The sequence below is a fragment of the Chaetodon auriga genome, chromosome 5 (assembly GCF_051107435.1).
Source record: "Chaetodon auriga isolate fChaAug3 chromosome 5, fChaAug3.hap1, whole genome shotgun sequence".
In the NCBI taxonomy this organism is placed as follows: domain Eukaryota; kingdom Metazoa; phylum Chordata; class Actinopteri; order Chaetodontiformes; family Chaetodontidae; genus Chaetodon; species Chaetodon auriga.
The window spans coordinates 1,595,893-1,667,981 of NC_135078.1; the positions used below are offsets into that span (position 1 = coordinate 1,595,893).

General features: G+C 42.1%; 1 protein-coding gene across 2 annotated transcripts; it reads left to right on the top strand.

Moving 5' to 3' along the window:
* The first annotated feature begins 1,802 nt into the window (after positions 1-1,802).
* On the top strand, positions 1,803-51,595 carry npr3 (natriuretic peptide receptor 3). 2 transcript variants are annotated; one of them, XR_013077160.1, is made up of 9 exons: positions 1,803-3,682; positions 20,202-20,324; positions 21,876-22,051; positions 28,556-28,691; positions 33,267-33,361; positions 34,288-34,405; positions 34,516-34,600; positions 50,241-50,346; positions 50,514-51,595. XR_013077160.1 is itself a non-coding variant. In XM_076730199.1 (8 exons), exons 1-8 carry the CDS (start codon positions 3,022-3,024, stop codon positions 40,083-40,085), a joined length of 1,506 nt encoding a protein of 501 aa, XP_076586314.1. In that variant the 5' UTR covers positions 1,803-3,021; the 3' UTR covers positions 40,086-41,408. The 2 variants fall into 2 exon arrangements, 1 of the variants encoding a protein (XP_076586314.1); XM_076730199.1 differs by lacking the exons at positions 50,241-50,346; positions 50,514-51,595 and adding an exon at positions 39,974-41,408.
* The last annotated feature ends 20,494 nt before the right edge of the window (positions 51,596-72,089 follow it).

A 72,089-nucleotide genomic window follows, 5' to 3' on the forward strand; every position in this document is an offset into this window, starting at 1 on the left:
TCATATGTACATGCAATTCAGGAAGTTATGAGGAAACTAAAAGTAAAATAAAGTATTATGTTTTGTATTGCGTGTGTGTGTGTGTGTGTGTGTGTGTGTGTGTATGTATGTATTATTATTTCATAATTAATCAAATACTCAACAAAGTATGAAAAATAATTAGAATGAGCATTACAAGTAATCTGTAGTGCAGTTATTTGTGACTGAAAAATTATGTGACCGTCAGTCAAAACACCTGAAGGCACTGAATTAACAAAGAGAAGAAATGTAAAGGAGCAAAATCTCACACTTTAGTGGCTGCAACAAGCAAGTGTTAGATATTTTTATTTGATCATGACCCAAAATTTTAATCTGTAATGAAAAATGAATGTAGTTAATTTTCCACGATAATTAATTCAATTGCAGTTTCTTCCAGCTCAATAATTAATTCAAATACTTAATTCTTAAAACACAAAACAAAGCAAATGATGTGCTCAGCCATACTACATGGGTAAGAAGATGTGGATGTTCCAGACTTCTGTGATAGCTGAACATGTGATTCCAACACCATGAGTATTCCTCTGCTGCTTATCACAATCTCCATTCTTCTGGTTTCATTCAGCCACAAGAGAATTCACATAAGGTCCAACACCAGGGAGATAAGGTCTGGTTAACAGTCAGGTTCCGGTTCATCCCAAAGATGTTGGATGAGGTCAGGTCTCTGTGCAGGGCAGGCCAGTCAGGTTCTTCCACTTCAAAGTAGTAAACCCATTCTTTATTGACTTGACTGTACATGAGTGAGGCATTCTGCACAGAGTATTCTAAAACCTGCAAACAGAGCAGAGGCTACCAGTATTGTACAGCAGGATGTTGTCTCATGTCCTGGAAAATTCTACAGCATTCTGAATTACCACAGACTAAAGTAAATTCACAGCTAAAAGATGTCATTACATGACAAGGTGTTGTGTTAAGCTTAATGACCATAATTGCAGAATATCTTCAAGTTGTGCACACTGGTGTCATTTAGACATTTCAGACAAAGATAGCACAGAATTGTGCTTCAAATTCAGTATAATACTTTACTTTTCATGTAATGATTTAATGATTTTAAATGTAATGAGAGCTGTGGAAAACATTGGCATGTACGTCAGCAAATTCCACTCCTCTTGCCAGCAAACAAAATGTGTCTTCTGAGAGACTTGGTAGGTGAGTCATTAGTGACGCATGTTAATGAGCCACGATAAGTGCAAGGCTGCTATTTGAGTAGATGACGTGAGCTGAGGTTCATGTTATTTTTTCATTCTGGAATTGCACAGAAGTCAGTTAACTCTGTAAGACCGTACCTCTATGCTATATAGAAACATTGTTTTGTTTTGTGTTTTCCATAAAACTCTCATAAAGCAAGAACAAGTACTGTTGGTACAAGACATAAAAATAGACCAGTTGAAGAATGTAACTAATTACATTTGCTCAAGTACTGTGCAGTATAGTTCTCGCATAGCCCTCATGTATTTTATCATGTCATGCTACCTTATGCTTTTACTCCACTACATTTCACATGGAAATGTTGTACTTTTTATTTCAATACATTTATTTAACAGCTGTAGTGTCTAGCTAAGATTCAGATTTAAGAGAAACACAAAAACTATAGAATACAGTGAATTGTTATAGTTTAATCTATAACAATTCTTACAACAAAAATTAGGTCCCCTTCATGAGAAAACTTTTAGACTTTTGCCTAAAGCTGAATTATTATTATTATTATTATTATTATTATTATTATTATTATTATTATTATTATTATTATTATTTTTTTTGGCCGCTTGGGAGCAACATAACAAGCTGTTGTGGCAAACATGAGCAAACACTTTACACAGACCAACATCATCATTCATTTGATGAATGTAGGTCTAATAGTCTAATATTCACTGTGGGTTTATCGGAATATTTTTTTTCTTTTTTTTTTTTTTGTTACTGAAATCAACTGCCTATTGGTGCTGCTGCTGCTGCTGCTGGAACCAAGGTTGAGAGATATGAAAACTGCAACAATGAGTTATAGGAGGCTAAAGAGCTCTGTAGAGCTGAGAACTGCAGATAATTCTCTGTAGATCTGTCACTACTGAGCCCTTTTGCCATCACCGCAATAGTTTTTTGTGGAAACTTCCTTTTAGACAGCTTTTTAGGAGGTAATTTTTTAGGTACTGCGCATCAAATACTTGAAATTTTGTAAACTTCATCTTCAGATAAAGCCCTAAAAACCCTAAATAGCACTTAGGTCTACGTATTCTCCAAAAATAATGCTACCATCATCTGTTGGTGTGTGAAGTCCTGCAATGAATGAATGAATTCACACTTCAGTTTTGATTTTATTTTTTTTAATGTCTGATGCATTTTTTCTTTTTTAGCCATTCAATGTAAGTACATCTACTTTACAATTACCGTCCTATTTAGTAGTTTCATAGTGGTGGAGCAACCTACACCATTCCCATACCCTGACTGCGGCCCTGGGAGATGCGCATCATGTTTAAGAGCACACAGGAAGGTTCTGTATTAGTTGTCTCAGCCTTACAGAACCATAATTCCCACCAACTACATTAACTCATGCTGTGTTGAAGTGGCTCATTGTGAGATCGGCAGCAGTGTAGCTTTAAGAAGTAGGTGGGCAGCTCTCCGATGACGCAGGAATTATTCTGAAACGATGCTTCAAAACTCCAAGACGGAGCCAGTGTGTGTGGTGGCTGCTGGTTGAGTCGAGGAATCACGGAGCTTGGCCGGATCAACTGTTAAGATAATATTTTGAGCAGGTTCAGGAGCCTTCGAAGGAGCTCTCAATGCAGAATAAAACACACACATCTTGGCAGATTCGCTTCTTTAAAAGACAAATACAATTAATTACCATTAAGCCATTTAGTCACAGCGGGGATCTTTCTGTTTGCAGCTATATGTGCACTACCAAGTGGAGCCAAGTTGGGGAAAGAAACATTTGAAGAACATCTCTCCAACATTTTTATTTATCTGAAGTGGGGTTTGTAAAGTCGCATCATGCCATATTTCAGCACACTGTGTGTGTACTTTTTGATGGTCCTGAACCCAATTATGACAAATACCTTCAGCGAGGACATAGAGGTTTTGGTGTTTTTGCCACACAATAACTCCTACCTTTTTTCATATACAAGAGTCGCACCGGCAATCCTTTACGCACAACAGAGGCTGAAGGCAGAGGGAGGCCAGTACTCCGGCTTCCACTTCAACATCCAGTTTGAGAGCTCCGACTGTGTCAATGATGCTCTGTTTATATTAGTGGAAAGGTCTTGTGGGCATAAGCCCGATCTCATTCTGGGTCCAGTGTGCGAGTACGAAGCGGCGGCGGTGGTGAGGCTGGCATCCCACTGGAATATCCCGGTGATTTCAGCAGGTGCCCTAGCCGCTGGCTTCAGCAACAAGGACACCGAATTCTCCCACCTGACCCGCATCGCTCCGTCCTACGTGAAAATGGCAGAGACCTTCACCGCGATGTTTGAGCATTTCACCTGGAAGACCGCTCTACTGGTCTACGAAGACGACAAGGAGGAGCGGAACTGCTATTTCACTTTGGAAGGAGTCTATCATCTTATGCCTGACTTTAACATTAAAACTTATGCTTTTTCCCGAGGAGATCACTTGGACACTGATGACATCCTCCAAAACATCTATGACATTGAAGGTAATGTAGTTTTCAATACCTCCTTTGCAGCCTAAATTAGTTAGATGGTTTATATATAAACTACTCAAACCTAGTAAGTCATTTAATAAAAACTATTGGTGTTGGTGCTTGACATTTGCTTGACAATTGACACTTTAATGTCAGTCATTTTCACATTTAAATATTACAGCATGGTAAACAGTATTGATTAATTTATCCACAGTAAATCACTTTAATCAGGGAGAGGTTTGATCATCTACCTATAACCTGCAAATTATTGTAGATCTATCTCAAACGCAACGATTTCCTTGCTTTTAGGCTCTAGGTCTTACAGTTAGTCATTGAATTCGCGCAGTAGCTAATGATATGATTGCGATCAATCTGACGAATATTCTCTCAGTGTCATCTTGTCATCTACAGAATATCAGGAAATAATGGAAAATGCCCATCACAAGTTCCTAAAAGCAGATGACATCTTCAGATTTTCTAAAGTAGTTTGAAAATCTCTAAGAAAAAGAGCAAATTGTCACAAATGAAAGATACATTACATTGTCACAGCAATTAGTACTACAATTACGACTACTACAGTTAGTCCTTTTGGCAGATGCTTTTATCCAAAGCGACTTACATATGAATATGAAGTACACCATTGGCACAGCATTGGGGGCAGTTTTGGGGTTCAGTATCTTACTTCAGCCTGTGGACTGCCGAGGCCAGGGATCGAACCACCGACCTCCTGATTGGTGGACAAGAGCTCTATCTCCTGAGCCACAGACTCCCCGAAATAACCGTGTGTACATGAAAAGAGTTATTCGTCATGTTAGTTTTTGTTCTGAAGTTTAGCTAATGCTGATATGAGGCTTTAGCAGACTGAGTTAGACATATCAGTATATCTTCCAAAGGTAACATGTCTTAAAGAATAAAAGTCTTTTTAGTACCAAATTTCCCTTTCGCTTAACTCTTCCCTGCACTGCAGCTAATCAAGTAAACACTGTTCAGAGAAACACAGGCAATATTGCTGAAGCTGAAGCCTCATATTAGCTTCAGTTGAACTTATGAATGCTTTCTTAACCAGATCATGGTCAGTGGATTTTATCCAATCACTCAAATCTGAAATTATGACAGAGAAGGGATCTATTCAGACCCAGTGTGGATAGGAATGACTGCACAGGTTCACAGAAATGTGAACCGATCCTTTAACCTGGACCTAGGAATTTTTTTTTTTTCTTGAAAAAAGACAAGATGCTAATTAATTTCCCGTCAGTTGACAAATCCATCAGTTGGCAATAATAATAATAATAATTGGACAATTAGTTATTGAAAATAAATATTTGATAGTTAATAACAATCATTCGCTGCAGCCACTTCATTGATACCTCATCTAGCAGGAGCTGACATAAAACTGATGATAGGCATCTGTCCTTTGTCCTCACTCCACTTGCACCCTTCATCACTCAGACAGACTTATGTAACAGCCTGCATGCTAAGCCACATACGCCAGTTGCGTGAAATTGTGTAGAAGACTTTGCAATTGGTAGACAAAGTCACCTTAGCTGTGAGTGATGGGACCTCTTGCGTCATATAATACCTAAAACATTGTCATTGTCTTACTCTGCACCATTTTCAGGACAGATGGCAGTGTCTCAGATGGGCTAGCGAAACAACAATGTGTAACTTAACTTTTGGGGGTGTAAAAAACATAAACCACTTTAAAATGTTTCATGAGTTTTCACTGACATGTAAAAGTTATGATATATTCACAAGATATTCAGAATAAATTGGTTTAGATTTTTTTTTTTTTGGAGGAAGTGATACCCAGGTAAACAAAATTGCTTCTGCCATGAACAACTCATTTTGAATGTTTAACTTTTTACCTAACATCATGCATATGCAGCATGCATTATATGCAATAGCAGGACTGGTTTTTTTTTTCTACATGAGACATACAGTATAAAAACTAGGCTACTGGTTTAATCTAAATGTGTACATGTACTTCCTGCCATATGACAACTACAATAATGCTGTTGATTTGGTAGCACTGTCTTTCCCTTTTTAAAGTGAAACTGCATGAGAACAAATGAATGCTAAGTCAGTTTCTAGGTTGGTTCATCAGAACTGATAAGCAGCTTGTAGGCTACAGTCCTCTGGTCATAGCAGCTGTTGTATAAATTAGCATATATTTTACATGCTGAATGCTGCAAAGCCACAAAGTGCACCCGATGGCAAGAAAATTAGTATTCCTGGCATGTCAGGTGCGTAACTGAGAGGTTTGAAGGGTTTCAGCAAAGATTATACAGCTTTTTGGTACAACCTCACCAGTGTTTGCAAGGAGAGGCAGACCATCATTAGCTTTCTTGAGCACATGCTATACAGGGACTCATGTCCCCCTGTTTCACATGGACTTGCAGCACTGTAGAGTGCTCCCTTTCTATTATGTTATGGATTATGTTTTCACTTCGACTCAAGGATAAACTAGTTATATGTTGCTAGTCAAAGGTCAGAGATTACTGTGATGACAGAAAAGACATTTTTGACCATAACTCAAGAATTCATATGCTACGACAAAATTTCACACAAATGTCCCACAGGACAAAATCATGAAGTGGTCACATTTTATATCCAAAACATCAAAGGTCGGCTTCACTGTGACTTTATAATGTTCTACAAAGACACAATTGGTGACACTGTGGGCGGCCATCTTGAAACTTCTACCTTCTTTGCAGCGTCATCTATATTTGAAATATTGTAGTGTTGTAGTTCATCTGTTTTACTGATATTGAGCATCCCCTGTGCTTCTCTGTGAAAATAGTTTTTAAATGAAGACAGCATGTTTCTCACTGGAAATGATTCACTGGAATGATGTTAATATAGTGATAATTACCATTTTGCCAAAAACTATTCCTAATAGTCTTAAAGTCACTACATGAGTCCAGACAGACATGGATATAAACTGCGATTTGACTGGTTGCTGGAGCTGTGATGCAAACCAGTAATTCTAGTCCTTACAAAGTAGGGCAGATATTCTTAACCTGTCTGATTATGGGTACAATTTGGGTCATGGTACTACGTGTAGTTACTGTATACTTAGATGGGTCAGATCCAAAATGTATTTTAAGATAGTTGAGAGAAATGTTTTTTTTTTTTTTTTTGTGGCACTTAGCTTTGCGGATGCTGGGTGGGTACTGGTTTGCAAACAGGACTGATGCTAATTTCACAAAATAATTTTTAACAACAAGAAAATTACATTATACATTACACACTACAATTACTCACTTCAAAGGAGGAAGCTGTTCAAAGACCTGGGAGCAGTTTTTTCTCTGGGCACTTTTCTCAACCTGGATAACTGGACTAAAATGAAGAAACTGATGGAAGATCTGTGCAGTATTAGACTATATAAAAAATATAAAACTGTAAAAAGAACATTAATAACAAACAGTAGAGGGCAGTGATACGCTATTGTAGGGTCTAGTCTGCCTAATCAAAGGTGACCTTTGGGGAAAGAGTGACAGAGTAAGACCTCTACTTTCTCCGGCCTAGAGAGAAGCTAGCCTGGACCTGACAATCAATCACTGTGTCAGCTTCAGGACATTTCTCTTTTTACCTGTCCCTCTAAAAGCAGCACCATATTTGCCATCAGAAATACTCTCCATCTCGGCTCCAGGTAATCCATCCAAGTGATTGGAGTGAGAGAATACGCCAGCGGGCGATGTGGTGAATGGACTCACTCATGAGCAGATACAGGTTAGCTGCACTGCTTGCTAACAAGCAGCACAAAGTTCACTTAGTTAACTGTGCAGAAATGCAGCTGGCGGTAATGTAGTGTTGTTCCTACATGCCTCTACAATGTGTAATGTTAAAAAAGCAATCACCAGCATTATTAGATCTGCGTATAAGTATGCTGCATGTCTGTTAGCTCACTGATGCTGATTAGATTTACTTGAATGAGAATTTTTTGATACTTGGCCCAGCTGGGAGTCAGGGCTGCACCATTTTTTCTCTCTCAGTGGGAAATATAACAAAGCATTTGAATGTGCTAAACATTAGTTGACAAGGGCAAGACACAGTGGTGAGCCAGCTACAGTAAATGCACACATTACTGCCTTTGAAACTAAACTCCACCTTTTCTTGCTTGGGACAGATGGAGCCCAGGGTCTCATTTTCCTGTAGCTCTTGAGATCATAGACAGTTTTCCACAATACGATGTTAATGTACATACGTGAGGCATGCAATAGTCATAACATTTCTCTCTGCAGGGTTAACAGGTAGTTTCAGGATTTTGCTGCTATTGAATAGGACATGTTGCTGTTCCTCTCCCTACTGCATGGACCCTGATGATGCCTCCCATCAGCTGCTGTTGGAGCTCATTGAGCTGTAGCGCAATGAAAAGTTTTGTGTCTGACATCAGTATCTTTTAAATGTGAACTTTTACCAGCAAATCAGTGACGTGCGGTGAGGTTCATGACTGGTGAGGCACTGACTCCTCTGGAATCAGATGTAAAAACATATGAACCCAAAATAGAAGCTTATATTTCAATTTTGACCTTAATTGAAACATTTAGTTGTTTTAAAAGCGTTTAATTTTGCTTTAATCAATTCCACACTGTTCAACAATACGATAGCAAGAAAAACAAAAGAATATTTAATATAAGATCAAATTCAATTTTTTTAAATTTTAATGTTTTTTTTTTTGGCTGATCTCTCTTTTTTTAATTAAAATTGAACACTCACTATCGCCCTCTGCGTAGGAGAGCATGCAGCAACGTGCATTGCGCTGATGGAGCTCAGCACTGCCACCTATCAGTGCAGCACGGTACTTTCTGCCTCACCCAGAGCATTTTCACTGCACATTCATGACTGATATAAAGAGAGACAGTAATGGGCGTGCGCCAACTGCCTGCGTCAGTCAGTGTGTGTGGCACAGTGCCGTCAGACGTGAGGCACAGCTCATCACTGCCTCACCTACGCGTAAACGCGTAAATTTAGACCATAGAAATGTTGAAATCATACAGAAAACAAATTTATAGAACAGTCATGAGCTTAAGTACAAATTTCCTCCTCTTGATGAATTTATAAACCACAGCAAGTTTTTTTTTAAATTGTATTTTAACAGGTGAGGCACTGCCTCCCCTGACTGCACGTCACTGCAGCAAATGGATAAAGCAGATTCCAGAAATGCAAACATGGAAGTTAATTTGCAAAATTGCTGAATTTGTTTCACTCCGCATATTTGTGTAAGCACACTGTTATGAACTTGAACAAGAACTGCTGTAGGTCTAGATCAGTGTTTCCTGACCTTTTTTCCTTGAAGCCCACCTTGCCTGTGTCCAAGACAAGCAAGGCCCCCAACCCCAACTCCTACCTGAGAAAAGAATAAAGTGATTAATTACAAACTTTTATTTGCAAAAATAAACAGCAGTTGTAGGTTTTTGTTCTTATCCAATTGGGTGTGTTATTATGATTTTATAAATTTTATGTGTACAGATATAATTTCAGTAACCTCACAATCTCAGCGCAGATGAAATTGTGTGCACCCCCTGTGATCTCTGGCACCCCCCAGGTTGGGAACCACTGGTCTAGATTAACATATCCCCACCTATGTGATATTTAATGCTTCTCACATACTGCTCGCAAACCAGAAGTGACCTGTGTACTTCAATCCAGATCTCAGCATTATTCCTGTCATTAATGTCAATGTTGCCTGTGTCTTGGTCATCTAACATGCATAAATTGCAGCTTCCGAGTGAATGAGAAATATATTGATTCATTTTAATGTGTGGTCGTGGAACTATTAAGGATTTCTAACTGCTTGTTCCTTGTGTTATCTGATTCTCAAGATGTGAAAGAAAGGGTTAATTGTTTTGTAGAGACCTTCACACCTGAGTACCTTACATTTGGCCACTGCCATTTGAACAAAAGGCAATCGTTTTTGCACTCTAATTAAAGTTGGTATTATGCAGTGAATTTGTATATGAATTTACTATGATTCAAAAGAAGGGTGCAGTTAGCCATCAGGTATTTTCTCATTATCGAATGTAGCCTCCTTTGAAAAAGTTTGGACAACCCTTCCTTAGAGCAAAGCATTATTTTTGTTTTTGTTGCCAATTTCATTGATTGTGTTATTATTTTACAGTCTACAGAGCATTCTGTAAAATGTCACCCAGAGGGGCATATGTAAACTTAATTTTAGATTATGAGTGATTAATTTTTGCATTGTTGTGATTTACATTGGCTCTTTGTACTTAAATGTCAATGATCTTTAATCTTTGTGAAGTCTGTTTCAATGTAAACCCCATAGATTAATTATTGATAACTCTGATGTTTAATCATGATGATTAAGATACTGTGTGATACCATGATGATGGTTTACAGGTACATGTGATGAATTAGTGGTATGGCCACTATAAATAGCCATATATGTATGCACCAATCATGCTATCTGCTCTGATGCTATTAGAGAACCTTGCTGGTGATCTGTTAATTTGCACTTTATCCTTTTTGTTGTTTTTCTCATTGAAAGGTCTAATGAGTGGTGGAGGGGCGCAAGTCTTGACATACAAACAGATGTTTAAGGGCATTTCTACATCCATTTATGGGCAATTGTGAGAGTGAAAATTAAGCTTGTGGAAGAGCACCCATGTTCACAATGACTGAGATTTATAGAACAGAATCAGGCTTACATACAGAATTATAAATGTGACAAAAGCAATGTGTATCCATATTTCTGTCTTGGTGTGTAGACACAGTTTTTGTTGTGCATCTACGCAGTTTTATGCGTCTGGCCCCTGGGGTCTGGTTGGTTCTTGATTTTTGAATTATTTTTTTCAGTAACATATAGGATAGATAATTGCCTGGTGTTAGCTAATTGGACTGTGTGGCTAACATAGGCCTGCTCTGTTTTGGAAGTACACCTGATGGAACGAGACCAAACTTTTATGCCTTTTTATGTGAAGCATGCATGGAAGTACAAATATTCTCATAACGCTTTATTATTATCATGCCAGCCTCAGCTGGGTCAGGGTCTGTAGTGCATACAGCCTGCTTCTACCTGCTTCCTGTCGACCAGATCTCTACCTCTTCACCTCTTCCACGCCCCTCATACATTTAGTGTAATACACATGTGTTGGTGTGTATAAAAGAGGAGGACAACATCTGTAAATGCACGCAAACCTGTTCTTGGATGAGCCTCCTTCCATTTAGAGTCTGGCTTCAAAAGCATTCCCTAGTTCCAGACCTCTGCCATAAAACAAAGTAACAGAGAGTCCAAGTGACTCCACTGTGCTAGACATGTCTGCAAATGACATGACAGAAAATGATGTTGATGTTTTGGGAAAACTACTCAGGTTGTAAATTTCCAGGTTAGCCCCCTACCAGATGGTAGGGCTACCAGATGGTAGGGGTCTAGTCCATGGTTGGGGTGGGAGCTGTAACTGCTGATGCTGTGTGCCCTTCTTAGACACTGGCACTGGAGGTTCTCGATAGCAGTTAGCTTGGCACCGGTGATGTACTGGGCAGTTTTCACCACGCATTGCAGGGCCTTCAGATTGGAGACTGTGCAGCTGCCATACCTTACTGAGATGCAGTTAGCCAGGATGCTCTCAATGGTGCAACGGTAGAAGTTGACCAGGACTTGCTGTGTTGAGGGTGAGGTTGTTGTCGGCACACCGCATTACCAGGTGTTACCCTGGTGTTCAGGGTCAGGGTGGTGGAGGTGTGGTTGTCTAACCTAACAGACTGGGGTCTGTTGGTCAGGAAGTCCAGGGTCCAGTTGCAGAGGGAAGTGCTGATGCCAAGGTCACTGAGTTTGTTGACCAGCTTGTGTTGAATGCTGAGCTGAAGTCGATGAACAGTATCCTCATGTAGGTGCTGTTGTCCAGGTATGTCATTTGAGACAGCATTTGAGGTGGGCCAAGACCAGCCTCTCAAAGCACTTGGTGATGATGGGGGTGAGTGTGACAGGGAGCCCACTGCAGCTGACTGCTTCAGTACAGCACGATGGTGGTGGTCCTGAGGCATGCGGGGACTGCTGCCTTGACCAGTAACAGGTTGAAGATCTCAGTGAGGACCCCAGCCAGCTGTTCTGCACAGGCCTTGAGCACGCGGCCGGGCATGCCATCAGGGCCAGCAGCCTTATGGACGTTCACCCTGCTGAGTGCAGAACGAATGTCATAGGTGGAGAGCGTGAGAGGCTGTTCATCTGGGCTTTGTAAGCCTCAGGAATGTTTGTATAAACATGGTCCAGGGTTTTGTCTTCTCTGGTGGTGCAGCAGTCCTCAGGTTGGAGTGGTTGAAATCTCCAGCAACACTAAAGGCTCCATCAGGGTGTGCAGTTTGTTGTGTGTGGATAGCAGCATACAGTTCTTTCACTGCTACTTTAGCATTAGCATCCATGGGGATATAAGCTGCAGTTATCACAGTGGATGTGAACTCTCTAGGCAGATAACTTTCACAGCTCTTATTTCCAGATTCCTTGAATTTGAAATGAGACCTGTATGACTACCCTTCTTCATCATCAAATTGAAGGTGTTTGTTTTTCTGTTGGCAGCAGGTGGTTTGATCATGACATTTATATTCAGATAGTTTCATATTTTTGTATTGTTGCCTGGACATAACTGTGAGGGTGAAAAACAAGGTATTTAACAGCATTATGTGTTGGTTCACATCACAAGTTTCATTTAGAGGTCTTTGTGGAGTATTTAAACTTTGAGGTAATTAAGAGCAAGGAATAATAATTTTGTTCTTCAAGATTCTGTCATTCTGACACAGCATAAATCCAAGTGATAACAAAATTTTCAGTACTCAAAGCCTCATTTCACAATACAGTTGTTGGGCAGAAGAATAGAAATCTATGTATCAAATTTCACATGTGATAGAGCTAAACATCTAGCAAAACATAACCCCAAATAAGATAAAATGACTGAGACTTAAGTCAAGCAGCCTTCTATAGTTAGCACTTTATATTCCAAACTATAATCAAATTAAGTCAGAATAACTTTAAATTTAAATAGCAGATTATTTCACTCAGAATTATAGTTTCTGCAGCGTGGTACTGTGTGTTATTGTTGGACTGTTGGATTTAGCGGCAGCATAATTAATGTTCTCTATCTTAAAGGAATGCTCCACAATTTTTTTCAATCCTATAACATTGTCAGACTCATGATAGACAGTTGATGCAGCAGAAACAGAGAGGTCATCATTTTGATTCCACATGTTCTTGTTCCTTGACAAAATCTGGCACCTACATTGCCCACAATGCAACTTAACTGTCAACAGTTCGGTCAGAGATTTAGGTGTGTTATACTAGTAGTGGTTTATGTAGCCTCAAAATGAGGATCTGGCTACAGAAGTGTGGAGACTTTTTATCTCCACATCACCAGATTTTTGTCATTTTCAAGTCTTCAATCCCAAACAGCACTGACTCAAGTGACATCACTTGTCACTTTTATATGACTATTTTTCAAATATGCAATTATGCATTTTCACAGTGTAGTAGTCTCTACAATGCTACCTGTAAACCGACCTTCATTTGTGTAGTCAGTGGAGTTGACCTAAATCAGATGAGTACCACAAGATATGTTGATGTTGACATGTATCTGACATATAACACCAATAGTCTACTGACATTTGCACTGACATTACTTGATCCTACTCAGATGCTCCTGATTCACATTTCAATAACTTGATGAGCTTGCAACGATTATCATTGTTATATATGTGCAATAATGTATACCTCCAGCAATTCAACGATAAGCAAAAGGATGCTATTGTAATGTTATTTGCTATTTATTTGTTTTTGCCAGAGGTGTCTTTCTTATTAATATTACATTTCAAACATTTCATGATTTTCATCAAGGCACAGTATGTACTTAAAGATGAAGGGGAGTCTTCACACTTTTTAAATTACTCTTGGCTTCCATAAATCCATAAAACACTGAAAAGTGGGCAGGCACAAGTTTCTTTACAATGTTATAGCAACTGCATGTCAGCTTGATGAAAATTCTCCATCTCTATCTCTCTCTCTCTCTCTCTCTCTCTCACACACACACACACACACACACACACACACACACTCACATACACTCATAGCCTCACAAATGTTCAGATGTACAGATGCCTGCTTGCAGAGAGCACATTAATTAATAACATGGCATTAACGTTATTATTATATGTCGGTTATCTGCAATTTACATAAAAGATTATGTTCAGAGCTGCCTAAACGTCATATTCTTGCTTACCTGAGTATTTTAACATTACTAATAAAAAAGAGCAGAGCACAGTCAAAAGATCAAACGAGAGATTTGTAAACCTCAGAGTTGAACAATTCCACATATTTTATCAGGCTGGTATTTAATCCAAAACTGGACCAGCTATTGGAACAGACAGGATTATGTTTTCTAATCACTGGGTGTATATTTCAGCTCATTACTCCTCTGCACAGTGAATATAGTGTCTTTTTTTCAGTTTGAGCCAACAAGGCAAATGGTAAGAATATTACTCTAACTGTCTGTTGTAAATATCCATCACAGTTTACAGACCTACTTTCTGCTTCAACATTGACCTACTGTACTTACTGTAGTTGTGTGCACACAGTTTTGTTTCATAACCAAGATTTCATGTACGCTCTCTTTCGGTTTGACCTCGAAATAAAATAATTTATATATGCCTGATAAACTGTTGGTTTATTTCCAAGATGTCTGATCCAACATTTTTCTTTTTTTTTTTGGCATTATCATATGATCTTGGTAATCAACAAGGACAAGGTTATCATACATACCCTCTAGGAATGATGGTTGAAAATACAAAAACAAGACCTAAAGTCAAATAAAGAATTATTATTGTTTAAGGTTTAAGGGCTTTCCTTTTATTACAGTGATAAACATCTTCAGCAACGTCTGTTTCTCTCTATGTATCCTAGACCAAAAACACAGGTTACCAAAGGTGGCTGTTAATACGTAACCAGCCTCTGTCCAACAGGTCTGGCAAAGGTAGTGCCTGAGGCTGTACATTCGTAATTGCATTACAGGGAGCCGTGTGGCTTAGATGAACATGATGTAATACAGCAGATGCAGATCAGTTAAACTGGACAGTGGTGGGACAAGAAACAATTATTTGTTATTGAAAAATGCAGTTTTTGTGGACAGTCATGTAAATGGTGACATTATTTTGGCCTGTGGAGAGACCAAACCTAATTGGATTACGCAAGTAATGACTGTGGTTTCATTTGTTAATACAAAAAAGTCACTAACAACTAAATTGAAGCAACCTTAACTAGACCACATAACCAATAACAAATAAAACTGTCCGTCATTACCAAGTATTTTGTATGTTAAGAGTTCAGAATAAACAGGAGCCCTGGTGAGCCATTTATTCATTTCAGGGCTGCGAAATTCAAATTACTAGAGCTGTCAGTATGTCATAGTGAGGATAGAGGATCTAATGGGGTTAATCATAGTTTAGTCCAGTCCCTAACACAGCCATCTTTATCCACTTTATACAAGCAATAACACACAAGGTGTTCTGATATATGGAAATAGCTGACTAAAAGGAGGTGAAGAATACATTTCATCCATAAGTTCATTATTTTCTACAAGTTAGAATTCAGCCTCAACCCTATTTTCGAGAGATTGATTATATCACTTGTATTGATGTCCTTATGGTATAATGTTGGTTTTAGGCTCAGGCATCTCCTTTGGATTTATTCACTCCAGATATGATATGTCTGAAGCTCTCTGAAGTTCAGATTCATTTAGTATTTGTCTGCTTCTGGAATACCACCCTGATGAGACAAACACTGTAATAATAGAAAGTAGGGATGAGCGAGTACACCACTATCTGTATCTGTATCTGTATCTGTGTCTGTATCTGTTCAACCATCTAAATTATCTGTATCCGTATCTGTACTCGGAGTGGGTGGGGCCTAAACAGGAAGTGGGCGTGGGTGGGGCTTAAATTGGTACATTATTTTAAGTCTGAAATTGATATACAATAAAAATATTAATATAGGCTGCTTTGTGTGTTCAGCTATATGTGTGTATGTGTGTAAGTGGTCTGTAAGACTGATTCATGCAAACATCCAGCGATGGCAAACAGGGAAATAATATGTCAGCCTTGTTCACTGTATTCTTCTCAAAAGCACTGCGTTCAGTACGAGCAAAATTTTCCAACTGACTTTATATCACCAGCCAAACTAAGAGCAAACAGATGTACAGTAAAAAAAAAAAAACCCGACCGGAGTGGAGGCAGTGACCGACGCGACATGAGCCGTTTTCAGCTCTGTCTTGTCAAATGCACCGCGTTACGAAACAAGTCATGAGAACAGAGTAGAGCGTGAAGACAGTCAGTTACCCAATGAGGATTTTCCTTCAGCACGAGCACGGATATTGACGAGTTTTACTTGTATCATGCTCGTACTCGTCAAAAATGCTTTATCCGTACCGGATACTCGTCTGAAACGAGTATCCGGCTCAACCCTAATAGAAAGTATTGTAAGATGTATTGAGGAATAGCCTTTTAATTATTATTTTCTACTAGTAATACCCTCCATTGTTTTGATTGTTTTGTATAAAAATTTCCAGTGACATAATTGATAGAAGCTCTCCGGGCACTCCGGCTTCCTCCCACAGACCAAAAACATGCTCATTAGGTTAATTGGTCTGTAAATTGTCCATAGGTGTGAGTGTGAGTGTGTGAGTTGTCTGTCTGTGTGTATGTGTATGTAGCCCTGCGATCGGCTGGCGACCGGTTCAGGGTGTACCCCGCCTCTCGCCCATTGCTAGCTGGGATAGGCTCCAGCCCCCCGCAACCCCGAAATGGGATGCGTGGGTAAAAGAAGATGAATGAATGAATGAATGAATAATTGATAGAAGACGTTTGAATTGACAGATTCGAAGTGAAAGCATTATACTTTAATTATCTGCCTGTTCCTTTACTATTGAGAAGGACACAAACATTTTCAGCTGACACTGCACATAATTCTTATGTGTATCCATTTCCCTTTCTGTCATTTTACCAACACCTTATGCTTTAGTTGTGAAAATCCCCTCATCAGTTTGGTACATGTTTTTGTACCATTAATTGCATAATATTACAACATATAATAACCACTTGTGAGGGAAAATAAAGCACCTCTCCTGTGATTGGTACATTTCTAATGCTAATCCTCCTGAGACATGCACTCCCATCCTGAGTCTGTATGAAGTCTTTGTGTTTGGAGAGAACTCCCCCTGGACTCCTGCATAGTTGTAATGCAGTGACTTGTTTTTACCTTACAATCACAAATGTCTTAAGGTCCAGCCTGAAAGGGCTAAAACGGCAATATGTATCCAAACTCAATACTGTTAAGAATGACATACATGAAAATCACTAGTCAGTTCCAAACATCTGTATCCATGTACAGTATGTCAAGGTTTGGTTTCATCCAACTGAGAAAGATTAATTTTAAAAGAAGCTTGCTCCATCTTACAATCTTGTCTTTATCCGTTCACATCTCTGACAGACAGATCCCATAACACAAATCCTTGTTTTTGGAGTAATGGCATTACACATTTGCACATCAGTACCCTATTTGCATACACTCTAACTTCACAAGTTTATAGCCAACACGGGACACTTGAAATACACCATGGGCACTCAGTAAATGCACCATGTGCTGCCCCATTCCTCAGTTAATTTGTAAGAAGCATCAGTGCCCTAGCAAAAAGGAAAATCCAGAAGTTTTGAAATTTTGCTGGCTGCAAGCGCTGCCCCATGGAATGGCTTGCAGAGCAGACACAGGGCCAGTAGTGTGTGTAGAGCCCAGTGTAATTAAAGGGTGCTATAGTGCTGGCAGGACTGAGGTGAAGTTTGTCCCACTGACTCAAGGGATATTTCAGGAGGTGTTTTTAAGTGACAGAGTTGTGAGGAATGTTCCAGCAAGGCTCTGAATCTTCCTTATTAACAGGGATGCTGGGGTTGCTGTGTTTTCAGTTGCAACCCCTGTTTGTGTAGCTACTTATTTGTTGGTTTATTTATTTTTAATCACTGGGACACCGAGGTAAAAGTTTGTATCAATCCATTGTAAGAATTTTTTAATTTTTTAATTTTTTGGCAAACACTTTGCTCACTGCATTACTTCAAATGAATAAATGTTTAGTTCAAAACATAGAGCTCCAAATAAAAATAGCTGCACTACTGGATTTCCGTCACTGGCAATGTATCACTGTACTGCTCACTATTCCTACCTGGACCTGGAAGCATAAAGGAGAAGCATAAAGAGAGAATTCTAACTATGGAGGCTATTAATGTAGCAACTCCTTCTCCCTCACTGTCACTGACTCACTTCAGTGTTCTTTTCTGCAAAACACATAAATGTGATCAGTACAAGATGCTAGGAGATAGACTTCATCAAAATGAAATGGAAATGTGGGGGAAATACACACCATCTACATAGTGTATATTTAGGTTTACAACAAGCCACTATGGATAGTTACCAAGTTTTTTTTTTTTAAGTCTGTCATGGATCTGTTTTTTTTTTCTCTTTTTTTTGAAGGGGCATTCTTCTCTATCCACCTTGGAGCCAGTGGCGTTGCTAGGGTCTCTTGGGCCTCCAAGCAAGAAATCCCTGGGGCCCCCATCCCACCCGTGCACACCACAACAATTTGGTTTTTGCACACACAAATATACAATTTTTGGGACATTTGAGATGAATACTAAAAAAATAGATAAGTAGTTTGCAAAGTGCCAACAGAGGTCCCTGAAAGCCCAGGCCTATCAATAAACGCTGATGTAGTGGCCGGGGCCATCCTAGTGGCCAGGGGCTCCAAGCAACTGCCTGGCTTGCCTGTCCACAAGCCCCGCCCCTGCTTGGAGCTCCACAGCAAGCCACACTAATTTTCAGTAAAATCTAAAATCACATAAACCCCTTTATTCATTTTTGCTCAATGGTTCCACTCACATTTTGCATTTGTCGACCAGCTGCCATGTGATCACACAGAAGACATACTGTTTTAATGTGATTATGACAATGATTATCTCAGGAAGACAGGACCAAGATTAATGTGTAATTCTTGATGATATCTGTTATTCATATTGTTATTAGAAAAAATTGCCTATCACTGTGGTGCAGAGATCAGCAGGGTGTGCAGCTGGGGTGAAGAAGCTGTTCCTGAACCTGCTGGTCCTGGACAGCGAGTGGTGTAGTGCCTCCCAGAGGGTAGGAGGGCAAATAGTCTATGGCTTCGGTGAGAGGTGTCCCAGACAATGCTGTGTGCCCTCTGCAGACATCACTTGTGGTGCACTGGGCAATCATCACCCTCTGCAGTATTTTCCAGTCCAAGACAGAACAGTTGCAAAACAATACTTTTATACAGGTGATGAGGATGCTCTTGATGGTGCAGTGGTAGAAGTTTACCAGAATCTGAGGAAACAAGTGGATTTTTGTCTCCTCAAGACGAAAAAAGGTTGATACCCTATTGACCAGGGCTGGTTGAATTATGAACCATGTTCAGGCATGCAATTGTAGGTGAAGAGGGAATAGAGAATAGGATTCAGTACTCCGCACTGTAGTACACCAATGTTCAATGAGGGGGTTCGGAATTAGTTTGGGAAAAAAAGATTCCCCTCATCAACCAAATTACTGCTACTGCTTAGTCATAGTCATCGACTGTCCTTATTGCCTCTCGACACTTCCCTGGTATTGCTATACATTCTGACCATCATCTTTCTACTATAGATGCCGTTGCCCTCCTTGACCTTGTTTGCCTTGATGTCTATGAGACAGGCCTTATTGTTGGGAGAAAAGGTCACAGCCCTGGGTGAAACATCATTGTCCACATAGAAGTTAATGAATCATGTGACGCAGTGTGTGAGTCCCTCACTGTCCTCAACATACTTCTCAGTGTGTGACCTCAAAACATCCCCTCTGGGGACCATGTCCAGACTATCCTGGTCCTATCAGACAAGAGGCGAAACAGGTTGTGATCAGCCAAGTGGGGGAAGGGCTGTGGAGCTGTATGCTTTTTTGATATCAGCATACGGTAAATACAGTATTTTATTGTCTCTGATTATGTGTGATCCAAAAGATATCATTACCTTTGATGTCCATCGTGAATAAATGTCAATAAAGACACTTAGAAATCATAGAAATTGACAGCTCAGAACTTGCCTGTGAATCACGGAATTTTTAGGTTTTCTATATTTCTTTATTATGTTCTGATGATTGTCTCTTAATAATAAAACCTGCTTGATGTGGAATTAATGATATCAGTAATTATATTTGCAAGCCACTCTTAACCACTCCTAACCCAACAGGGTAATAGTTAATCAGTGTTAAGACTATGGTCCAGAAACTGGTTGCCTACTGATTATTACCTTACATCTATTTGAAGGGTTTTTTCCCAGAATTGGTTTAAGTTCCCTAGAAATCAGTCCAGGCGAAAATTCTGAAAATTTCCCAGAATGATTTAACATTATTTTTATCCAGATTTGTGCTTTATGGTGTTCATGAAAACTGCTAACTACGGCAAATAACTATAACTCGATTTGTCTCTCTGTCATTTTCCTGCAGTTGTGATCATGTGCATGGGAGCAGACAAAATACGAGAGATCATGCTGGCTGCACACAAACGACAGTTGACCAACGGCAATTATATGTTCTTTAATGTTGAACTCTTCAATGCTTCTTCTTATGGTAAAGTTAATGTCACATAACTTTTAAATGTGTTTTTACAAACTGAATTAATGGTGGACATGCAACTGAATTATTATACATGTTCTGCAGTCCTAATATATGAATAAACTTTCTGTTTATCTACAGTGCAGTCCTTACATATTTGAACAGTTCCATATTTTCTGATGTTTTGACTTGTTTGTCCTCTATGAAAATCTGAAAATTCTGTCATTGTAACATCTGGGACATTAGGTTTGAAATTAAATTCTGACTTGCAAAGTGGTAACTCTCAGCTTTAATTTGAAGATGTTTACAAGATTTAAGATTAAAGATTCAAATTAATTGTCCCACATTGTAGGAAATTTGGATTTGGCTTGCCATGCTACATCTGTGAAAATGATTCCACATACATAAAAAAACATTGCAAAGTGACAAGAAACAACAAAACATATCTAAGAACATCAGAATAAAAAATACAGTAAAACATACACTAATGTTAAATAGATAAAACCAACAACACATACACTACTGTTAAATGATTAAAACTAGTGGTACAAATATACAATAAAACACGCAAAAGTAAAAGAAGTAAAGCTCTGTTAGTTTCCATATTGGCGTCATCCTTATTTGATCTGCAGCCATTTGTAATGTTTATTGAAGTAAATACGTAACAGTTTTTAAATCTATTCAGTTGTGGTTCTCTAAACCTCCTCACTGAAGGCTGTAGCTGGTACTCAGCGTGTAGCACAAGGGATGGGTTAATTGTTATCTTGTTGCCTTGCCATGTAACAGCCAGAGGTAGTTTGTAGGGATGGATGCTATCTTGCCCCTATTATCTTACATGCAGTCTGCATAGGTTGGACTAGTTTGGATTTCAGTTGCACAGGAAATTTACTAACTCAAACTGTGATGGCATATTTTATCTGCCTGATAAAAGACTATGATCGGATATGCCGTAAAATTGGAATTGCAGCCCTGTGATTGTGCTGAGATTAAACAAGAGTTCAGAGTAGATTGATTTTTTTACATTCATGAAGTGGACACAAACGAGACTCCAAATGAATGATAATGTTGTTGTACATTGGCTGGATGTGGAAATAGACAACTGTTTGCTAACATGTCCTGTGTTACAATCTGGCATGAAAGTCAGACATGCTGCATGCCCACTGACCTCCTTCACCCATTGTAACTTGTGGCCTCCTTACATGCAATGATAATGAAGATGACACTGAATTTCATTTGTGCCATTTATCATCTGAACGAAAGTAATTCTGAGGGAAACTGAGCAGGATTCACTGCAGTTTGTTTTCTCTCAACAGCTGCCTCTTGTTTAGTGAAATGTTTTGTTCTGTTTTTGTCATGGCATTTATTACTTTTCCCTAAAATATAGTGTTTTTCTCCTAAAGGCCTCTGTTCTGTAAGGACTACAATGTAGCTAGCTCAGAAGTCATGCCTTACTGTAGGTTCACAAAGTTTAGCTGTAGGGATCAATGTTTCTAAAATTGATTTTGATCAAGCATATCAACATTTGGAAAATCCATTTTGTTCTGTCTCTCTAAAATTAAATTCTAGGCAATGGCTCGTGGAAGAGAGGAGATAAATATGACAACGATGCGAAGCAAGCCTATGCTTCTCTGAACACTGTGACACTGCTCAGGACAGTCAATCCTGAGTTTGAAAACTTCTCCCTGGAGATGAAAAAGTCCATCAAAAAAGCTGGATTCCATGACTGCAAAGACTGCGAAAGTGTATGTATGTCTTTCTATCTCACACTCAATGTTTTTGCCAGCCTCAAACATATTTATGGAATCTCTCTGAAATATAACTGAAATGAAACCAAAACAACAACAACAACAACAACAAAAAACAACCAACTAACACAGCCAACTTCTGAAACTGTCTGAGATCATCTTCACTGATAACATCGCTATTAGATTTGTGGGACTACAAAAACACACTGTCCACCCACAGCCATGTGGAGTACTACCACCGAATGATGTTTCTTATACTTTACAAAGGTTCTTTAACTGAGTAAAGACATCAGCAGCAGAGAACAGTAAGTATATTTTGGTTTGTCATGAAATTGTGGAATTAACGCTAATTATCTACAGTTTATATCTGCTGCCAAATATTTCTTTTTAATTTCAACCAGTGAAAGCAACAGGTGGCAATAACTACAACAAGAACAACAGTGGTGGAATGGTTCTCATTTTCCAGGATTTAATGGGATATAAATAAAATATAAATAAAATTTAGTGACCAGGTCACTGAGTTTGGTGATCAGTTTGCAGGGGATCATAGTGTTTTATGCTGAACTAAAGTTGATGAACAGCAGTCTCACATAGGTGTTAGTGTTGCAGAGAGGATTGAGTATCATGCATAGATGATGGCATCCGCTGTACTTCTGTTCTGGTGGGAGGCAAATGATGCTGGGGGTGAATACAACAGGGAAAAGTCATTAAGGTTTGCTTTAGTTGAGTGTTTAGGTACTGACATGATAAAGGTGGTTTTAAGGCATGTTGTGATTGTCATTGTGTTTGATGTTAGTTAGTGGGATTAGGGCTACGGAGTGCTTTGGGTAAGAGACTCCCATGGGAGAGTGTGGAAAGAGGAAACGATGGGGGCAGCCACTTGAGGAAATGCATTATTTCATTGATGTGAAACATGTCTGTAGTTCTGTGCAGATGAGCTATTGCACACATCTCTTAAATTTCACCAATGCATTTTGCAGATCCTAGCAACAAGCTAACTCACTGGCTGATGCAACTCCGAAGGTAAGCTCATAGTGTTCAAGAAAGAAGCAGCCATGCATTTCTCAACAACCCCCATGCATGTTTGCTTACGCATTCCGGCAGAGGTTTTCTTCCTCTGTTGCCTCAGAACAATGACTTTACTCCATGGACACTGTTTTAGTTTGGAGGGTGTCAACACTGTATTCACAAGGAGGACAGTTGTTTGGAGGTCTATTTATGTCCTCTGACTGCAGGTGACTGCCTTCCTCCCACCCCGACATTCCACCTTCTCCCTATCCCTTACTAAAGACAACAGGAAAAACTAGTTTCATTGTCTATGTGTGAAGGCAAAGTCAAAAACAAGTGAAATGCAGCTTTAAAAATGAATCCCTGTCAGAGGTCCATAATGCTGCTTGCCTACTTCAGTATGAGTGAAGCCGCAACTTCAAGAGTCATACAAGCTTGGACGTCACCCAGTTCAACAAGGTCCATGTCAGGCGTTGGGGAAGCAGAGTCCTGATGAGAAGTGGGCTACTGGAACTACACATAGAGCAGAAAAATTCTTGCTACCAGACATGTAACCCTAGAGAGAGGGGGTACATGAAGAGGATGTGGGTTGCTTCAGAACCCACTATCTAGACTAACAATGTCCTCTAGTGGCGCCGTACGAGCGGCAGCCTGTTACAGCAGCTCTCTAGTTTTTTCCTCTCTTTATTGTTTTCTTGTGCGTCTTTTTTTATTCTATTCAGTTCTGCGTGTTTGTAAATCTTTGGTGCATTAGAGACATCAAGCACGGTAACTCTGGTGCTACTTTTCCATCACTTTTTACAACTCGTGTAACTTTCTCCGCGTCTGTGGGTCCGTGAGACAATGGCCCCCATTGTTTACAGTAGGGATCAGCTGCTGGCCCTGCGTAACACAGCTGTGCGGCCGGAGGAGCGACCTGATGTCCCCCGCGAGTTAAGGAGGAGAATACGGGGGTGCCGCGCTGGGATCAAACGCCGTGACAGGAGGAGAGCTTATAGACCGACTCTCCCGTCCGTCATCATGGGGAACGTAAGATCTCTATCCAACAAGATGGACGAGCTAGCGGCGTTGACCCGGCATCATCAGGAATTCCGGCGGTGCAGTATGCTATTGTTTACTGAGACTTGGCTGGGAACGCAGCACACAGACGCGACTGTAGCGCTGGATGGATTCTCACTCATACGGGCAGACCGGACAGAGAGGAGTGATAAGAGGAAAGGAGGAGGGCTGGCAGTGCTTGTGAATGATAGATGGTGTAACTCCAGGCACATCACTATTAAAGAGCAGCACTGCTGCCCGGACATTGAACTGTTGGCTGTTAGTTTGAGGCCATACTATCTGCCGAGGGAGTTCTCGCATGTCATCGTGGTGGCTGTGTATATCCCTCCCTCTGCTAACGCTGATGCAGCTTGTGACGTTATCAACACCGTGATCAGCAGGCTGCAGACTCAGAAACCACAGGCCCTCTTACTGATCTCTGGGGATTTTAATCATGCCTCTCTGTCCTCCTCTCTGCCCAAATTCATCCAGTATGTCACATGTGCCACCAGAGACAATAAAACACTGGACTTATTCTATGCCAACACCAAGGAGGCATACGAATCATCACCACTCCCCCCTCTGGGAAGAGCCGATCACAACCTGGTTCATCTCTTGCCTGTATACAAGTCCCTTGTTAACAGGCAACCAGCTGTGTCCCGCACAGTGAAGAGGTGGTCTGATGAGGCGGAAGAGGCTCTGAAGGACTGCTTCAATACAACAGTGTGGGATATATTCAGTGACTCTCATGAGGAGGACATTGACAGTCTGACAGACAGCATCACGGACTACATAAACTTCTGTGTGGAGAACACTGTACCCACCAGGACTGTACGGTGTCACTCCAACAACAAACCCTGGATCAATCCTGACATTAAGGCTCTCTTAAAGGAGAAGAAGAGGGCCTTCAAGTCAGGAAACAAAGAGGAGCTGAAAACTGTTCAGAGGGAGCTAAGAAGGAGTATCAGGGAGGGGAAGGACAGATACAGAAAGAGAATGGAGGAACAGCTGCAGGAGAACAACACCAGGGGAGTCTGGAGAGGCCTGAAAACCATCTCAGGTCACCAGAAGCCAAACTCCCAGGCGGCTGGGGATCCAAAGTGGGCAGACGAACTGAACACCTACTTCTGTAGGTTTGAAGAAACATCTGCCCCTCCCCCAGCTGCACCAGCACTGCAGCAGCCCTCTTTTGATCTGCCAGCACCCTGCCCGAGTACCCCACTGACCCCCCCCCCCCACAGTATTCAGCTCACCGCAATCAACGCCACCCCCCACTGCTCCTCCCAGCCCCCCATCCACTTCACAAGACACTCAGCCCCCCTGCTCCAACTTGTCCCTCACACCTCTCCAGGTGAGGAATCAACTCAGGAGGTTAAAGACCAGGAAGGCCGCAGGACCGGATGGCCTCAGTCCCAGGCTCCTCAGATCCTGCTCTGATCAGCTGAGCGGGATCATTGGACATCTGTTTAACCTGAGCCTGAGACTGGGAAGGGTGCCACGCCTCTGGAAGACGTCCTGCGTGGTACCTGTGCCAAAGACCCCGCATCCGAAGGACCCTAGCTGCTATAGGCCGGTGGCCTTAACATCCCACCTCATGAAGGCCCTGGAGTGGCTGGTCCTTGCCCACCTGCGCCCCCTGGTGAGCTCGTCCATGGACCCGCTGCAGTTCGCGTATCAGCCTGGCATCGGAGTGGACGATGCCCTCATCTTCCTCCTCCATCGAGCTCTATCTCACCTGGAATCGCCTGGGAGCTCTGTTCAGGTCCTTTTCCTGGACCTTAGCAGTGCTTTCAACACCATCAGGCCAGCCATCCTGAGACACAAGCTGGAGCTTTCAGGGGTGGACCAACACCTCACATGCTGGATAGTGGACTACCTTTCCCTTGACTTTTTTGTCACCCACTTGCCACCTGCAGAAGTTCTCTGATGACTCTGCCATTGTTGGCCTCATCACAGATGGGGACGACAGGTCATACAGAGGACTCATCCAGGACTTTGTGGACTGGTGCCAGCAGAATCACCTCCAGATTAACGCGGGTAAAACCAAGGAACTGGTTGTGGACTTTCGCCGGCGCCCGCACTCTTCACCAACACCAGTGAACATCCAGGGAAGGGACATTGAGATGGTGACATCTTATAAGTACCTGGGTGTTCATCTGAACAATAAATTGGACTGGACTCATAACACCACTGCAATTTACAAAAAAGGACAGAGCAGACTCTATCTGCTCAGGAGGCTGAGGTCTTTTGGGATGCGTGGGGCACTCCTAAAGACCTTCTATGACTCTGTTGTGGCCTCTGCCATTTTCTATGGTGTAGTCTGCTGGGGGAGCAGCATCACTACAGCTGACAGGAAGAGGCTGGACAAACTTATCAAGAAGGCCAGCTCTGTCCTGGGGTGCCCTCTGGAACTGGTGGAGGAGGTGGGGGGGAGGAGGATGACAGCCAAGCTGTCCTCCATGACAGACAATGACTCCCACCCCCTCCAACACACACTCACTGCACTGAGGAGCTCCATCAGTGACAGGATGCTACATCCAAAGTGTGTGAAAGAGCGGTATCGCAGGTCATTCCTCCCTGCAGCTGTCAGACTGTACAATAAAAACTACTCCAAGTAATCAGTGCAATAGTCTGGACAATAAGCTGTGCAATAAAACATGTACATAACAATCTGTAAATACGATCTACAATTTCTTACAATTTTTTTTTTTTTTTTTTTTACAATTTCTTTCTTTTTATTTCTATTTAAATCCTCACTCTTTTGTATATACTGTTTTGTTTCTAATCTGCATTGCGCTTCTTATATTAATCTTTATTAATCTTTACTGATGCTGCTGTATTCTGAAATTTCCCCTCGCGGGACAAATAAAGGAATATTGATCTTGATCTTGAAACAACTGCTAGCTCAGTGTTCCAGTATTCCAAATTGCTATCACAGGTAGAACTTGATGAGGTACAGCATCAATGATACAGCGAGGGGGAGCCAGAACGACATGTCAGAGTGGAGGTACAATCATCCTCCTCTTACTTTGGGATTGGGTGCCAAGTCCCAGCAACTGACACCTTTAACATAAGGCAGCTGACCTAGGATTGAAGGTCATGGCTAAGCAAAGCACCCCCGGACCCGACTACCTTGACTGACTGGTAAAGTGCTCTCTGAAAGTCTGCTTGAAGGAGCAATATCCCCAAGATGATGGACTAGCACCACTGCTTTTCTGCATAGTTCTGAACCCCCTCAACCAGATCATCACGAAGAGTAGCCACAGATACTGGTTTCAAAGTGGAACCAGCATCAGCCACCTACTCTACATCACGTTGTATGCCAGGAATGAGTGAGACATCGACTCCCAGATCCACATGTCCAGGATCTACAGCAACGACATTGAGATGTCATTCGGACAAGATAAAAAAGGTTGGATGGTATCAAAGAGAGGGAAGATGATCAGAACCGAGGGGGTTGAATGACCAGAAGACAGCATTGCAGATGTTCATTACAACTACAGATGCCTTGAGATACCACAGAGAAATGGGAACCATGAAGAGGCTGCAAGGAAGTCAGTCACAAACACTTAGGAGGAAGGCAGGTCTTGAAGAGTCAGCTGAATGAGAAAGAACAAGGTCTGGGCTATCAACACATACACACTGCCAGTCATCAGATAGCCCACTGGTATAATCAGCTGGCCAAAGGGCAGATAGAAGCCACAGATATCACGACAAGGAAGCTCCTCACAATGCATGGAGGGTTTCATCCCAAGTCCAGCACCTTGAGACTGTATACTAAGTGGACTGAGGGAGGTTCCTGTCCAGAAAAGTGCAGTCCTAGGAACAGCTAAGATAATGCACAGAACCCTCAAACTCCCAGGCCTCTGGTGAGGACCTGAGCTTGAGGAAAAAGACACACACCAACCCCCTTGGGGTGAGGGGATTTTTTTTTTTTGTTTTGTTTTTACATAGATAGATAGAGCAGGCAGTTTAACTATGGTGTGAAGAATCATACTTTCTTATAAAAGCAAACAAAAACAAAAAAAAATTGTCTACAGTTTCAATATCAATCAAGCTAAAATGGTGAGTGAGCAGAGGGCAAAACGTGTTTTCAAATAATAATATAAAAATAATAACATACATAGCCTAATGTGGATAGCTACTTTAATATGGTCAAACAACATCTTTCAAATAATAATAATAACAATTAATATTTCATCAAAATAATAATATTTAAATAACAAAAATTATTTTGAAATATTAATTTCTTCTGGGAGGGCCTTTGAAAATTAGATGGCCAAGCCATGTCCATCTAATTGCTTTACTGTAATCAAGGTATCAATTCTCTGCACATTGTAAAAATTGTCTTAAGAAGACATTGCGACTGTTGTGCCTTATGTGGTGTAATTTCAGTGAGAAGGTGGCAGCTACGGTACAATCACTTCCTCTTTATGGCTTTATGTTCTATTTCAGGTCAACATGTTTGTTGAGGGATTCCATGATGCCATGTTGCTGTATGCTATTTCCTTGCATGAAGCCATGAAAAGTGGACACAGTAAGAAGAACGGAACAGAAATCACGTCACGCATGTGGAACAGGACTTTTGAAGGTAAAACACACAGTTCAGTCTGAATCAGTAATGACTGCCTCACCACTATTATTATTATTATTATAATACTATCAATGTTCCTATTGTGAAAATTACACAACATACAAGTAGAGTTATTTCAGATATACTGAAAATAATATACCATCGCAAATCTTGTAAGTCAAGTTCCCTCAAAAAAGACGGTGGCATCTTTGCTGTTTCAAGCTTTTGGTTTTCCTTTAAAACCATCATCTCGAGGTGTAAATACCAGGTGTGGCAGCTGATTGCCTAGTAACACCAGTTATAACGATGATGACACAAGCCTAAACTGTTTGGAAAATAAAACATCAATACAGCCAATACTCTCAATGTCATGAGTGCAAGGTTTAATACCTACTAAGATATGACACAGAACCATACTGCTGTCATTCAGCGTTAACAGTTAAAAATTCCTGTTTAAGCCAAGAAGTTTTTCAAATGCTTATGTGTGTCAAAGTGGCTGCAGACTTTGGAGCAAGGCTCTGCATTTGCTCTCCACACCGACTGCAAAACTTCAGTTCAAGTTTGCACCATTTGTTTTGACTATTGTTTCATGTTTTGAATTTCTTTAATTTGAGAGGGACAGGCCCAGCAGTCAAGCTTGGGCTACCAGTGTTACAGCTGCAAATTGAAATGCTGGCATAAGAATTCTTGCCCATCTAAATTTTATGTAAAATTATTGATATGAAGGTCAAACCATGAAGCCTTTATAGCATTTTAATAGTCCCTGTCATACAGAAGAACATAACTGTGAGAGAGATTACTCTCATAATATTTCGTTAAGTTGGATTTGATCTAACAGGGTGTGAGTGTTTCTGTGACTTCCTGTCGAGACTGTGAAAGCTGTTTTTGTCAGTGCCCCCTCTGCCACCGCCTGCTATAATCCACTTTCCAGGCAAGGTGCAGCTCATCTTGAACGAACCTACTGACTTCATGGCAGTATTAAACTTCCTGTTTGCATTACCCAAAGCATGATTGAAACTTCTCAGTTTTCTTGTCCAACTGTGGCTGGAGCAGAAATTCACAACATGACATTCACAATGTAAAGCAAAATTACTTAATTATCACTTTGTGAATTTCCATCCTGCAATTATCACATCAAAAAGTAAACCATACCAAAGGTAAGCCACTACTCTGCTGATGCTAATGCTAACAGCTTCTCGCTGGCCAACATACTAACAGACAGAAAACTGGTCAGTGCAAATGTGCAAGGAGATGTCAGAAACAATTTTTTGTGGAATAATTGAACACTTTGACATTTTTTTTTTTATTAGTCACTTCTGACCTTACAAGAGCAAGTTTAAATAACCATGAATCACACACTCACAATCTCAAATACAAGTGGTCTGACTTTGGAAAATTCAGCAACTAGCTACAAACTTGAGTGTTCAGCCTGAAAGCTCAAGATTCTGGGGATACCCATGGGAGAAGAAGATAAATCAACTGAATTCATTTATGAATTCATCCCGAAATTGCTTGCAACAGAGCACTTCCCAGAGCTGATACTTTGCCATGGCCAATGGCAACCCCTGGAATACAAGGGGAAGACTACAGTCATCCTCCTGGATTATAACAACAAGGTGTTGTTTCAACATTGTGCGTTTCGGGACATGCAAGATGAAGGAGTCAAGCATAGCCTGTGTTACACAGCGAAGCTATGCATCCATCATCCAAACAGAGCATCCACTATCTTCACGTGGTTTATAAAATTTATTCATTGTTACATTTTTCAGTCATGGCAAGTAAGAAAAACTTTGTTTTTGTAACTGTGCTGGATAAATATTTTAATTGTTTAGCTGTGCCAGTGTATGCAGTGTATACTACCGAGTTACCTGTTGAATATAATTCCATAATATCACAGGCTGCGCAAAACCTCTCACTGTTATTTTATATTGGCATTGCTGTGCCAAGTATTAACATGACATGGAATGTACAGTAAATAAGTATTTTCTTACTTGCATTTGATGTTACTTTATACTTCAACCACCATTTAACATTTTACTGCATTTCCGAAAATATTGTACTTTTTACTTTACTACATTTATATCTGTAGTTACAACTTATTTTGTAAATTGGGATTGTACATAAAGAAATTTATGATGTGTACATAAAATATGATGTGTTATTATAGATTAAACTACCCAACAGCATGTATAGTAGAAAAAAGTTTTTCCAGATCTGTTACCCTGCTTCACCAAAACCTGGCTTGGTGAGCACATTGCGGACAGTATACAACATCTGCCTGTCTTCCAACCCAGAAAGAGCAGACCGCATAATGGAGCTATCACAGGAAACGAGGGGAAGAGGAATCTATTTCTACAATAATGAATGTAAATGTTCAAATGTAACAGTGATAAGGATAACATGCAGTCCTTACTGTTTTCATTGACACTATTCTGTTTCCAAAGTTTCTTTGTTTTTTCTGGGCAGTTTTCCCATCTTAGGCCTGTGTTAGTGAGGCATTACAACACCTAGCTGATCAGATAACTTCCATGAAGCACAACACCCAGACTCCCGCTCACTGTTTTTGACAAATTGCACATTCAGTGTACAGTAGCAAAGAGAAGCTACACTGAAAAGCTGAAAAGCAGGGTTTCAGCTAACGAACCTGCTTCAGTGTCGAGAGGCCTTCAGGACATCACCAGCTACAGAAAACCAACCCAAACATTCACATGCCTCACCCACTCAGACTCAGACATCACACCACCAACTTCAACCCCTGCCACCCCCTCAACCCTACACTGACCACCCACCTGCACTGTGATCTGTGAAGAGGATGTTTGTCTGCCTATTCATACACAGAAAATCAGTAAGGCATCAGCCTCATGTTTGAAAGCCTGTACTGACCAGCTGACCATCTTCACACAGATTATTAGAGCTGTGTGAAGTCCTGCCAGCTCACTTACCCTTCTCACAGACATCGATTTGGCCTTTTTGCTTCCTCCACTGCTGGCTTTAAGGCAGAACAACAGTTCCATCCCATTCTGTATTTTTTTAAACAGCATGGAATAACATCAATATCCCAGCCTTGAACAGGCTGTATAAAAGAGGCTAATGACTAATAGAATCCTTTGAGAGACTGTTGTTAGGCCATCTGAAAGTCAACACAGGCCTCCTGCTGAACCCCTGCAGTTTACCTACCTGGGAAACAGGTCAGTGGATGATGCTGTCAACATGGGACTGTACAACTTCCTGCGAAGTACCTTAACTCCCTGGTGACATATGCAGGGATCCTGTTTGTGGTCTTCAACTTAGCATTCAGCACCATCATCCCAGAAATCCATGACAGTGCCAAATCATGACAAAAGTTGTCCCAGGACATTTCCATACAGAGCAAGTCTAGACCACACTCTTTAATGTATAGAGACCCAATAATTACACCCATTTGGCGACGGTGGCTAGAAAAACTTTCTTTTAACAGGTAGAAATCTCGAATGGAACCACTCTATGGGTGGGCGGCCATCTTCCTCGACTGGTTGGGTGTAGAGATAGAAAGAATTGATCACAAACTTCCTGATCGAGGTAGCAGATGAGGCTATTACATTAATCATTCAATATTTATTCCAGCAATCTGCACTCTTACGTTACTGTATTCTTGTTTACTATTTACCGGAACAGTTTCACTTGTATATAGACACTGTAGGTTGTTGTTCATTGTTCTTTTACAGTATATCTATTTATAAACACCTCTATGTTCTCGTGCATTTTGTTCAGCATTGTTGTCCTTGCTGATTTCCATCTACGTTCCTGAAAAATGTTTTTCAAACTGTGGGTAACATTGAGAGCAATGAAAAACTAGAGTCAAATTCCTTGTATGTGTACTCATACTCATACCCAAAAAGCTGATTCTGATTCTGACCAGAGGCTGCTGAATTGTCAGTGTATGTGATCTACTTCCTTCAGATGGCGGCAGGAAATTAATGAACTAAAGCTTTTCATACTGAGCAGAGCATCTGTGAACAAACTGACTGAACATACTGTAAGAATTACTCAGGTTAATTTCTAAATAGCCCTGCAATCGACTGGCGACCGGTTCAGGGTGTACCCTGATAAAATTACCAGTGGCAGCAGAGTAACATTATACCAGAAACAGATGTGGCTCTGAGATGTCTATTCTCTCAATGTCTAAAACACCAATAATAAGCTTTTTCACAGCTTCATTTAAATGGACCTCCAACCTGTTTGTGCCTTGTCACCAAAATACCACACAGACAGGTTATTTCAAGATAATGAAAATACTAAACTGTCAAAGCACTACCAACACTTGTCATTACACCACCACAAAATCAAAGTCTTGTCGGTGGTAATTCATGGTCACTGAAGGTCCTTCGAGTTCTCAGCAAATAGGATAAGAATAGGCGTATAGTAGAGACTGACAATTATCTACCCACACTTGAATCTGTGTACTGAGTTTCAAAGTTGAATAGCCCTACATCTCGTGGTTTAAAATGTATTCATACTTACTGTTGGGTTAGGTTTGACAAGCAGGTTTTACTATCAGTTGGACATAAAGTGACTCCTAAATGATGTTCTCATTGTTTTCATGATGGTGGACAGGAATTGCTGGCCAGGTATCCATAGATGTCAATGGTGACAGAAATGGGGATTTCTCGTTGATGGCCATGACCAATGTTGAGGCAGGAACGTATGAGGTAAGAAGAAGCAAAATTCCAACATTGTGGTGATCTATCCCCAAGGTGCTCCAGTACTTAAGAACTGTTCCTAAGCTCATTAAAGTGGTATACAAGAGGCCCCCTAACCTATGTAACATGCCGGTGACAGCAGCCCTCCATTGCCAACAATGCCATTTCACACAAAAAACTGCTCAAATACCCGTGTGGATTTGCATACATCAGTCAAACCTCCAGGTCTTTAAAATTTCGATCTGAAACAATATAAAATCCAGTCCTGTGGCTGTACACTTTTCCAAGGTAAAACACAAAATTTCCACTTTCAGATATGTGGGTATTGAAGTAATCAAACATCCATGCAGAAAGGGAGACATATAATCTGTGCTCTTTAAATGTGAACTCTTAATTTTGACAATTTCTGTACCTTGTCACATCTCTAACAGCAACACTGCCATTTTGTATATTTTGTTCTTCATTTCTGAATATTCTACTTTACATATGGTCTTACTTTTTTCTTCCTATAACAGATAAATAGAGGCACCACTAATGGGTACTATATGTAATGGCTATTTAGTCCTTTATGGAATACAAACAGTTGGGGGTACATGATTTGTATATACTGTGATTTTCTTTATGTACATTTTGTATAGATATAATGTGGGTATACAAATTTATGTATGCCTTTAATATGAACTAATGGTAATTTGTAAACAGTGTGGTATGTCATGTTTGTGGATTATGGGTAATTAACAGTACTTATCAGAAGTCTGAGAAGAGCCTTTTGCTTGGATGTCACAGCTAATAAAAATCCTTTTAATGGGAGCTACTTGGTGTGCGGATCTGTTTCAACTATCCCCAAGGTGCTAACATCTCCCCTAACAGGCAGAAGATGGTAAATATGCTTGTGGAAATTTAACTAGATGATTGTATGGTATGCTAATTTACAGGTGGTGGCCAACTACTTTGGTGCAAATGGAACTTTTCAGCTGCTGCCTGCCTTCAGCACTGACCATTTCACCCTGAGAGGAAGATACAATGCACATGCAGAGATACCAGACAAATCATGTAAATTAACACTAATGTTCACTGAAACTTGTGAAAATTGACTTGGAATTTTTACATTAGCTACAGTGTGTATGATGCATGTTTTAAACAATAACTGCTCTTCCAAACAGGTGGGCTAGGAGTATCAGCTTTGACTGGAGTCATAGTGGGAGCTGTTCTGGGAGCTGCTATGCTTATAGCATTCTACTTTTTCAGGTAACAATAGATGATATTTACCTTGTCATCTATACTGATACAGCATTGTCACATTCACATACTGTCGGCTGATGTCACGCTGAGGATGGAAAGCTCAAATGCTGTTGTCAAAAGGATAATCTTGTACCACTGTGTTCCAGGTTGCAAGTCATATACTTGTATAGAATAAAAAATAGTTACAATTTCACCCCTCCTCAATTGATAAGCAACTGAAAAGACAATGGATAGTGAAATTTTGGAATGACATATTTAAAAAATCAAAAAAAAAAAAAAAAAAAAAAAGCAACCTTTAGACAACAGCTAACAGCATTCAACCACTTTCTAAGACTTTATTGATCCCACACCGAGGAAATTGAGTCGTTACAGCCAGCAATAATAAAAAAGAAAAAACAGTACAGTGAAGTGAAGCTTAAGTGAAGGGTGAAGATAAATAGCATGAAGGACAAAGAATAAATTTGTATATGAACATTATGCACAGAATATAAAAATACTAATTTACATAAAAATACTACTGCCCATAAGAACTACCAATGCCATTTGTTGAAATTGTACTTGAGAAATACTGTTGCATAAAAAGAACATTGAACTGCACAAGTGTATGTATATCTACAATATGTACAGTTTCTAAAAAACACTGTTGCCAGTGTGGGTAATAAATACAGTGTCATTACACAGTTGGAAAAAAATACTTTTATATTTTTAATATTATGTATGTAATGGTATTTCACCAGATGTAATGGATAATGTGAGAATGTATTAGCATAGATAACAGAAGTACAAAAAAAAAACAAAAAAAACAAAAACAAAAAACAAAACAAAACAGGAGGTTTATGATGTAGAATTGGAAAAAAAACAGCACCAATACTGTGCTACATTACATGATGCTGGAATTGAACAGTGTGACAGCTGTTGGGATGAAGGACCTGCGGTAGCATTCTATCTGACATACTGGATGCAGCAGTCTGTTGCTGAAGGAACTGCTTAAGCAGCTCCCCACTGTCTCATGCAGGGGGTGAGATGTTTGTCCATGATCATTGTCAGCTTGGCTAACATCCTCCTCTCACCCAGGGGGGAGGTGCACTGTTATCGCAGTGATGTGCCAGAATTCCCTCACAAGATAATATGGCTGAATGTACTGCTCTTTTACACTGATGTGCCCTGGGTTACATGATTTGTTTTTCACAAACATTGCTATGCCCCCACCTTTCCTCTTACCGCTCTCCTTCACTCTCCTGTCCACTCTCTCAGCAGTTGAAAATTGTCCCATGACACATGTAAGTCTGGCATGAGTTCATGTAACCAAATGTCTGTGAAGCAAATGAGACTACACTCTTCCATCTTATTAGGGAGAGATCTCATGTTCCCCATAATAAGAGACGGTATGGATGGTTTATACTATCATACATTTTCATTTATACTCTCATGAAATAAAGGTCATAGTAGACCCCAGGAGAAGGTCATTTTGTCTTTCACAGCCATGCTGAAGAAGAGGATGCAGGGAGGTGAAGGTTTACATGCCGACTGTGGGTAAAAGGCTTAAAAGTGTGTTTCACTTGGTGAAAGAGCCGTATTTTCATTTTTTGTTTTTAGAATGGGGTCAGTCTGGGTATGTCAGTGTGAATGTGTCTGGTTTCAGAGTCGGAAATGGATATTACAGCGCAATTTATACCAACTGTGCCAACTGGTTCGTGAGCCAGTTCTCTAGAAAACAGGCCCTTTTCCACGCTCTCCTTATCTTTTTCTATTTCACATTTGCATCACCAACTCTTAGCACCCACTCTCTTGCACAATTATTATTATTATTATTGTTATTATTATAGCATTAGGGGTCTAAGCCTGCAGACCCTTACTGGGGACTTGCCCTGGCCGGGATTTGAACATCTGATTTGCTCAACGACCTTTGACCTTGATTTGAAAGGTGATGACATGACCATCACACAATCTGGCTGCTATAGTACTGTATGCATGTGTGTTTGTATGTATGTACATATCAGAATCAGAATCAGAAAAAGCTTTATTGCCAAGAATGCTTTTACACATACGAGGAATTTTTTCTGGTGAAATTGGTGCATGACACATCTACTAAAATATGACACGTCTACTAAAATAAGAGCATAAAAAATAACAATTTAAATATATATACACAAGTCTGTTATTGTTAGAAACACAGTACTGTTTTTCAGAAAGAAGTCCCAGTTGAGCGTTAATGTAACGCATAGAGTTATATTTATATCAGTCAATGTGACAGGATGAGTCCGAGGTGGAATGTGAAGAGTGTCAGGGGGGGTTCCGGGCCTTGTTGGTAAGGCTGACAGCAGACGGGAAAAAACTGTTCTTGTGGCGTGAGGTTTTGGTCCTGATGGACCGCAGCCTCCTGCCAGAGGGGAGTGGCTCAAAGAGTTTGTGTCCGGGGTGAGAGGGATCAGCCACAATCTTTTCTGCACGCCTCAGGGTCCTGGAGGCGTACAGGTCCTGAAGAGATGGTAGATTGCAGCCAATCACCTTCTCTGCAGACCGAATGACACGCTGCAGTCTGCCCTTGTCCTTGGCGATGGCAGCAGCGTACCAGATGGTGATGGAGGAGGTGAGGATGGACTCAATGATGGCTGTGTAGAAGTGCACCATCATTGTCTTTGGCAGGCTGAATTTCTTCAGCTGCCGTAGGAAGTACATCCTCTGCTGTGCTTTCCTGATGAGGGAGCTGATGTTCGGCTCCCACTTGAGGTCCTGGGAGATGATAGTTCCCAGGAAGCGGAAAGACTCCACAGTGTCAATAGTGGAGTCACAGAGGGTGATGGGGGCGGGTGAGGCTGAGTTCTTCCTGTAGTCCACAACCATCTCCACTGTCTTTAGAGCATTTAGCTCCAGGTTGTTCTGATTGCACCAGGTCACCAGATGGTCAACCTCCCACCTGTAGGCAGACTCGTCGCCATCAGAGATGAGTCCGATGAGGGTGGTGTCGTCCGCAAACTTCAGGAGCTTGACAGACTGGTGACTGGAGGTGCAGCTGTTCGTGTACAGGGAGAAGAGCAGAGGAGAAAGAACACAGCCCTGGGGGGATCCGGTGCTGATGGTCTTAGCGTCAGAGAGGTGTTTCCCCAGCTTCACGCACTGTTTCCTGTCAGACAGGAAGTCTGTGATCCACCTGCAGGTGGAGTCAGGCACGCTCAGCTGGGAGAGCTTCTCCTGAAGCAGAGTTGGGACGATGGTGTTGAAGGCAGAGCTGAAATCCACAAACAGGATCCTGGCGTAGGTTCCTGCGGAGTCCAGGTGCTGGAGGATGAAGTGGAGGGCCAAGTTGACTGCATCGTCTACAGACCTGTTGGCTCTGTAGGCAAACTGCAGGGGGTCCAGGAGAGGGTCAGTGATGTCTCTGATGTGTGAGAGCACAAGGCGCTCAAAGGACTTCATGACCACAGAGGTCAGGGCGACGGGTCTGAAGTCATTAAGTCCTGTGGTCCTTGGCTTCTTGGGAACAGGGATGATGGTTGAAGACTTGAAGCAGGCTGGCACGTGACATGTCTCCAGTGAGGTGTTAAAAATGTCTGTGAACACTGGGGACAGCTGATCAGCGCAGTGCTTCAAGGCAGATGGGGAGACAGAATCCGGTCCAGCTGCTTTCCGGGGGTTCTGTCTCCTGAAGAGTCTGTTGACGTCCCTTTCATGGATGGAAAGAGTCGTCACTGAGGTAGGTGGGGAGGGGGAGGGGGGGGCCTTTAAGGTGGGCATTGGTGGAGGTGACTGGAGCTGGAGCTGTTCAGAGGTGTCGTGGGGGATGGTTGCTGGACTGTCCCTTTGTCTTTCAAAGCGGCAGTAGAACTGGTTCAGGTCGTTGGCTAGGCGTCGATCGTTGATGGAGTGGGGGGCTTTAGGCTTGAAGTTAGTGATCTGCCTGAGCCCTTTCCAGACAGACGCAGAGTCGTTAGCTGAGAATTGGTGTTGGAGCTTCTCAGAGTACAGCCGTTTAGCCTCTTTCACCGCCTTGCTAAACTTGTACTTCGGCTCTTTGTATCTGTCTTTGTCCCCACTCCTGAAGGCCTCTTCCTTTGCCAACCTTAGCTGCCTGAGTTGGGCTGTGAACCAGGGTTTGTCATTGTTGTAACTCACCCTGGTGCGTGATGGAACACAGCAGTCCTCACAGAAGCTGATGTAGGACGTCACAGTCTCCGTGTACTCATCCAGGCTGTTGGTAGCAGTCCTGAACACATCCCAGTCAGTAGAGTCCAAACACACCTGGAGATCCTCCACAGCCTCACTGGTCCACTTCCTTGATGTCCTCACTACAGGTTTGCAGAGCTTTAGTTTCTGCCTGTACGCAGGAATCAGGTGCACCATGACGTGGTCAGAGTGGCCCAGTGCAGCACGGGGGACGGCGTGATAAGCATCCCTGACGGTGGTGTAACAGTGATCCAGAATGTTCTCCTCTCTGGTCGGGCATTTGATAATATATGATATATATCTATGTCTGTGCATGTGTGTGTGTGCGTGTGTGTGTGTGTGTGTGTGTGTATGTGTGTTTAGTGCTGTATATTTTGTCCAGTATCAATAAGTAAAAGACATTGAGTTGTCAGGAGGGTGTTTTTATTCCACACCAAACCAGCAATTGGTTAGTGACAATAGTGTCCATATGTTGCAAGGCCATATTATGTTTGACACCTCCAAAAAGTTCAAGTTTTTCTTGGCATGTACACATGCTTGAGACACAAGCATCATATGCATGCACACTGCACATCACATGCACACAAAGCCCATGTGTAATGTTCATATAGGTTGCATCCAAGCACATCAGAAGTTAGTTTTTTGTGTGAAGAAGTTGGCAAGACATGCCTGTCATGCCTTATGTTATGTTACATTGCAAACTATAGTATATCCAGTGCATTTACTTCCAGGCCTAAATAAATGTTCAAAATCTGTGGTATTTATGGTAATGTTATCTAGGAAGTCACTGAATGCTAACATTGGCTATTATCTGTGTTTGAATATTAACTTTTGCTGTTGTCTAACAGTAGTTAATAGCTTAACTGTTCCTCAACAGTAGCAAATGGGTTACAAATATATTGTTTACCTTGAAATATGTTCCGATGTCACTCAAGATTTTCCCTGTTATTTGACTTTCAGTTGCTGATCAATTAGGAAGAGGTGAAATGATAACAATTTAACTGTGCTAGCTGTGCTAGCTGTTTAAGTACAGTCCATGTGTGTAGGTTAAGGCAGAATAAAACAAGTTACTTTGTGACATACAATGGATTTTTACAATACAGTTTTCTTTACTATTTAGCTGAGTAAGATTTTAAGATAACTGAAAGGAATGATCATGAAAGTGAAAAGTCTGAAAAAAAGATTTTACCTTTAATATGATTAATTCCTCTGCAGAAAAAACTACAGGATTACCATTGAGCGTCGCATACATAGTGAGGAGTGTGATACTGGGAAGCACCGTCAGTTGCGAGAGGACTCCATCAGATCGAACCTCTCAGCAGCGTGATCGGCAGCAGCAGCAGTCCTTTCACAGAGAACAACACATCTGAATGTGACCAAAGACTTTGCAGTGGTTGCCAGTGGTTCCATGCTGTTAAAAGTTAGACTTTTTGTGTTTGTGTCTTTTTAACAATTTAACTTTTTATAACTCAGGACAATTTTCACAAAGCACCACTTACTTGGATTTTACTCTATACAAAGGTATATGATTGTATTAGTGAATGGAAAGCTTTGATTATAATATTCTTTAAGTTTTTTTTTTTTTTTTTTTTTAAGACTTTATTTTATTTTCAGATTGTGGTTACCTGTGCTGTGAATGATTCAGAACTGACAGTGTATCTGCCTTGGCATGAATTAGTAGGGTGGGTGAGGTCAACTTTTGCATTTTCTGTTATCGGACAAATATAGGCCTCATTTCTATGGTAGTAAACAAAAATACCCGAGCAAAACATTGAGGAAATGATAAAACTAGCGCTAACCAAGGGACATGGGCTAGAGCTATATCTATAGGCTATAAGCTACTGATATCGAGCTACTGATATTTTCATCCGACTGTAACCTTGCTGAGATTCAGCAGACTCCATATAGATCTAATTTCTAATTCCTAACTGTGCACATGTTGCTCTTAAAATGAGAAACACTGTGTCACATATCATCTTAAATGTACATCTCTTCTTTGCCTTTAGATGGCCTGATTTTCCTTTAGAAATGAGTCTATTTAATAAATTTAATTTGCTACCTGCATGAGAAATTGTGGTACTACTTTTCGATAAGGCCTGTTTTATAAAGTATGCTTTATTGATGCTTAATGAATTAATTATTAATGCTTTATGGAACAGTAATAAGCCAGTAATAAGAACAACTTGTGTTGGGTTGTATTCATGTGGGCTTAACTGCTAACCATCCTCCCAGTGCATTAAAGGAAAATTATGATTTATAACAACTTGGGGGTGGGTGTGTGTGTATGTGTGTGTGTGTGGGGGGGTGTTTATCGGTAATGATCATCTGATCTTCTGATCACAAAAGGTGTTGTTATTAATGGATTATTACTGACACACTCATTAATCAATGTCATTAGCAAAGGCACAAGTTCCAAATTGTAAACTGCTTATAAAATAGTTAGAATCAGATAGCGGAATCATAAAAAATTGTGATATTCATGACAGATAATTATATTTATTAGTTATTAAGGCATTGTGAAATGCTTTCCATAAACAGTAGAGACTGCATGGAAAAAAGTGTTTCACTCCACATTTGTGACCTTTAGTTTTTTTAGCCAACTCTTTGTCATTTGGGTTGTGTTATTCACATAATATTTGAGGTAAAGGTTTTTATAGAAGCAAAATAAAGACTGTGACACATTCACTTGCTTTATTTAAAGCTCTGTAAAAATATTATAATAATGACTTGATCTGGTATGGTAGGGTAGTGACCTTAATGTGTTTAAATTACTGTATGTTATTTATAATATCAGAATTAACTGTTTTTCTCTCAGTAGAATTTCTAGTGATTCTATGAAACTTAATTGTTATTTGGTTATTATATGATGTCATAGTTGTAACACACACACACAAACAAACACAAAACACACAATTGTCTTATATTTAACATATCTATATTTATTCTCTCTTGAAGTTTTGGGGTGTATTAATGGTGTACTGTTCACCATAATTCCAAATGGAAGACAAAAATAACTTAGGAAAGACTACAGGTCGCCTGATTATCTTTATAAGTTTGAACATCAAGTCTTTAAATCATCCCATGAAACGTAGAAAAGTACCCACACAGCTTAATCATGTCAAGGCTGATATCTCATTCTTCCAAAAGATTCATCTCCATACTGCTGACCAATTCAGACTGAAAGGTGGTTGGATTGATAGGACAAGCGTACGATTCCAACCAAGGTGAGATGGCTAGCAATCTGAATCAGTAAGAATGTACCTTTCCATGTGATGTCTAGCATGAATGTGACCCCATGTGGCATTATATTATTATTGTTGGCATCATACAAAGGACTTGTTTCTGTACTAGTCTTATTAGATCTTAGTGTTACATTCAATACTATTGACCATGGTATCCTATTGCAGAGACTGGAACACTTCATTGGCATTAAGAGAACTGCACTAAGCTAGTTTAAAGCCTACTTTTCAGATCGTGCTCAGTTTGTACATGTTAATGATGACTCCTCTGTACATACTAAAGCCAGCTACGGAGTTCTGCAGGGTTCTGTGCTTAGACCAGTACTATTCACCTTATATATGGTTCCCTTAGGGAACATTATCAGGAAACACTCAATAAATTTTCATTGCTATGCAGATGATACCCAGCTATATTTATCAATGAAGCCACAAGAAAAGTGTGTCTTCAGTACATAAAGACCTGGATGACCTGCAATTTTCTGTTGCTAAACTAGGACAAAACTGAAGTTATAGTACTAGGTCCTAAACATCTTAGAAACTCACTTTCTGATGATGTAGCAGTTATGGATGGCATTGCGTTGGCCTCTAGTACCACTGTAAAGAATCTGGGAGTTATCTTTGATCAGGATTTGTCCTTTAACTCCCATAGAAAACATATTTCAAGGGCTGCCTTTTTTCACCTGCACAACATTGCAAAAATCAGGCACATCCTGTCTCAAAACGATGCACTCTGCACTGACTCCTTGTAAGATTTAGAATAGAATTTAAAGTCCTCCTCCTTATGTACAAAGCCATAAATGGTAAGGCACCATCTTATCTTAAAGAGCTCATAGTACCTTATTACCCCACTAGAACACTGTGTTCCCAGAATGCAGGCTTACTTATGGTTCCTAAAATCTCCAAAAGCAGATTGGGAGCCAGAGCCTTTAACTATCAAGCTCCTCTCCTGTGGAACCATCTTTTAGTCTTTGTCTGGGAGGCAGACACTTTCTCTACATTTAAGAGTAGGCTTAAAACTTTCCTTTTTGATAAATCTTATAGTTAGGGCTGGCTCAGGCTTGCCTTGGACTAGTTATGCTGCTATAGGATTAGACTGTCAGGGGACCTCCAAAGATACCCCAAGCTCCTCTGTTCCTCTCTCCCTCTCCATCTGCACACTTTCATGTCCTACCTACCACGACGTGTTACTAACTTTGCTTCTTCCCCGGAGTCTCTGTGCTTTGTCGTCTCACAGTTTCCCATGGATAGTGGCTGAACCTGGATTGTGGATTATAACTACGTCTCCTGCCATGCCCTGCCTGACATCCACGGCAACTGCTACTACTATTAGTCATACGTCTATAATTATTGCATCCACTGTCTCTCTGTCTGTCTCTCTCACCCAACTGGTTGAGGCAGATGGCTGCCACCCAGAGCCTGGTTCTGCCTTAGGTTTCTGCCTGTTAAAAGGAAGTTTTTCCTTGCCACTGTCGCCAAGTGCTTGCTCATGAGGGATTTGTTGGGTCTCTGTAGATAAAAGAGTTTGGTCTGGAACAGCTCTACATGGAACATGTCCTGAGACAACTTTGTGTGATTGTTGTGATTTGGCGCTATATAAATAACAATTGAATTGAATTGGTCATTTGTACAGATTCCCAGTTACTTTAGCTAACATTCATGGCCAAAATTGGGATGATAATGCTTTTTTCTTTTACAACATCTCCTGTCTTCCTAACATGGATACACACCATCACATTCTAGATAAGGACACAAACTGTGTACACTCTAGTGATGGGAATTCCGGCTCTTTTTAGAGAACCGGCTCTTTCTGCTCACTAAAAAGAGCCGGTTCTTTCGGCTCCCAAACGGCTCTTCAGATTTTTTTGTTGCTTTAATCGATATATTACCAATAATAATGTAACATTATGCACAAAATGAATGAATAATGTAAAAAAAAAAAAGTATTATACTACTATATTATAAATATGCCTTTATTTTTTCACTCTACAGTGAACTTTTAACTATTTTAAACTTTTAACTTTTTTATACTAAGCAACTTTAAAGCCAAGCAACACAGAATCCCTGAAAAACACACGACACAACAAAATGTAAATTCAAAATATTTACTTTTCAGTGCAACAATAAATAAACTATGAAATACAAGAACAAACTTTTAGCTTTTTTATACTTAACAAATTAAAAGTGAAACACAGGATCCCTGAAAAACACACAACGAAATATAAATTAAAATATTTACTCTACAGATCTACAAAAAATAAATTATAAAATACAAAACAAATTTAGCTTTTTATATACTCAGTTACATACATGCAGACAATGCACTCTGCTTTGGAGCCATCAATATAATTAAAGTGAGTCCAGATTTGGCTCCTTTTCCTGCTTTCACTCATTTCTGGACTTACTTTTTGTTGGTAAATGTCCTCCGTTTTGCACTCTCTCTCCTCTCTTGACCCTTTCGTGTGCTGCTGCTGCTGCTGTGTGTGTGTGTGTGTGTGTGTGTGTGTAACTGCCGCCCCTCCCCCCTCTGCTCAGCGCACTAAGCGGCGCAGACACAGAGACGACACCACGCATATTGACCAATCACGTGCGGCTTCAAGAGAAAAAAAGCGAGAGAAAAAAAAAGCGTCTCGGAGCCGGCCCCCCACCAATCAGGAGCCGGCTCCCGTCGTTCACTTCAAAGAGCCGGCTCTAAGAGCCGTTACGTTCGCGAACGACACATCACTAGTACACTCTCAACTTCTGAACCAAAATTGGTACAATCAATCCATCTTTTTCTTCAGACATATGGCATAACTGATTTGTGGCACTTCTGTAACCCTTCATCTAGAGGCTATTCCTTTTTCAGTCTGTCTTTTTCATGCCTGTCTAATTGTCTGATTGTTTTCAATCGCAATTTGTCATTTCGCAGACGCTTTTATCCAAAGCGATGTGGATATGCAATTTTCATACATCACAAGCAAGGTTCTAGATGGGAGAGAACAACAAGAGTAAGTGCCCTAATGCAACTTTCTGGTGCAACTGGACATAGGTGCTACGAGACAGTACTATGAAGTAATGCATAGAGTGCATAGAGAGAAAAAATTTTATTTATTTATTGTTTTTTAAAAAAGAAGGTGTTCAGTGAAGAGCTTGGTGTTTTTCTAAAGATCGAGAGGGACTCGGCTCAGTTTGGTAGCTCATTCCACCACCGGAAAACCACAGAAGAAAAGAGTTTAGCTAGGGACTTAGGCGCCGTTCCTGGGCAGAGCGTAGTGAGTGGGAGGGAGCATACACCTGAATGAGGGAGTTCAGGTAGGTCAGAGTGGTTTTGGTGGCAATTTTGTAGGCAAGCATCAAGGACTTATACTTGATGCAGGCAGCAACTGGGAGCCAGTGGAGGGATATGAACAGTGACATGCGCTTGTTTGGGCTGGTTAAAGACCAGGTGAGCCGCCACATTCTGGATCATCTGCAAGGGTTTTAACGAGCATGCTGGGAGCCCTGCCAGTAAGGAATTACAGTAGTCGGGGCGTGATGGCACCAGCGCTTGTACTAGAAGTTGTGTTGCATGCTCAGTCAGGTAGGGTCTGATCTTCTTGATGTTGTACAGGGCAAGTTGGCAACAGAGGTCATATACTCTTTAAAAGTTAGTTGGTCATCCATAATGACAGATTTTGCGGGAGTGAGCAGAGCCGAGTAAAGCTGGATACTCATCTGTTGTATAGACTGGCCTGTGTTTTCACTTGTCTCATTAGTTCTCCCTCCCCAGCGTATTAAATCCATGTGTTTCCCTTAGTCTTTGCCAGTTCATCCCTTGTACATATGGTGTCAAGAGTTCCAGCATTCTCGTCAGAGTTTCCTTGGGTTTCCTGTGTGTTTGGACTTTTTCTTTGTTTTTCCCCTGGACCTTGCATGTTTTTAGATGTTTGAACTCTGCTTCCTTTCTATTGGATTTTGTTTGCTTTATGAACTTATTACTTTTGTTTTGACCCTCTCCTGCCTCATCCTTCCATAATTCCGTAAGAGTCTTTTTATTTGATTTACTCTATTGACTCTAAGAGTCAGCTAAGAGGCATAGAAGCTCTAGTCCTTGTCATTCACTCTAAGGCCTGGTTTTTGGTTCCCTGACGAGATTATTACAGGCAATGGGTAATTTCAAAAACAGGCTGGAGAACTTGAGTTCCTCCAGTGGCTCCAATTCTGGCCCTTGCATAAAATCAGTTATCTCTTCTTCAGTCCTGATTTGGCCCCCAAGATGGCCCCCTGCAAGAAAGAATAGGGTTTCCTGACGACGTTGTGCCTCACCTTGCCCAGCTCCTCATCCTCACTGCTGCCCAGTGTCCCAGAGGTCTCGCTGCCCAGCGTCTCGGTCTACGTCTCTCCAGTTCCTGGGTTGAGCACTGCCAAGTATACTCCTGATCAACAATCGTCTGATTGACATCTACTCTATCTGTGATCCGGCCAACAACCAGCCTGTGGTGCAGTGATCCCCTGAGCTGCAGCTATCTTCAGTTACTGTGCTGCAGTCATCTCCTGAGCTGAGCTGCTATTGTGGCTGCCTCCAGTTTCTGAGCTGCAGCAATCCACTGACCCAAAGCTGCAAGCTATCTCCAGAAAATGCTGACCTGCACCATTCTTCAGTGGTGGGAGTTCATCAATGACCTGCTTCCCTTGCCTCACCACATCCCTCACCAGCCTTCAGTCCTGCCGTCCTATTGCCGGCCTCCAGTCCAGCTGTCCCGTGGCCAGCCTCCTGTCCTGCAGTCCTGTCACCAGTCTCCTGTCCTGCTGTCCTGTTGCCAGCTTCCTGCTTAGGTTCCCTGCCACTGATCGTTGGTCCTGACACACTTCAGCAGCTTCTAAAGGGGACCTGTCAACACTGTTGGCCTTCCAGCTCAATTTCTATGGATTTATTACCTTGGTTTTGATTCTCACCCTTGTGTACTTATTTGTTAGTTGCCATTTTATCTGAATAAATTTCTGGAACTACAACAGGTCCACCTTGTCTGGTCTGTGCTCAGGTGAAATCCTTGTTTCTCCGTGACACAACAACACATGGAGACGTAACCCTTTGCTTCTTTCAGAATAAACTTTTGTAAATTCTTTTAAATCTGAAATTGGCCATAATCAGACTCTGGGAATGTCATACTCAATGGTCAGGGAATGACTGAAGGCAGTGTTTTTTTGGATATAAATAAAGGAATATTGAATTAAATACTTTAGGGGACATGTCATCTCATATTGCGCAATGTGAAAGAAAGCCAGCACTTAACAACTTAAGCAGCTGACTCAGCATGGCTCCTATGAGCATGGAGAGAAGGCTGGGAAAATGTAAGCATGTCAAAATACATCAGGTCACCAATTTGAAATTTGTGGTGATCTAAAACAAATGATGTTCCTGATTATAGAATACCCCACTATCAAAGTAGTAGGTAGGACAAAGAAGATGATGGCTGTGCATTCTCAGGGCAAGAGAGTGTCAAAGTCTGCTTCTCTCCTGTTGTTGAAGTCACTGACTGAAGCTGGGGTTTATAGGCAGTCCCAACAGGATTCCTTGCTCTGTTACAAGGCACAGAGGGCCTCCAGAATGTCTGAGTGAATGTCTGTTGTGACAGGAGGGGGAGGTCACTGTTGCGGATAAAAAACACTAATTTGACTTTACAGTACCGATGGGATGTTGCGAGCTGCAAGACCATCAGCTGGCTGGACCAGAGAGTTGTCAGACAGGGCTGCATAGTGTTGGAAAGGCTTAGATTAGGTGGTGAGGCAGCCCCAGCCAAGTCTCTCTTGTGACCAGAGACCACCACTTTGGACCAGCATTACTGGTGGTAAGGTGTTGAGCAGGGGGATGGCCATGGACAAGTGGATGGATCCCACAGAGATGTGCCCTTAATGGCTGCACTAAAAGGCAGTCCCAGGTACTATTCACAACTTTTACCGATGGAAAACCAAAAAGAATGGTTCGAAGTGAGTCGAGGCAAAAGGTCTACCATCTCTTGTCTTTTTTGAATAACAAAAAAAAGGAAGAAAAAATAAAAAAATATATATTCATACATCTGTGACCAAGGTCAAACGTCAGTCAAACTGATTTTTCTTCCTTTGCTAACCATATGGCCTATGTGAGAGTTGTGTATTAAGTAAAGAAATTTTGAAGAGAACCAGAAGTAGTTTAGTGAATGCAATGTTAAAGCAGTCATGAATGCTTTACTACAATTGAATTTTTAGACTACAGTTTGCAGCAGCCTATCTCAACAATGGATAATAATTCTAAAATGGTATCTGTTGTGTTTTTTTGTTGGAGACCATCAGAGCTTTCTCCAGTAAGATTATTTCTTAATTGTCATTTAAACAAGAACTGTGGTATCCATAATAATGGTAGACAAATAAAGAAACCTGATTTCCCTAGTTTGATTTGTTCCAGAGAACTCTTGGTCATGTATACAGGTGCTTTTCAACTAGACATGCACATGGCAAAGACTGTGGCACAGCTGGAGGATGAAAGGAGAGATTATTACATTGGTGTGTCCTCATATTTAAAAAGAGTCAGAATGAAACTGACAGAAAGCAGTCTCTAGAAGTTGTTAATAACTAATTTTCTAATGATTCTGTCTGGGAATAAGCTTGTACATGCTGCTGCAATACAGTGTGGCCACTACAACAACAGAAAACAGAGGCATGAGAGTGCTTAAGAAAGAACATCCATACAATTATGTATTCATCATGATTATGACGCCATCATCACGCGGCGACATACTCTGACGCTCGGAATACAGACACGCTAGCCTGTCCTAGCTAAATGATCTAAAATTGATACACTTCATCAAGCTGCAAAGGTTATCTCGGTTTGGATAACATTGCACGAGCAGCAATCATCCAAGAGGCCTGTTGCTTTTGTACTCTCAACATTTCTGAGAAAATCCAGTGCTAGCATCTGCTAGCATTAGCATATCCATAGCCGACGCCACTGGCTCGGCCCACCTGCTCCCCTGTCCACTGTTCAGCCCCACAACAGTCATCGTGGAGGACAGCATCATCCGCAGTGTCTGCTTCTTCAACGCCACCACACAATGTTTTCCCGGAGCCACCGTCGCCTTCATTACGGACAAACTCAATGAACTGCTCCAGTCCATGCCATCCTCCATAACCCGGATTATCATTCACATCGGCACAGCTCGGTGACAGTCCGAATTAACAAAAAAGGATTTTAAAGACCTCTTCTGTCATGATTCAGTTTTTGTGTTCTCCCCCTGACATTGTTTTCTTACCTCCATGGTCCATGCCATTGACGGAAAGTTACTGGAAATAGTTACACACAAGACCGAGCCGCTTAAGTTAATCCTCTCCAGCAACCACCACAAGTACATTGAACTATTTGTTATTACCTCTCCTCTAACCTCTGCTGTTTTGGGCATCCTCTGGCTCAAGAAGTATAATCAGCACATTGACTGGGCCACCGCCACCATCTGCAACTGGAGTCTACACTGCCACGCTCACTGTCTCCAGTCCACTGTCCCAGCACAGTCCCCCACTCCATCCCAGTCACCAGAGGTAATCGATTTATCTAACGTTCCCACCGGGTACCACGACCTACGCGAGGTTTTTAGCAAGACCTCTGCTTGCACACTTCCCCCCCCAGAGACCTTATGACTGTGCAACAGATTTACTTCCTGGTGCACCTCTCCCCACCAAACGTCTTTATAATCTCTCCAAGCCTGAAAGGGAGGCCATGGAGAAATACATTACGGACTCTGTGGCGGCTGGTCTCATCCGGCCGTCATCTTCTCCTGTGGGGGCAGGATTTTTTTGTTGTTGAAAAAAAGGACAAGACTCTGCACCCCTGTATAGATTATACAGGCCTAAATGAAATCACAGTTAAAAACAAGTATCCTCTCCCTCTCATAGACTTGGCTTTCTTTCTACATGACACATGCATCTTCTCCAAGCTGGACCTGAGGATCGCCTACAATTCTGCGAGGGGGACGAGTGGAAGACGGTGTTTAACACCCATCTAGGTCACTTTGAGTATTTAGTTATGCCATTCGGCCTGACCAACACCCTTGTAGTTTTTCAGTCTCTTGTGAACGATGCGTTAAGAGACCTACTTAACAGAGTCGTCTTCGTGCATCTAGATGATATACTGATTTTTTTCTCGCACCCTCGAAGAACACATTGCTCATGTCCAAGATGTGCTGCAGAGGCTACGAGAAAACAAACTGTTTGTAAAAGCCGAGAAATGTGAGTTTCATGTGCCCTCTGTTTCTTAGGTTATGTGGTGGAGAAGGGACAACTTTGGGCTGACCCTTGGAAGGTGGAAGCGGTCAAGGGGTGGCCAGTCCCTGCTACCCGGAAGGAACTGCAGCGCTTTCTCAGGTTTGCCAATTTCTACAGAGGATTTATCATAAATTATAGCCGCATAGCGGCCCCGCTCTCTCAACTTACCTCCACTAAGGTCAGTTTTGTCTGGTCTCCAGCTGCAGATTCTGCGTTTGAGAAACTCAAATCCATGTTTACTAACGCTCCTGTTCTCATCCACCCAGATCCTGAGCAGCAGTTTGTGGTTGAGGTTGATGCCTTGGACTCCGGGGTCGGGGCCGTCCTCTCCCAGCGCCTCCCTGCAGACAACAAGCTCCACCCCTGTGCCTTCTTCTCCTGTTGGCTCTCCCCCGCGGAGCGCAATTATGACGTGGGGAACTGGGAGCTGCTGGCAGTAGTTCTGGCTCTGCAGCAGTGGTGACACTGGCTAGAGGGGGCTGCACAACCCTTCATTGTCTGGACCGATCCTATCTCCACACGGCTCGACGGCTGAACTCCCGCCAGGCTCAGTGGGCACTCTTCCTGGGCTGTTTCCACTTCACCCTCACCTACCGTCCTGGTTCCAGGAACGTGAAGCCGGACGCCCTCTCCCGGCAATTCATCCTGGAGGGGAGGGAGACCGACAACGAGACCATCCTCTCTCCCAACTGTGTGGTGGGGGTGGTCCGGTGGCAAGTGGAGCAGGAGGTCCAAGACACCCTTCAGGGCCAGCGGGTGCCGGATGGCTGTCCCCTGGGGTGGCTATTCATTCCTCTGGCGGCCAGATTTTCGGTACTCACGTGTTTGGCGAGAGACCAGAGCCGCCCTCGGGAGGACAGCCGAGCGCAATCGGCGGCGGCAGATCGTCATCAGGTCCCTGCGCGTAACTATTGGGTGGATCAGCAAGTTTGGCTCTCATCCCGAGATCTTCCCCTCCAAACAGACTCCTGCAAGTTAGCGCCAAGATACATTGGCCTGTATCCTGTGGAGAAAGTTGTCAACCCCAGCGCCGTCCGGCTCAGCCTCCCTGCTTCCCTCAACGTCCACCGGGTTTTCCATGTCTCCCTCCTCAAGCCCGTCAAGGACAGCCCTCTCCAGCCCCCAGCTCCGCCGCCGCCTCCCGATTGGGAGGGGTACGGCCTCGAGGAGCACTCCTGGATCTCTCGCGCTCCCTCATCCTCGTCCCACAACTGCTGCGGGGCTTCTACCTCAGGTTCCTGGACAAGCCTGGTAGGACGCCAGGTAGCGTCCCTTGGGGGGGTCATTATTCAGTTTTTGTGTTGTCCCTCCGACATTGTTTGCAGCGCGTGAGAGAGAGGCGGGGGGCCGATCTCCTCAGGAGCGAGCTTCACCTGACACACCTGCTCTTCATCAGCAATCAGCCGGCTTCTTAAGCCAGCTCCAGATGGATTCCCGTGCCAGACTATTTTCTATGCTCTAGCCATACGAGTCTTGCTCCCTTAGACAATCTCCTGCCTCTCTCAGTGAGTATTTAGCGTTCAATTGGTCTCAGTATTGTTCTCTAGTGAGTTTGTTCCTGGACACTTTGAGTTTCTTCTCCTTCCCGAGCAAGTTATCGTCCTCGTGGTGTTTTTGTGTTTTTGTCATTTTTCCCTCTATGGTGATTTTTAGTCTGTTTGACTTTGAAGGAGTTTTTCCCTGTTAAGGTGATTTTCTGTTCAATAAACAATTTTTATACGACTCTGCAACTGGGCCCTGGCTCTTCCTGTCTGCATGTAACATCTTGAGCCTCCTGGAGTCATGCTGGAAGAGGGTCTTCATCAGCGGGCCCATACCGGCCCACTCCTGCGGTGCTGAGTGGTTCGTCAGACTCCTCAGCTTGAACACCTGGCTCCAGCACACCTGCACATCACACAACCTGGTTTTTATTGACAATTTCAACCTTGTCTGGAATCGCCCTTCCTTTTATCGCCACGACGGACTTCATCTGAGTACACTGGGCAGCTCAGTTTTAGCAGGTAACATTCACCACGCGGTCCAATCACACCGACGTGATTGATTACCTGTACATCACACACACACACCCCACACACGGAAGTACCACACAGCACCACCCACACCATCCCAACCATCATCTCCTACAGATCGCACAAACCCAGGACTGTTTTTAGACCATGCACACACACTGTCATTACATCGTTTCACTACGATGAGTGCACATTAACGTGGCAGTGCTGAATGTGCGCTTTCTTTTAAGCAAGACTTTTTTAATGAATGATGTGATTTTAGATTATAAATTAGACTGTCTTCTTTTAACCGAGACATGGCTTGGCACTGACGCACCTGTTGTTCTCACTGAGGCTTCCCCACCAAATTTTAATTTTTTATTCTCTACTAGAGGGGATAGAAAAGGAGGTGCAACTGCTTCAATCACAAATAACGCACTGACTTCTAATGGAGTAGTATCTTTAAACAGTTTTACATCATTTGAGCACCATGCGATTGTTTTTAGCAGCCCTCCTATTCTCTGTATTAGTGTATATAGACCACCCCATCACTCTAGCTCTATTATCAGCAAATTCTCTGAACTTTTATCAATCATTCACACCTCTTATAACAGGATTTTAACTGGTGATTTTAATCTGCATGTTGATGACACCTCAGATCCAATATCCAGAGAATTTGTAAACCTTTTAAATTGTCTAGATTTTGAGCCGTACATCACACAGCCAACTCACAACAGAGGACACATCCTGGACCTGGTCATAACCAATGGCCTGTCCATTGATGTGTTCTCTGTTGTTGACCTGGCTGTGTCTGACCACTACTGTGTGTTTTTTAACATCACCAGTTTTAACCAGCGGGAGGCCCCGGTGAGAACAGTGAGAAGGCGCTACCTAACTTCTGAAGTGGCTGCAAATTCTATTGAGATTTTACTCACTCCTGCTGAAATTTTACCTGGACCCTGTGATTTTATCGTTGATAATTTTAACAGCAAACTGAAGTCCACTCTCGACTCAGTAACTCCACTTTTAACCAAAACAATAAAAAGAAAACCTATACCCCTGTGGAGAAACAACGATAAAATACATGAACTGAAAAGACTTTGCAGGAGTGCCGAGAGGAGATGGAGGAAATCAAAATTAACAGTTCACCATGAGACTATACGGCAACAACTCAAAACCTACAATAACGCAGTCAAACAGGCAAGAATTTCTCATTTCTCACAACTCATCATAGTCCACCTTTGATATTTTAACAAGCACAAATTTTAATAAAGCTTTTAACATGCCATCAGATGTTCTTTGTGAGAACTTTGCAGACCACTTTAGAACCAAAATCAAGGACATCAGATCCAGCCTTTTATCCCAATAAGTTTTATCTGTTAACATGCCTGAATTGTTGTCCTTGCCTGAGGAAACAATGGAGAGCTTTGCCCTGGTTGATGCGAGGACACTTCGTTGAGTTTTCTCCCAAGTAAACCCAACAACCTGCCTTTTAGATCCAATTCCCACATCACTTTTAAAATCACTTTATGGATTCTTTGAGGAACAGCTTTTAAACATTTTGAATTGCTCTCTTCAGACGGGTGTCTTCCCCACCGCCTTTAAAACAGCTGTGGTCAAGCCCCTTTTGAAGAAGAGCACTCTAGACCCCAACGTTTTTAATAACTACCAACCTGTATCCAACTTACCCTTTTTCAGTAAAATTGTAGAAAAACTGGTTTTTAACCAAATCAACGACTTTTTAAACAAAAACAACATTTTAGAGAAACATCAGTCGGGTTTTAGGATGAACCACAGTACTGAGACAGCACTTTTAAAGATTTTAAATGACAACAGGTGGAACTTAGATAACAAGAAACTCACAGTCTCTACTGGATCTAAGCGCCGCCTCTGATACAGTAGACCATCACATTTTATTTAATAGACACCTGGTTGGCCTCTCTGGTACTGTTTTTAACTGGTTCCACTCTTATCTCACAGAGTGATGTTTTTATGTAAGTATGGATACTTGTTCCTCAGGAACCCATGAAGTTAGGTGTGGGGTTCCCCACAGCTCAATTTTAGATCCAATTCTTTTTAATCTTTATATGCTTCCTCTGGGGGACATGATCAGGAGACACGACATCAGTTTCCATAACTACGCTGACGATACACAGCTATACATTGCCATGTCTCCTGATGACACAGGGCCAATAGATACCCTTTTTAACTGCATTTTAGATATCAAGTCATGGATGGCAGGGAATTTCCTACAGCTCAACCAGGACCAAACAGAGGTTTTAGTTATAGGTCCTGAAGGACTACATGATTTTAAATCAACACAATCTGTTTAAATCCTTGTGGTGATTTTTGACTCCGAGCTGACTTTTATCCCACATATCAAAAATATAACAAAAAAAAGGCTTTTATCATCTTAAGAACATAGCCAGAGTCCGCCTGTTTCTCTCTCAGGCCAGCACAGAGGTGCGAATGCATGCTTTTATTTCCTGTCATTTAGATTGCTGTAATGCCCTGCTCTCTGGTCTTCCCAAAAAGAGTATTTCAAACCTCCAATTACTTCAAAACTCAGCTGCATGCATACTGACGAAGACCAGAGAGCAGGCCCACATTACACCCGTTTTACAGTCGCTGCATTGGCTCCCTGTCCACTTCAGGATCGATTTTAAGGTTCTTCTACTAGTTTTTAAATGTCTTAACAGCCTTGCGCCCTCTTACTTATCTGACCTGCTTTTACCGTATCAACCCTCGCGGACCCTGAGGTCCTCCGGCACCGGCCTTTTACCCATACCAAAAGCCAGAACTAAAACCCATGTTGAGGTGAAAAAAGAAGGTTAAAGACACAGCTTTTTAATCAGCCTTTTAACTGACCTTTAAATTCTCTTACGTTCTTATCATTTATCTTATGTTGATGCCTTTTCATTTGCTGTTTTATATTCTGTTGAATTTTGTCCTATTTAATCTACTTTATTTATTATCTTATGTATTTTTCGTCTTTTAACTGTTTGATTTATTTTAGTTATCTTATATCATGCCTTTCACTTTTAACTGCAGTGTTTCCTGTTTCTTCTGGGGGGTCCTCCACACTGAGAGTTGTGTCTGGTCTGCTGCTGGGGGTGCTGATCCCGGGTCCCTTCGGCCCAGCTGGGCGGGGGGCTCCCCACCTTGGTGTGGGGGTCCACCTGTCTGTTGGTGTCGGAGGCGCCCGGGTGCCGGCGCCCCCGTGGTCATAGTCTGCGACAACCATTGAGTGTGGACGGCCCCAAAGGTGGTGTTTTCCCCGATCCTCAGTACCTTGCTACTGTGTGTGTGTGTGTGTGTGTGTGTGCGTTTGTGGGTGTGCATATGTACATACGGAGGGTGGGAGGGATGGGTTTTCTCTGTTTTTATGTTTTCCTTTATAATGCTGTTGTAAAGCACTTTGTGTTGCATTTTATGTATGAAAAGTGCTATATAAATAAAGTTTGATTTGATTTGATTCAATTTCTGAACAACTATGCTCTAAAAGTAAAGTAGTGAAGTACACAACAATAAATACAGTCACGGAAAAAATTATTAGACCACCCTTGTTTTCTTCCATTTCTTGTTTATTTTAATGCTGGGTACAACTTAAGGTACAAATATACTGAAAACAACGAAATTAGCTCATAAGAGTTTAATTTAAGAGCTGATATCTAGCCATTTTCCATGGTTTTCTTGATAATAATCAAAATCACTTAAGTTCTTACATCAATAGCTATGGCATTGTACTGCCAAAAACAGTGCTTTTAGGCATTCAATGTTTTCTTTTCTGTCTTTGAGTCACATGATACACACGGGAGTTAGTACTTGATTGCATAACCATTGTTTTTGATGACTTCCACCAGCTTCTGACATTGTTCTGCTGTCACAGCAGCCTGTTGTTATGAGTTGGTTTTCTTTGTGATTTATTCTTATTGCTTGTGCTCATGTTTTCATTTTTTTTCTCCTGCTGTGTCGGTAGTGGAGGTGTGGCCTGGCGGTGCTGCGGGCAGACAGTGCACCTGAGGCTCGTCTCCCTAATTTCACCTGTTCTTAAGCAGCATGGCGGCTTCGCCTTGCTGCCAGATTGTCTATGGTCCTTGCCAGACTTTCCAGCCATTTCTCTTGTCCTAGATCTCTTGTTCGTGCTCTTGTCACCTTGTGCAGGTTTTTTGTTTTTGGTTTTCTTGTCTGTGTTGTAGATTTGGTCTGTTATTGTATGGTTCCCTTAGCGGTTCCTACCTTAGTTAGTTTGTCCTTAGTGTTTGTCTGTTTTCCTACCCGCTCGCCACGGTGTAGTAGATAGTTTAGTTCAGGGCTGAATTTGTGTTTGTTTAGATTCAGGATTGTTTGGTTGTATTTGTTATTTTCTTGGTGGATTATAATAAACCGTTTGTTGTTCAACGGCTCCTTTTGTTCAAGTGCTTTGTTTCTGCCATTTTTTGGGTCCAGACAAAAACTACTAGATTACTAGTCATAACACCCGTTCCTGTTGCAAAAACTCAAACAAATTTGATTTGTTTTTGGGCTTGTGGTTCTCCATTTTGAGTTTGATGATGTTCCACAGGTTTTCAATTGGATTTAGATCTGATGATTGAGCTGGCCAAGGCATGGTTTGAATGTTCTGGTTCTCCATCCAGGCTTTAACTGACCTTGCTGTGTGGCAAGGGGCATTGTCTTGTTGGAAAATCCAGTCATTCGAGGAAGGAAAGAGTTTATCAGCTGATGGAAGGACACTGTTTTCAAGAGTAGCCCTATACGTGACCTAGTTCATTCGCCCTTCACACAATTGCATTTGCCCTGTTCCACCCATACTGAAACAACCCCAGATCATCACCGATCCACCCCCATGTTTTACTTTAGGGGCAAGAAAGTCTGGTTTGTAGGCTTCTGCGGGCTTCCTCCTAACCAGTAAGTTGGCTGGAGTGGGCATCAACTTAAAATTGGATTCATCACTGAAGAGAACCTTAGCCCAATCATCAACAGCCCAATCCTTGTGATCCCTAGCAAAGAGTAACCGGGCTTTCCTCTGCCTTTCTTTGATGAAGGGTTTTTTCCGTGCCCTGTATGACTGCAGACCAGCTTCAAGAAGTTGGTTTCGAACTGTCCTTGCTAAACAAGTCACATTTCTCAACAGTGCCCACTCATTTTTAAGGTCCCTGGAGGTCTGACGACGATTCCTGACACAGGAACGGATGAGTGCATGGTCCTCTCATGGTCCTACCTCGACCAGCTAGCAATTTGGTAGTACCATGTTCAGCTTGCTTTTTCTTGATGTAATGAATGGCTGTCTTCGAGATCTTCAGTTTTTTGGCTACCTGTCTCTCACTCATGCCAATTTCCAGCAGTGCAAAGATGGCTGCCTTTGTGGCTTCACATAATTCTTTTGTTTTAGGCATTATGTGAGAGCTGACAACTTCTGAGTTGTGCTACGGCTTGAATGTAAGCACGAAATTACTCTAGGCCTTTGCATGTGCAGTGCTGCTTATGACATATAATGGCTTCTTATATACCCTGGGAATACAATTAAGCTTAAGCATGTCAAATAGGACATAAAGTACTATGGAATCAGCTGCATTTTTTGTTGTGTTCATTGTATTGTTCAGGTAATATACCTTTAGTGGTATCAGGCAATAAAATGAACAAGAAATTGAAGAAAACAAGGGTGGTCTAATAATTTTTTCCATGACTGTATGCTGATGCTTCAAGAAGCATCTGGATTTCCTGGACTAGTGATGTGTTGGTTGCAAACAAAACGGCTCTTAGAGCTGGCTTTTTGAAGTGAACGATCGGAGCCAGCTCCTGTCTGGGAGCCGGAGCCGCTTTGCTTTTTTGTTTTTTCTCTATTTTTCTGTTTAAGCTGCACGTGATTGGTAAACTACATGATGTGTGGTGGCTTCTGTGTGTATGCACTGAGCAGGAGGGGTGGGGGTTACAGACACAATGCACATACACACAGAGCCACGACAGAGACCAAACGCTGGAAAGGTGAGAAAATGAGTGACCGCAGAAAATGCAGTACAATTTGATATAAAGTATGTTTTGTACATTAGTAATTTATTTTACACAAACTTTTACATTATTTTTGGTAGTAAATTAATTTAAGCAACAAAAAATCCGAGGAGCCACTTGGGAGCCAAAAGAGCCAGCTCTTTAAGAGAGCTGAGCTGTAAGAACCGGATCTCTTAAAAGAGCTGGAATTCCCATCACTATTCAGGACTCACCTGGGCAGTCATGTGTTGCTGGATGAGTGCTGATCCTTGGAATAGGTTTGAAATTTTTATTTTTGTCCTTGTTCTGCACAGCTTTTCCCTCTTTAAATCTACAGGAAATTAAAGCTTAAACTTTCAACCTTCAACCCAGTGCAAACCGTCTTCTTTGATGATCAACCTTGTTGCCTCCATAATTTCTCTACTGCTTTTCATCAATTATGTAGTTTTGTTTTAGGGGTCAAAGTTTTCATGCACACATTTAAAAAGTTTATAACATACCTTGAGTGTTTTGGAGATCTTCACTGGAAGGGAAACAGCAAGAAGAACATTTAACACAGCTGGAGCTGACAGGAACAGGAGCAAGGCGTTTATCAGCAACTGTGGTGATGGATATTTCCTGTGAGCGTTGAGTGTATCCCACAATTTACTTGTTTATTTATACCCACCCCCTGTGGTGTCCACACCACAGCTGTGACTGCAGCTTCATGTGGAGAAATACTAGCAGTTTGCTAATATCCAACTGAAACAACCAAGAATTTGCCCATATAAGTTCTCATTTATCAGGACTGTTATCTAAGCAGAACACGTTATTTCGGTCAATTGTGAAGCATCTAAAAATAGAGGTGGGACAATGTCATTGTTTTGTGAATCAGAAGTAGGTCTTGAATCTTGACATTCAAATCTTAAAATTCTAAACTGACTCTCAGTCCCTAAACAAGTCTTCTTACTAAAAGAATATACAGATAGTATATAAATTAAGAATAATTAATAATAATGAGAGCATCAATAACAATTAAAATCAAGTGCTGCTGACGTTTGTTCCAAGAGCAGATCAGAGGTTGGAACAAAGGCCTAAATGTTTGCTGTGTCTCCAGCTAAGAGTTCGGAGAGGATCAACTCCAGTAAGACTCTTTTCAGTTTTAGTGAGTCATTATATTCTGACAACAATCCAGTTCATTTGACTAAGATCCACACCCCAAGTCTTCAAATCAGGAATGAGTGTTTTAGTGAAGACAAGTTGGCCATCAGAGTTACTGTTACTGCTTTTGTTAAATTGATTATTTATAAAGGGGAACTCTAGTATTGCTTTCAAAAATTTGTAGTTTGCAGTTGTAAGAAGCATAATACTGTCCGGATAAGGACTTTTTCATCAACGTTATGAGGAAACATGTTAACATTAGCCAAGTTGCAAAATGTTGATAGTAAATATGCCAGCAAAATGTTCATTGACACTGCATTGCATTTCTTATCTAGTGGCGACTAAAACTATAGAAAGGTGCCACAGGGCTATAAAGTATTGCTCATAGCTCTTAGTTCAGGTGGGAAAAATATAATGTTGAAAAAGTTTGTGATGTGAAAAATTCCAGGACAAGTTTGCTTTGTTAATATTTAACCAAATCATGACCCTAACTAAAGTGCTTCTGTTGCAAAAAACCTAACCACATGCAGTCTTGTGACATCTCAAGTCAAAATAGTATTGTACTTTAGTGTACTAGAAATATAAGTATAGAAACCTCATTACAAGTACACTTTCACTTTTTGTGCTTAATTACTTAAATGTATTAAAAATGAACATACTGATTCTGCAATACTTATAGTGGTATTTCAAGGTACTTTTTAAAACGGTACTTTATTGTAACTGTATTATAAATTGTACTTCTGTGTACTTTTAAAAGGTGTACTAAATTAAAAATATTTTTTAATAGTAATAAAGTGTACTTATGAAAAGTATTCCTACTGTCAACAGTGGCGGTTCTACAGGGAGGCATACAGTGGCAGCTGCCATTGTAAAAATAAATCTTGCCACCCCAGTTGCCACCCCATTTTAATTTATTTATTAAAACACATTTCTGAAATTCAATGATCTATCCACAGAAACTCAGCCCTCTTCTCCTCTCTATCTATTGTTATTTACTCTTTAAAATACACCCCCACCCCCCTCTTTTGAATTGAATTGAATTTTGAAATGGTTTCACCCAAAGAGAGAGGGAGACGTTCTTCTCATATCGTGAATCAGTGTTATCTGCCTGATGAGAAATTTTCTGCAGAGCCAAAGTTGTTTCCACCCAATAACCTGATCATAGATTAACACAGTCCTGTCCTTTCTATATTAAATGCATTTTGTTTCTCAATTGTTTTCTAGCCCAGCTATCTTTATTATCGATATTTTTATGTTGGTCAGTCAGCAGCTAGGCTAGCACACTAGTCATGCTCCGCTAGCACAGAAGCTTACGCTATCTATCCTGACCTTGGGGTGTTTGCAGAGGTTACACTAGCAGTAGCTGTTTAGCATTTGTGTTTTTGGAAGGGTGGATTGACGCTTTTATTGTTCTTCTGATATTGTTCTTCTGAAAACTTTATGTTTTGCCAAAAATAAAGGACGCATAAAGTTTAACCCTTTAAGTTCATATTTTCTTGAAGATTGATTTTATTACTCAGAATTAGGATAAACTTGAAATGCATTTTGATTTATAATGATGATGATGATGATGATGATGATTATTATTATTATTATTATTATGTTAAATATGGTTTTAATCAAAAGGTATTTTACTATCCACATACGTGGACACCATGCCACAAAGAGACACACCCAATGTATTACGTATGGGCAGCATAGCCAATATGGTGGGGCATGTCTGTTATGATGTTAGATCACATCCTGAAGGAATAACCATTTCAGAAAAGATATAGTTAGGAGTTTGAATCTGTTTTTCCTTTAAAGTACAGATCCAAAAGTATTAGCCATACACTTTATAACCCTACTCACAATGTATTCTGCATGGGTAGCAAAGTAAAGAAGCAGGTGGGACATGTCAAAATACATGTCAGGTCACATCCTTAAGGTATATGCTTTCAAAAATTATATTGTATAGGTGGTTGAATCAGTTTTCCCTTACAGGTACAAGCCAGAGGTATTTGCCAGACACCTGATTCACCTATACCCAAGGTATTGTGCATGGGTAGCATAGCACTGAGGAGGGCAGGGCATGTCTCAAGTGATGTTGGATCACATCCTGAGGGAATATCCTTTCAGATAAGATGGTTTAGGTGGTTGAATCAGTTTTCCCTTGATGGTACAATGGCTCAATACATACTTGACAAGACAACTTGATTGTGAGTCTTTATTGAAACAAGTAAAAATGATTTCTGAAATTTGTATAAACTGCTAGAACCTCATGCCACACCTTTGCCACCCCAAGAGTAAATCTCTTGATCCGCCACTGACTGTCAAGTCCTTCATAATACACTATGAGCGTGCTTAATTAAAATGTACTTTAATTTTCAACACAATGGTATGTGTTTTGAATGCTCACGAATCATGATTTTCACTAGCTGACTTCAGTACACTTAAAGTTTGTAAAAAGCCAATTTAACATGCTATTACAGTTCAAGTATATTCCAGTATTACTCAAGGAGTACTCAAGGACTAGTTGAGTACACTTAACATATACTTGAAGGAAATAACAATTGCATAAAGTGTGCTTAGTACATTCTTCAAAAGGTAGAATTTAAGTATAATATTTGTTCACCTGGGAAGGGGGCCCAACAAAACTTTTGTTTCTTTTGTAAGGGTTCACAAGCCAACAAATTCACTCCAATCACTCCTATGCATAAGTTTCCATCTCATTCTTGAGGTTAGTCATTAAATACATGTTCAAGCTATTTTGGTTTTAGAGCTGCTATCTGCTCAAACAACATCTATTCAATTTTTTATGTTTTTACTGTATTCCTATTTTTTCCCCAATGAAGACATATACATGCATGTACACTTATTTCTGAACTAGTTGCATTTTCAAAAGTACCCCAGACAGAGATGAACTAAATCTACAGCCTTCCTCCGGTATCATGGCATAATCAGAAAGACAGAGCACTAATGATTAATCTAACATTTCTCTATGATGACTGTTGGTCATTCATTTGCAAAATGTACAAAGTCCTAAGATTTTGCAGGGAGAGAAAATATTGTGTTGACATTATGCAGTTGCATGTGAGGCTGGAGAACTGTGGCATTCAGGCGGGATGTTTGGATTGATGCCTGAGGTTTGATTGGTATCGATGTTTTAAACATCACAGAGGGAGCCACTCAGCGTTAGCCTCAACAAAGAAAGCTCATTTCCCCATTATCCTTATCATAAAGTCTATGATGTCCATTTGGACGATATCCATCTGGCCGTGATCTGTTGACTTGTATGACGTCAAAAACATTTTATCAGATAGAATTCTCACACTCTTACATGGCCAAGTTGACAATTTGCGGTGGAATGCATTCCCTCTCAGCTTTGGAAGAAATTGCTTCCTTCCTTCTTGACTTTATACTTCCTTTGTCATTAGTCCTGCACATGTATTATGGTGGTCTTTTCCTTCTGCATACCATGCTGATGTTTTTTTTCATATGTTTATACTTAATTTCTGCAAAATATAATTTGTCTTTCTGAAAATCCTGTTAGTGATTAACAGATTAGTGCACCATGATTATGGTTTTATCGAACATTGCATACTGTAATTCAGCTTTGTTCACTCACACTTTACATACTTTCTTACAATTACAAAGACGTGCAGTGTAATGTGTAGAACAAACAACAGTTTATCCATCCACTCAGTACAGTGTCTCAGACTATATGTTTGTACAGGTATGGTACCAAATTTTGCCTGTCCTGACCCAGTTCATTATTCTGAGTTTGCTGCCTGCAAACTGTTGACAGTGGTCCCTGTCTGAAAGAAGCCTCATACCAGTTGCCTAAATGCCTACCGGTCAATAGCTCTGCCCTCTGTGGTGATGAAGTGCTTTAAGAGGCTTGTCAAAAACTCCATTACGTTCTCGCTGCCTCTGACCCTAAAGCCACAGTACTTGGCACACCACTCCAACAGATCCACAGTTGATGCCATAAATCATCTTATTTACACTACAAGTGGTTGACCAGAGAATTAAGAATTGATTTGAAAAGTCTTTAAATCATCTATAAAGCACTGAGTGGTCTGGCCCCACTGTATATTTCTTAATTATTGTGGGCCCCAGCCATGGTGAGACCACTGAGGTTGTCTGACCAAGGTATTTTCGGGCCATGCTCCAAAATCTAGGTGATGTGCAAGGCATGCAAAGGTAGGCTCTGCAATGGGTGATTAAAACCATCAAGAACATCACTTTTACCCATACACCCAGTGTTCGAACTATGCTGTGTGCTGCTGATTGCAAGAATAGCATGCACGGCGATATCTTTATTAGATCATACATCAATAAGAGCCTAATTAAACGCATGATCAATGATGATACAGAAATATAGAAATGCATGGCAAAAATAGTGTAAGAAGAGATTTTTTTTTTCAATTAACTGGAGGACTCTTATTTTTATGTTGATTAACTTTAATATTGTTTGTTTATTATTCTAAATTTAATGTTGACCCATACTCTTTTCACACTGTGTTTGAGATTGTTAAAAGTCAGCGGAGTGATACATCGTACCTGAAGGATCATCTTTGAGTTGTTGTAGCGGTGCATTGTTGGTCTGAAGAAGTTGTTTGTGGCCGAGATAAAAAGGTACACGTTCCGACATAGAAGCTGTCTCCATGCTTTTTCTTACCCATGACCCGAAAGACAGTCATTTAAGTAATAGCTGGTAAAGTCACAAAAGCTACCAGCATTACAATAGCATATTGGCAATATTTTAGAGACCCGCCAAAATTTCGCAAATCATGTTTACAGGGGAGCTCATGTCTCATTAAGGGGAGCCAAGCTCCCCCTGGCTCCCCCATAGTTCGCAACCTGCATATACTGAGCATCAGTGATATTGGTGAGCTGAGATACCTGCACAGAGCCCAAAGGTTACTAGAAGATAATACCCACCACAGGAACATCCTGTTAACCCTGCTGCCATTTGGCAAGCAGGTTATCAAAGTATCTGCTGCCGCGGGTACATTTCCATATTCCCATCCACCAGCCATCATCCCCCTCCCCATCTCCCCTCCCATCAAGGCATAAGTACAGTGTCTCTCCACCCACCAGATAGAGCGCTACCTTCTCAGAAGTCCGCCATTTCGTTATCTAAAGCACCATGTTAGGAATCATGATGTAGAGGCGCCACACGCAGTGTTCTGTTGTTGGCTGTAAAGACAAGTACAAAACGCTCTATCGGCTCCCAGCTGCAGAGGACAGAAGAGCAGCATGGATTGAATTCATTTTTGGAGGCAACGTCCCTGCTACAGTTGGCAAAAACCTGTTGGTGTGTGCTAACCACTTCGAGACTGATTGTTTCTCCAACCTCGGTCAGTACGAGGCAGGATTAGCCGGCAAACTTTTTCTAAAGGAGGGTTCACTTCCAACTTTGCATGGAATACCTGCAGACGAGGGACATGCAAGTATACAAATAATTAGCTCTGTGTTTCTTTTGTAGATTAGCGCGAACTCTTGCGTGTTGTAGTGTGTGTTTTGCCATTAAGAACGATGTAAGGCTAACCGCTAGCTTTGAGACTATGACTTCAGCCCTCAAGGGTTAGCTCTCTGCTACCGTAGCTTTTGGTACACAAGTTGCAGTAGAATCCAAACATTTTGTGTAATACGTTTCTGATCTTGCGAATGATTTAATGCATGTTTGAGGGAGATGTCAGCATTTACAAATATTTAGCTATGTTTATTTTGCAGTTTTACATGAACTAACCAAGTAGTGTTTTGCCATATAGCACAAGCTAATGCTAACTGCTAGCTTCTAGTTAGTAATCAGCATGGTCTCCATATGCAAACCCAGCGACCCAGTCAGTCAAGCGATGCATACACAGATGCTCCGCTGGGTCTAAGCTTCGGGAGTTTGTGAAAATAATGCATTTGGAAATATTTACTACACTGGAATATGTTAGAAAAGCAAAACAAGTGCATGGTTGAGACTGCTACATCACACTTTATCCGGGACCGGGTCGCGGGGGCAGCAGTCTAAGCAGGGATGCCCAAACTTCCCTCTCCCTGGACACTTCCTCCAGCTCATCCGGGGGGACCCCAAGGCGTTCCCAGGCCAGCCGAGCGACATAGTCGCTCCAGTGTGTCCTGGGTCTTCCCTGGGGCCTCCTCCTGGTGGGGCATGCCCCTAGGGAGGCGTCCAGGGGGCATCCGGTAAAGATGCCCGAGCCACCTCAGCTGACTCCTCTCGATGTGGAGGAGCAGCGGCTCTACTCTGAGCTCCTCTCGGGTGACAGAGCTCCTCACCCTATCTCTAAGGGAGTGCCCCATTTCAGCTCATTTCAGCCCTTGTATCCGGGACCTCGTTCTTTCGGTCATGACCCAAAGTTCATGACCATAGGTGAGGGTAGGAACGTAGATTGACCGGTAAATCAAGAGCTTCGCCTTTTGGCTCAGCTCCTTCTTCACCACGATGGACGGATACAGCGACTGCATTACTGCGGCCGCTGCACCGATCCGCCTGTCAATCTCACGCTCCATTCTTCCCTCACTCGTGAACAAGATACTTAAACTCCTCCACTTGAGGCAGGATCTCTCCTCCTACCCGGAGGGAGCAAGCCACCTTTTTCCGGTCAAGCTCGGACTTGGAGGTGCTGACTCTCATCCCAGCCGCTTCACACTCGGCTGCGAACCGCCCCAGTGCATGCTGAAGGTCCTGGCCTGATGGAGCCAACAAGACAACATCATCCGCAAAAAGCAGAGACGAAATCTGCTGGCTCCCGAACCGAACCCCCTCCGGCCCCCTGGCTGCGCCTAGAAATTCTGTCCATAAAAATAATGAACAGAACCGGTGACAGAGGGCAGCCCTGGTGGAGTCCAACATGCACCGGGAACAGGTCCGACAATGCGGACCAAGCTCCTGCTCCGGTTGTACAGGGACTGCACAGCCCTCAGCAGAGGGCCTCCAACCCCATACTCCCGGAGCACCTCCCACAGAATAGCACGAGGGACACGGTCGAATGCCTTCTCCAAGTCCACAAAGCACATGTGGACTGGTTGGGCAAACTCCCATGAACCCTCAAGCACCCTAGGGAGGGTATAGAGCTGGTCCAGTGTTCCACGGCCGGGACGAAAACCGCATTGTTCCTCCTGAATCCGAGGTTCGACTATCGGCCGGATTCTCCTCTCCAGTACCCTGGAATAGACTTTCCCAGGGGGGCTGAGGAGTGTGATCCCCCGATAGTTGGAACACACCCTCCTGTCCCCCTTTTTAAACAGAGGGACCACCACCCCAGTCTGCCAGTCCAGAGGCACCATTCCCGACTGCCACGCGATGTTACAGAGGCGTGTCAACCAAGACAGCCCTGCAACATCCAGTGACTTGAGGTACTCAGGGCGGATCTCGTCCACCCCCGGAGCTTTGCCACCGAGGAGCTTGCAAACTACCTCAGTGACTTCAGCCTGGGTGATGGACGAATCAACCTCCGAGTCCCCAGCCTCTGCTTCCTCTGCAGAAGACATGACAGTGGGATTGAGGAGATCCTCGAAGTATTCCTTCCACCGCCCGACAATATCCCCAGTCGAGGTCAGCAGCTCCCCACCTCCACTGTAAACAGTGTTGATAGAGAGCTGCTTCCCCCTCCTGATGCGCCGAACGGTTTGCCAGAATTTCTTCAAGGCCGACCGGTAGTCCTCCTCCATGGCCTCCCCGAACTCCTCCCAGACCCGAGTTTTTGCTTCTACAACCGCCCGAGCTGCCGCACGCTTAGCCTGCCGGTACCCGTCAGCTGCCTCAGGAGTCCTATGAGCCAACCAAGCCCGATAGGACTCCTTCTTCAGCTTGATGGCATCCCTTACTTCCGGTGTCCACCACCGGGTTCGGGGATTGCCGCCACGACAGGCACCGGCGACTTTACGGCCACAGCTACAGACGGCTGCATCAACAATGGAAGTGGAGAACATGGCACATTCGGACTCAATGTCTCCATCCTCCCTCGGAATCTGGTCAAAGCTCTGGGAGTTGAAGACCTCCCTGACAGCGGGTTCCGCCAGACGTTCCCAACAGACCCTCACAATACGTTTGGGTCTGCCAAGTCTGTCCCGCTTCCTCCCCTGCCAGCGGATCCAACTCACCACCAGGTGGTGATCAGTTGACAGCTCAGCCCCTCTCTTCACCTGAGTGTCCAAGACATACCACCGAAGATCAGATGATACGACTACAAAGTCGATCATTGACCTCCGGCCTAGGGTGTCCTGGTGCCACGTGCACTGATGGACACCCTTATGCTTGAACATGGTGTTCGTTATTGACAAACTGTGATTAGCACAGAAATCCAACAACAGAACACCACTTGGGTTCAGATTGGGGAGGCCGTTCCTCCCAATCACACCCCTCCAGGTATCACTGTCGCTACCCACGTGGGCATTGAAGTCCCCCAGCAGAACGATGGAGTCCCCGGTTGGAGCACTTTCCAGTACCCCTCCAGGAAGGCCGGGTACTCTACACTGCTGTTTGGGCCATAGGCCAAAACAACAGTGAGAGACCTATCCCCGACCCGAAGGCGCAGGGAAGCGACCCTCTCGCTCAGTGGGGAGAACTCCAACATGACGGCTGAGCTGGGGGGCTATAAGCAAGCCCACACCAGCTCACCGCCTCTCACCGCGGGCAACTCCAGAGTAGAAGAGAGTCCAGCCTCTCTCAAGGAGTTGGGTTCCAGAGCCTGAACTGTGCGTGGAGGTGAGCCCGACAATCTCTAGTCGGTACCGCTCAACCTCTCGCACTAGCTCCGGCTCCTTCCCCCCCAGCGAGGTGACATTCCATGTCCCCAAAGCCAGAGTCATTGCCCAGGGTTTGGGTCGTCGGGGCCCCCGCCCACGACTGCCACCCATAACGCAAAGCATCAGCCCCTTCTGGTCTTTCCTGTGGGTGGTGGGCCTACGGGAAGGCAGGCCCACGTCGCTCTTTTGGGCTGTGCCCAGCCGGGTCCCGCGGGCAAAGACCCGGCCACCAGGCGCTCACCTGCGAGCCCCAACCCCAGGCCTGGCTCCAGGGTGGGGCCCCGGTGACGCTAATCCGGGCGACGTGAACGTCCTGGTTTTTCCAATTTCCATGGGGGCTTCTGAACCGCTCTTAGTCTGACCCGTCACCTAGAACCTGTTTGCCTTGGGAGACCCTACCAGGGGCATTAAGCCCCGGACAACATAGCCTCTAGGATCATTCGGGTACTCAAACTCCTCCACCACGGTAAGGTGGCGGTTCAAGGAGGAGCATTGCCATACATGTAAATTAAAGTTGATGTCACTTCTCTCTTTTTATATAGGCCAGTGCATCATTACAGTGACCTGCTGTTGATCAAGTGTAGCAGTGAGCTGTTGCAGCCTGTAGTGCATGAATTTATACTGTAACAGTGCTGCCATGTTTTATGCCCTGTTATCATGACAATATACTTTTGTTACAGCTGTCTAAGCTACTGTGTCCTGCAAGGAATGTTGTAATGCACTGCATTACAGCGAGAATGGTGATAGTGAAGACTGAGGCCACATTCGTTAGCGGTAACTTATTTTTTTAACTTAAAAAATAAACATTTATATTGTACATCACACAAAGTACAGCAACTCAGTATTTTCAACACAATAAATAACCCAAAAAATACACACTTCAATACCTGAGAAACTACAAAATTCAAAGTGCAAAATGTAACTATATTAACAGTTGTTGAATAATCCAGTAAATGATACTAGTGATTCACAAACTCACTGCTCTCTCCCCCGTAGCGGTAAAGGACCATAGTCAGCCCTGTAAATGCATGTAATGCATGCGTTCTGCAGCAAGAACACATGTAGGCAAACAGGTTCTAAACCTGGTTGTCTGATCATGCGTGGAGGCCTTTCATCCAGCTGCTGCAGCCGTCTTGCAACCTATTATGCATAACATAAGGTGAGTATCTGCAGTGGCATGTTATCTGCAATCATACACTGCGATCATAAGTGTAGGTAAAGATAATGTGACCTGTGGCACCTCCTGGCAGCATATGTTCTCAGGCTCTGACTGCATTGTTGCAAAATTTCCTCATGTGCACTGATACAAACAAATAAAAAAATGACAATTCATGCATGTATAAAGCTAAAGAAATAAGAAACCTTGCATACCAGCATTTGCAACTGATAATAGCACCCACATTTGAATTTGATGATCGACACCTCTATCTACCAGTCAGAGTCAAGAGAATCGAGGGGCAGCACCCAAGTTAACCATAGAAACACCAATGACAATCCAGAAGGAAGTAACCCCAGAGACAGTATATCACATGAAGAGCACCCCCCCCCCCCCCCACTCTAGAAACCCCCTCCTCTTTATTTAAACAACCAGGACCTTCGGACTCTCTGCTTTCATATGATACCAGGCTTGTGTGGTTTGCGTGAAGTGGTGAAATCAGCAGATGCACTAAAGTGGACATACGCTATTTTCATTACATGCCCATATAATTTCTTGGGTTATCAATTGTGTTTTGTTTGGGTGGCAATGCTTGGTAGAGGCTTTTAGCTGAGTTTCTCCCTGACATTCTGGTGTGCTACAAATCAGGACTGGTACTTCCTAGCATGAGCATTGACCATCTGAACTGCAGGCATCTAACCCTGCCCCTGTACAGGGGGCGCTCATATTAAAGAGAAAAAAAATAGAAAGACATTTTTTTGACTAATCATTCAGAAGCATCCTGCTGAATTCTCTGAGTCTGAGGTTCTGTAGGAGCCCCCCCTCCCTTCAGGATCCGATTCAGGTTCAAACATGTATGGTTGAACTACTGAGGCACCAAATCTGTTTCAGTGCTGCCATGTCCACTACTTTCACATGGGTTGTGGTACGAGCCAAAGCTCTCCCTGTTAGCACAGTAACAGCAGCTCATTTGCATCTAAAGCTACAGACACCAGAAACAGCACATTCTGAAAGGGGCTGATACAGAGGGAAATAGAGGAAGGCAAGAATCTTTTCATAAAAGCTATTTCCAGCAAAAAACTTCAAAACATGTTTTATTGAACTTATAGACCTATGTAACTTATTGAAAAAGTCTCACTATTTTATTTAGCCATTTATAAGATTATTGTTTTGTGAGCATAAAGGTACTGCAACTTACATTTTGTTTTACAACTGTGGCGAGGGAGAGTAGGAGGAAGTGATTGATCAGAGTACTGTATGTATGCTTGTACACACTAACTGTTGCACGACAACGCCACCCCGGGAATTTCACCCAGGGAAATAGACACACAGGTCCGTTTCTACTGATGGGCAGAGACGTGGTTCCAAGGGTTAAAAAGGACAAGTTTATTAAATTGTATTTTTAAAAGCAAACCATTCATACAGGGAGGAAAAAGGGAGACCTGATCAGGAGCTGAGGCATCGGGGTGGGCGAGTGCTAGTGAAGGGGGAGTGAGTCAAACAAATATGAAAAAAAGTAGTACCAACTTAAAACACCCACACACACACACGTGATGGACAGTGAAGTGACCAAATCCCAGGGGAGCACAGCACACAAACCGGAGGACACCACCACCTTTCACCGGCACCGTCACCACCACCGGCCTCCAGCAGCTGAAAAGGGGGAAAACAAATTAGTGGGACGGGGACAACAACAGAAGAGGAACCAACAAAATCATTCAAAATCAAACCAAAGTTCAAACAAAGTTAAACTCTTAACCAAAAATATACAAAAATAAATCGTTTAAATTAGAACTTATAACAAACAATACCAAGGGACAAACCCCTCAAATTAACCCAGCAAACATAAGAAACAAAGGAGACGCTTGAAATCAAACTAAGTCAAATAACTAAATAAATGGGATGAAAGAAAGACTACAAAATCAAAATAAACAAAATACAACCAAATAAACCTAATGTAAATAACACAGGGGTAGGGAGAGTAGGAAACACGCATGCATCCGATTAAGAAAAAGGGACGCAACCCCGGTTAAAAAGTTTTATTAAACTCGCGGGCCGAGCCGCCGTGGCAAGACCACTCGCTCCGCCAGAGCAACGCGGAGGAAACTTCTTGTGGAGACAAAACAGCAGTGGCCCCAGTCAGCTGATTATCACGGCCTGATCGCCGTTTAACCTGTTCAAAACAGCGTTAGCATTGCTAAGCCAAGAAAGTGATGATGGTGCGGCTACGGATGAGATTAAATGCTCACCTGTTGAAGATGGGCATACGCGCACACACACAAGGGAAGCGAGAGGGCTGCAGACAGTCACCAGAGCTCTCAACCTGCGACCATACTGGCATTAGCCACGCCATAGCAAGCACCATAACGCCAGCGCAGAGAGAGAGGATACTCACCACACAAAGGCCACGCACAGGAATAAACTCAGGGAGGCACGAAGCGGTGCACAGCAATCTGTCGAGCACATTATTACCGTGAGCATGAGAGAATCGGGGTAGCCTACCAGCCAGCAAAGAGGAGCAGTGAGCAGCCATACCTGTTAAGGACCGACAGCTCTGACCCGGAAATGACGCGTCAGGTAAAGTGCAGAGAGGACGGACCCGGGGAACGAGCTGTCGCTTTTATACGCCGCTCGTTCCCTGATTGGCCGTCGCCCGGTTCATTACGTGCAGCAGTGCATAGATAAATAAACAATATTTCTATGCTGCTACACAACCTTATGTTGTAGATAAATAAATGAAACCTCGTATGTGGCTGAGGTTTCCATGTCATTATAGATAGATAGCAGCCATGGTAACAGATGTAGGCTATCCAACAGGTAAA

Bases quoted from the DNA above. Each gene is read 5' to 3' on its own strand.
- npr3 (XM_076730199.1), top strand. From the start codon at position 3,022: ATGCCATATTTCAGCACACTGTGTGTGTACTTTTTGATGGTCCTGAAC. The intron at 28,692-33,266 runs GTAAAACACACA...GATGGTGGACAG, and splicing joins GTGGAACAGGACTTTTGAAG to GAATTGCTGGCCAGGTATCC. The intron at 34,406-34,515 runs GTAAATTAACAC...TCTTCCAAACAG, and splicing joins AGAGATACCAGACAAATCAT to GTGGGCTAGGAGTATCAGCT.